This window comes from Aedes albopictus, chromosome 3, assembly GCF_035046485.1.
Source record: "Aedes albopictus strain Foshan chromosome 3, AalbF5, whole genome shotgun sequence".
Taxonomy (NCBI): Eukaryota; Metazoa; Arthropoda; class Insecta; order Diptera; family Culicidae; genus Aedes; species Aedes albopictus.
In genome coordinates this window covers 290,684,670-290,756,758 of record NC_085138.1, presented here as the reverse complement: position 1 = coordinate 290,756,758, position 72,089 = coordinate 290,684,670, and the positions used below count along the sequence as shown (strand labels likewise).

At 38.7% G+C, this 72,089-nt stretch overlaps 2 protein-coding genes across 2 annotated transcripts; one reads left to right on the top strand and one right to left on the bottom strand.

Annotated features, from left to right (window-relative positions):
- Positions 1-45,450: 45,450 nt before the first annotated feature.
- Positions 45,451-46,735, bottom strand: LOC109418730 (uncharacterized). Its single transcript, XM_019692961.3, has 5 exons — positions 46,579-46,735; positions 46,417-46,520; positions 46,288-46,363; positions 45,835-46,218; positions 45,451-45,770 (listed from the first exon to the last, which is right to left on the bottom strand). The coding sequence occupies exons 1-5, from the start codon at positions 46,705-46,707 to the stop codon at positions 45,687-45,689; spliced, it is 777 nt and encodes a 258-aa protein (XP_019548506.3). The 5' UTR covers positions 46,708-46,735; the 3' UTR covers positions 45,451-45,686.
- A 4,090-nt stretch (positions 46,736-50,825) lies between these two features.
- LOC134292248 (dynein beta chain, ciliary-like) lies at positions 50,826-71,282 on the top strand. The gene is made up of 7 exons (XM_062861241.1): positions 50,826-51,014; positions 69,635-69,863; positions 69,969-70,099; positions 70,166-70,621; positions 70,686-70,838; positions 70,899-71,072; positions 71,136-71,282. The coding sequence occupies exons 2-7, from the start codon at positions 69,751-69,753 to the stop codon at positions 71,198-71,200; spliced, it is 1,092 nt and encodes a 363-aa protein (XP_062717225.1). The 5' UTR covers positions 50,826-51,014; positions 69,635-69,750; the 3' UTR covers positions 71,201-71,282.
- The last annotated feature ends 807 nt before the right edge of the window (positions 71,283-72,089 follow it).

The window sequence follows — 72,089 nt, the reverse complement described above, 5'->3', positions numbered from 1 at the left end:
TCGATCTGAAGATTCCTCAGGATAATTCTACTGGAGATTTCTCCAGGAGTTCTCTCTGGAGGTATAGCCATGAGTTTTCTCTAGGGACTCCTCCAGGAGCGAACTCCTGGGAATTCCTTCAGGAATTCTTCCAGGAATTCGTGTGGCAATTCCTCCGGGAATTCCTCTAGAAATTTCTTCAGGAACTCATCTGAACAGGAATTCCACATCTATTCCTAGAAGAATTGCTGGAAGAATTCCTGGAGAAATTCTTAGAAGAATTTCTGGAGAAATTCTTAAAAGAATTCATAGAGGAATTTCTGAAGGAATTCCCTGAGCAGTTTCTAGAAGAGTTCCAGGAGGATTTCCTTGATAAAATTATGCAGGAATTCGTGGAGCAGTATCTGGAAGATTTCCTGGAAGATTTCCTAGAGAAATTCCTCGATGAATTTCAAAGTAATTCCTGGATGTTTCTGGAAAACTTTCCAGAGGAATACCTGGATAAAATCCAACAGCAACTTCTGGAGAAACTTCCAGAGGAATTCCCAGCGCAATTTTTTTGTGAAATTTTCAGTGCAGTTTCTAACAAAATTTTCAGAGGAAATTCTGGAGCAATTCTCAGAGGAATTATTGGAGGAAGTCCCAGGTGAGTCCTTGGAGGAAGTCCCAGAGGAAGGATGCCGAGTAGGCCGTCCCTTATTTTGCAAAATTTTGAAATGTTATAAGTTCGTTAGTGGAAAATGATCGTTTTAGCTAAAAAATGATCGTGTCAAAATTTGAAGTCCGTATCTCAAGGCTAAGTGGTCCCTCAAGGGGCCTAAAGTTGTCAAAAATTGTATGGGACCAAAAAAACATGAAATTTTTTTCGACAAAAAAATACACCATTCCACTGAAACCGGTGTTTTTGGGACCCTAAAGGGCCAAAAATGTGCTTAGATTTGCGATATCTCTACTCGTTTCCAAGATATTGACAAAAAAACAACTGAAAAATCAGCATTTTTGACCATTTTTTTTAAATTCCGAAGGAAACTTACCTTATTTTGTTCAATAACTCAAAAACGAGTAGAGATATCGCAAATCTAAGCACATTTTTAGCCCTTAAGGGTCCTAAAATCACCGGTTTTAGTAGAATAGCGTATTTTTTTTGTCGAAAAAAATTTCATGTTTTTTTTGGTCCCATACAATTCTTGACAATTTTAGGCCCCTTGAGGGACCACTTAGCCTTGAGATACGGACTTCAAATTTTGACACGATCATTTTTTAGCTAAAACGATCATTTTCCACTAACGAACTTATAACATTTCTAAATTTTGCAAAATAAGGGACGGCCTAATGCCGAGGTGATTAACAAGAGAAATTCTGAGGGGAATTGCTGGAGAATTTGTCGAAGAATTTCCAGAGGAATTCTTGGAGGAATTTCCAGACGATTTCCTGATGGAGTTTCCAGAGGAATTTTCTAAAGGAATTTTCAAAAGGATTCCTGACATAATTTGCAGAGAAATGCCTGGAAGAGATTCTAGAGAAATTCCTAGGATAATTTTTATCAGAATTTCTGAAGGAATTTCCAGAGGAATTCCTGGAAGAATTCCCGAAGAAATTCTTGGAGGAACTTCCAGAGGAACTCCTGCTAAGATTTACAGAGGAGCTCCTAGATAAACTTCTAGAGGAATTTCTGAAGGAATTTCTAGACAAATTCCTAAAGGAATAATCAGGAATTCCTAAAGGGATTTCCAAAGAAATTCCTGGAGGAACTTGCAAAGGAATTCCAGGATAAATTTCCTAAGAAAAATTCGTGGAAGAATTTCAAAAGAAATTCTTAGGGAAATTTTCAAAGGAATTCCTGGTAGAATTTTCAAAGGAATTTGCACAGGAATTTCTGAAGGAATTTCCAGAGTTATTCCTGAAAAATTTCCAAAGAAATTTCTGGAAGTATTTTCATAAAAACTCCTGAAGGAATTTCCAGAGGAATACCTAGAGGAATTTCCAAGTGAATTCTTGAAGGAATTTCCAGAGAAATTCCTGAAGGAATTTCCAGAAAAATTCCTGGAGAAATTTCCAGAGGAAATACTGGAAGAACTGCCAGAGGAAATCCCGAAGGAATTTCCAGAGGAATTCCTGGAGGAATTTCCAGAGGAATTCCTGGAGGAATTTCCAGAGGAATTCCTGGAGAAATTTCTAGAGGAATTCTTGGAAGAGTTCCTGAAGGAACTTCCAGAGGAATACCCAGGGCAATTTCAGATGAAATTTTCAGTGCAACTTCTGGCGAAAATTTCAAAGAAAATTTTGCAGCGATTACCAGAGGAAGTCCCAGATGAATTCTTGGAGGAAGTCCCAGAGGAAGCATGCCGAGGTGATTAACTAAAAAAATGCTGAGGGGAATTACTGGAGAAGTTTGTGGAAAAATTTCCAGAGGAATTACTGGAGGAATTTCCAGAGGAATTCTTGCAGGAATTTCGAGAGGGATTTCCAGAGGAATTCCTGAAGGAACTTCCAGAGGTATTCCTGAAGCAATTTCCAGAGGAATTCCTGGAGGAATTTCCAAAGGGATTCCTGAAGGAATTTCCAGAGGAATTACTGGAGAAATTTCCAGTGGAATTCGTGAAGGAATTTCCAGAGGAATTTCTGGAAGATTTTCCAGAGGAATTCCCGGTGGAATTTCCAAAGGGATTCCTGGAGGAATTTTCAGAGGAATTCCTGAAGAAATTTCCAGAGGAATTCTGGGAGGACTTTCCAGAGGAATTCCGGGAAGAATTTCTAGAGAATTGCTTTAGGAATTTTCAAAGGAATTTCTTGTAGGAATTTCCGAAGGAATTCCTGGAGAAATTTCCACAGGAATTTCCGGAGGAATTTCCAGAGGAATTCTGGAAAGAATTTCCAAAACAATTTCTGAAGAAATTTCCAGAGAAATTCCTGAAGGAATTTTCAAAGGAATTCCTGAAGGAATTTCCAGAGGAATTCCTGAAGGACATTCCAGAGAAATTTCTCTGGGAATTCCTTGAGAAATTCCTCTGAAATTTCCGTCAGGAATTCCTCTGGAAATTCCGCCAGGATTTCCTCTGAAAATTCCTTCAGGATTTCCTCTGGAAATTCCTTCAGAAATTCCTCTGGAAATTCCTTCAGGAATTCACAAGTAAGTTTTTTTTGGTAATTCCTCTAGGAGTTCTTACTGGGGATTGCTTTCGGGGTTTCTTCTGCAGATTCTTCAGAAATTTCTCCTGGGCATTTCTCTAAATGTTCTCTCTGGGGAATTTCTACAGGAACTCTCAATGCGGAACTTCTCAACGAGTTTTCATTGGGAATTTTCTCCAGGTGTTCCCTTTGGGGATTTTACCAGGAGTTTTCTTTGGAGATTCCTCCGGAGGATCCATCTGGGAATCCTCCTGGTGTTCCCTCTGGTTAATTTCTCCAGTGTTCTCTTTTGTAATCCCTGCAGGAGTTTTTTCTGGTTCCTTAGCTCCAAAATTGCTACAAGAGTTCTTTGAAGAATTCTTTTAGGAGCTTCCACTGGTAATTTTCTCCAGGAGTGCCCTATGAGAAACTCCTCCAAGAGTTCCCTCTGGAAATTTTGGGAATTCCTTCAAAAGTACCATCAGGGGATTCCTCAAGCAATCCCTTCATGAGAATTCTTCTAGAGGATTCCTCCAGGAATTACTTCTAGAGATTCCTCTTGGTGTTCGATCTGAAGATTCCTCAAGATAATTCTACTGGAGATTTCTCCAGGAGTTCTCTCATGGCTATAGTTTTCTCTAGGGACTCCTCCAGGAGCGAACTCCTGGGAATTCCTTCAGGAATTCTTCCAGGAATTCGTCTGGCAATTCCTCCGGGAATTCCTCTAGAAATTTCTTCAGGAACTCATCTGAAAATTCCTCCAGGAATTCCTCTGAAAATTCCTCCAGGAATTCCTCTCGAAATTCCTTCAGGAATTCATCTGGAAATTCCTCCAAGAATTCCTCTGGGATTTCCTCCAGGAATTCATCTGGGATTTCCTCCAGGAATTCCTCTGGGAATTCCTTCAGGAAATCCTCTGGGAATTCCTTCAGGGATTCCTCTGGGAATTTCTCCAGGAATACCTCTGGAAATTCCTCTATGAATTCCTCCAGGAATTCCTCCAGGTATTCCTCTGGGAATTCCTACAGGCATTCCTCTGGGATTTCCTACAGGAATTCCACATCTATTCCTAGAAGAATTGCTGGAAGAATTCCAAAAAGAATTCCTGGAGAAATTCTTAGAAGAATTTCTGGAGAAATTCTTAGAAGAATTCATAGAGAAATTTCTGAAGGAATTCCCTGAGCAGTTTCTAGAAGAGTTCCAGGAGGATTTCCTTGATAAAATTATGCAGGAATTCGTGGAGCAGGATCTGGAAGATTTCCTGGAAGATTTCCTAGAGAAATTCCTCGATGAATTTCCAAAGTAATTCCTGGATGTTTCTGGAAAACTTTCCAGAGGAATACCTAATAAATTCCAACAGCAACTTTTGGAGAAACTTCCAGAGGAATTCCCAGCGCATTTTTTTGTGAAATTTTCAGTGCAGTTTCTGGCAAAATTTTCATAGGAAATTCTGGAGCAATTCTCAGAGGAATTATTGGACGAAGTCCCAGGTGAGTCCTTGGAGGAAGTCCCAGAGGAAGGATGACGAGGTGATTAACAAGAGAAATTCTGAGGAGAATTGCTGGAGAATTTGTCAAAGAATTTTCCAGAGGAATTCTTGAAGGAATTTCCAGACGAATTCCTGATGGAGTTTCCCGAGGAATTTTCAAAAGGAATTTTCAAAAGGATTCCTGACATAATTTCCAGAGAAATTCCTGGAAGAGATTCTAGAGAAATTCCTAGAATAATTTTTATCAGAATTTCTGAAGGAATTTCCAGAGAAATTCCTGAAGGATTCTCCAGAGTAATTCCTGAAGGACATTCCAGAAAATTTCTCTGGGAATAACCCCAGGAATTGCTCTGGGAGTTCCTCTAGGATTTTTTCTGGGAATTCCTTCAGAAATTCCTCTTGGAATTCCTCCAGGAATTTCGAGAGGAATTCCTCTGGAAATTGCTCTAGAAAATTCTCTTGAAATTCCTTCAGGGATTCATCTAGAAAATCCTCTTGAAATTCCTTCAGGAATTTCTATGGAAATTCCTCCAAGAATTCCTCTAAAAATTCCTCCAGAAATTCATCTGGAAATTCCTCCAAGAAATCCTCTGGAATTCGTCTGGAATTCGTCTGAAAATTTCTCCAGGAGTTCGTCTGGAAATTCCTCCAGGAATTCGTCTGGAAATTTCTCCAGGAATTGCTATGGATATTCCTCCAGGAATTCCTCTAAAAATTCCTCCAAAAATTCCTCTGGAAATTCCTCCCGAAATTCCTCTGGAAATTCCTCCAGGAATTCCTCTGGAAATTTCTCAAGGAATTCCTCTGGAAATTCCTCCAGGAATTCGTCTGGAAATTTCTCCAGGAATTGCTATGGATATTCCTCCAGGAATTCCTCTAAAAATTCCTCTGGCAATTCCTCCCGAAATTCCTCTGGAAATTCCTCCAGGAATTTCTCTGGAAATTCCTCCAGGAATTCGTTCAAAAATTCCTCTGGAAATTCCTCCAGAAATTCCTCTGGAAATTCCTCCAGGAATTCGTCTGGAAATTTTTACAGGAATTCGCCTGGAAATTCCTCCAGGAATTCGTCTGGAAATTTCTCCAGGAATTCGTCTGGAAATTTCTCCAAGATTTCCTCTAAAAATTCCTCCAGGAATTCCTCTGGAAATTCCTCCAGGAAATGCTCTGGAAATTCCTTCAGGAATTCATATGGAAATTCCTCCAGGGATTCCTCTGGAAATTCCTCCAGGAATTCCTCTGGATATTCTTCCAGGAATTCTTCTGGATATTTCTTCAGGAATTTCTCTGGAAATTCCTCCAGGAATTCCTATGAAAATTCCTCCAGGAATTCCTCTGGAACTTCCTCCAGGGATTCCTCTCGAAATTCTTTCCGGAATTCCTCTGGAAATTCCTCCAGGAATTCCTCTGGAAATTCCTCTAGGAATTCTTAAGGAAAGTCCTTCAGGAATTCCTCCAGAAATTCCTCTGGATATTCCTCCAGGAATTCATCTGGAAATTTCTTCAGGAATTCCTCTGGAAATTCCTCCAGGAATTCTTCTGGAAATTCCTCCAGGACTTCCTCTGGAAAATCCTCCAGGAATTCCTCTGGAAATTCGTCCAGGAATTCCTCTGGAAATTCTTCCAGGAATTCCTTTGGAAATTCCTCCAGGAATACCTCTGGAAATTCCTCAAGGAATTCCTCTGGAAATTCCTTCAGGAATTCCTCTGGAAATTCCTCCAGGAATTCTTCTGGAAATTCCTTCAGGAATTCATCTGGAAATTCCTCCAGGAATTATTAAGGAAATTCCTTCAGGAATTCCTCTGGAAATTCCTCTGGAAATTCCTCCAGGAATTCCTCTGGCAATTCCTCCAGGGATTCCTCTGGAAATTCTTCCAGGAATTCCTCTCGAAATTCCTCCAGGAATTCCTCTGAAAATTCCTCCAGGAATTCCTCTGGAAATTCCTCCAGAAATTCCTCTGGAAATGCCTCTAGGAATTTCTCTGGAAATTCCTCCAGAAATTCCTGTGGAAATTTCTCTAGGAATTCATCTGGAAATTCTTCTTAAAATTCTCCGGAAATTCTTCCAGAAATTCCTCTGGAAATTCCACCGTGAATTTCTCTGGAAATTCCTCCCGGAGTTCCTTTGGAAATTCCTCAAAGAATTCCTCTTCAAATTCTTCCGGGAATTCTTCGAGAAATTTCTTTAGGAATTCTCTGGAAATTCTTCCCGGAATTCCTCTGGAAATTCCTCCGTGAATTCCTCTAGAAATTCCTTCAGGAATTCCTCTGGAAATTCCTCCAGGAATTCCTCTGAAAATCCCTCCAGGAATTCATCTGGAAATTCTTCCGGAAATTAATCTGAAAATTCCTCCGGGAATTTTCTTCAGGAATTCCTGACAATTTTTTTTTGAATTTGGCTAGACATTCCTTCAGAGATTTCTCTGGAAATTCCTCCAGGAATTCCTCTGGAAATTCCTCCAGGAATTTCTCTGGAAATTCCTCCGGGAATTCTTCCAGAAATTCCTCCATTCGTTTCTCTAGCAATTCCTTCAGGAATTCCTCTGGAAATTCCTCCAGGAATTCCTCTGGAAATTTCTCGAAGAATTCATCTGGAAATTCCTCCAAGAATTCATTTGGAAATTCCTTCAGGAAATCATATGGAAATTCCTCCAGGAGTTTTTCTGGAAATTCCTTAAGGAGTTTTAATAAAAATTCCACCAGGAATTCCTTTGGTAATTTGTCCAGGTATTACTCTTGAATATTTTTCAGAAATTCCAATGCGGATTCCTTTGAAAATTCCTTCAGGAATTCCTTCGAAAAAATCCCCAAGAATTTCTCAGGAAATCCTTCCAGGAACTTCTTAGGAAATTCATCCTGGAATTCTTTTGGAAGTTCCTCCAGGAATTTCTTTGGAAACTACTTTCATGAATTCCTTACAATTCCTTTAGGAATTTGTCTAGAAATTCCTTCAGAAATTCCCCTGGAAGTTTAACTTGGAGTTCCTCTGAAAATTTTGGCAGCAATTGCTATGGAAGTCCCTCCAGGAATTTTTTCGGGAATTCTTCCAGGAATTTTTCTAGAAATTTCTTCAGGTATTGTTTTGAAAATTACCGTAGGAATTTCTGTAGAAACTCTTCCACGAATTTGTCTGGAAATTCCGTCAGGAATTCCTTTGAAAATTCCTTTAGAGAATTCATCTGATAGTTCCCTCAGGAATTCCTCTGGAAATTCCTCCGGGAATTCCTCATGGAATTCCTCTGGAAATTCCTTCAGGAATTCCTCAGGAAATCTCTCCTGAAATTCCTCTGGAAATTCTTCCACAAACTTCTCTAGCATTTCCATTCATAATTTCTCTAGTTAATCACCTCGGCATCCTTTCTCTGGGACTTCCTCCAAGAATTCCTCTGGGAATTGCCTCAATTCCTGGAGGAATTCTCAGAAGAATTCCAGGAGAAATTTTCAAAGGAATTTGCATAGGAATTTCTGAAGGAATTTCCAGAGTAATATCTGGAAAAATTTCCAAAGGAATTCCTGGTGGAATATTCATAAAAACTCCTGAGGGATTTCCAAATAAATTCTTTGAGGAATTTCCTGATGAATTCCTCGAGGAATTTCCAGAAGAATTCCTGAAGGAATTGCTAGAGAAACAAATGGAGGAATTTCTGGAAGATTTCCTGGAGGAATATCCCCCAGGAATTGGAGCAATTCCCAGAGGAATTCTTGGAGGAAGTCCCAGAGAAAGGATGCCGTGGTGATTAACTAGAGAAACTATGAGGGGAATTGCTGGAGAAGTTTGTGGATGGATTTCCAGAGGAATTTCTGGAGGGATTTCCAGAGGAATTCCTGAAGAAATTTCCAGAGGAATGCCAGGAGGAATTCCTGGAGGAATTTGAGTGAACTTTTAGAGGAATTTTCTAAAGGAATTTTCAAAGGAATTCCTGACGGAATTTTCAGAAAAATTCGTGGAAGAGTCTCAAGAGAAATTCCTAGGGTAATTTTCAAAACAGTATCTGAAGGAATTTCTAGAAGAATTCCCGAAGAAATTCCTGTAGGATTTCCACAGGAATTGCTGCTAAAATTTTCAGAGGATCTCCAAGATAAACTTCCTGGGGAAATTCTGAAGGAATTTCTAGTCAAATTCCTAAAGGAATTGTCAGGAATTCCTGAAAGTCGTTTCCAAAGAAACTCCTGGAGAAACTTCCAAAAGAATTCCAGGATGAGTTCCTAAGGAGTTCCTGAAAGGACTTCCTGAGAAATTCTTGAGGATTTTTACGAAGGAATTCCTGAAGGAATTTTCAAAGGAATTTGCATAAGAATTTCTGAAAAAATTTCCAGAGTAATACCTGGACAAATTTCCAAAGGAATCCATGGTGGATTTTTTATAAAAACTCCTTAAGGAATTTCCAGAGAAATTCCTAGAGGAATTTCCAAATGAATTCTTCGAGGAATTTCCAGATGAATTCTTCGAGGAATTTCCAGAGGAATTGCTGGAGGAATTTCTAGAGGAATTCCTGAAGGAATTACTAGAGGAACGAATGGAGGAATTTCTGGAAGAATTCCTGGAGGAATATCCAGAGAAATTCCTGGAGGAATTTCCAGAGGAATTCCTGGAAGAATTTCCAGAGGAATTCCTGGAAGAATTTCCGGAAAATTTCCAGAGGAATTTCCAGATGAATTCCACAGGTATCCTGGAGGAATTTCCAGAGAAATTCCCAGATGAATTCCTGGAGAAATTTCCAGAGGAATTCCTGGAGGAATTTCCAGAGGAATTCCTGAAGGAATTCCCAGAGGAGTTCCTGAAGGAATTCCCAGAGGAATTCCTGAAGGAATTTCCAGAGGAATTCCTGAAGGAATTTCCAGAGGAATTCCTGAAGGAATTTCCACAGGAATTCTTGAAGGAATTTCCAGAGGAATTTTTGAAGGAATTTCCAGAGGAATTCCTGGAAGATTTTCCAGAGGAATTTCCGGAGGAATTTCCAGAGGAATTTCCGGAGGAATTTCCAGAGGAATTTCCGGAGAAATTTCCAGAGGAATTCCTGGAGGAATTTCCAAAAGAATACCTGGAGGAAATTCCAGAGGAATTCCTGAAGGAATTTACAGACGACTTCCTGATTAAATTTCAACAGGAATTTCCAAAGGAATTTCCTGAGGCATTCCTGAAGGAATTTCCAGAGGATTTTTTAGTGGAATTTCCGGAGAAATTCTCGGAGGAATTACTGGAGGAATTTCCAGAGGAATTCCTCTCGAAATTCCTGGAGGAATTCCTAGAGGAATTCCTGGAATTGGCTAGATGAAATTCTGGAGGAATTCCCAGAGAAACTCCTGGAGGAATTTCCAGAGCAATTCCTGGGGGAGTTCCCAGAGAAATTCCTCTGGAAATTCCTTCAGGAATTCCTCAGGTAATTCCTTCAGGCATTCCTCTGGAAGTTCTTTCAGAAATTCCTCTGAAAATTCCTCCAGGAATTTCTCTGGAAATTCTTCCGGGAATTCCTATAGAAATTCCTCTAGGAATTCCTTTGGAAATTCCTTCAGGAATGCCTCCGGAAATTCCTCCAAGAATTCATCTGGAAATTCCTCTAGGAATTTCTCTGAAAATTTCTTCAGGGGTTTTTATGAAAATTCCTCTAGCAATTCCTTTGAAACTTTTTCCAGAAATTACTCTGGAAATTCCTTCAGAAATTCATGTGGAAATTCCTTTGCATATTCCTCGAGGAATTCCTTTGAAAATTCCCATCAGTTTCTCTTTGATAATTCTTTCACGAATTTTTCAGGAAAACTCGCCAGGAATTCCTTAGAAAATTAATCCTGGAATTCCTTTGGAATTTCCTCCATGAGTTTCTTTGGAAATTCCTCCAGGAATTCCTGAAAATTCCTTTAGGAACTCGTCTTAGAATTCCTTCAGAATTTCCTAGAAGTTTATTTAGGAGTTCCTCTGGAAATTTTAGCAGGAATTTCTCTGAATGTTCCTCCAAGAATTCCTTCGGAGATTCTTCCAGGAGTTCCTCTGAAAATTCCTTTAGAAATTGTGTTGAAAATTACCCTTGGAATTGCTCTAGAAAATCTTCATGAATTTCTCTGGAAGGTCCGTGAGGAATCCCTTTGAAAGGAATTCGTCTGGAAATTCCTCTGGAAATCCCTGCAAGAATTCCTCTAGAAATTCTACCAGGAATTCCTCTGGAAATTCCTCCAGGCAGTCTCCTGGAAATTCCTCCAGGAATTTCTCTGGAAATTCCTCCAGGAATTCCTCTAGAAATTCCTCCAGGAGTTGCCGTTAGAATTTATCCTGGCATTCCTCTGAGAAGTCTTCCAGAAACATTCAGGAATTACTTTAGAAATTCATCCAGGAAATCTTCCAGATACTGCTCCACGAATTCCTCCAGAATTTTATCAGGGAAATCCTCCTGGAATTCTTCTATAAACTGCTCAGGAAATTCCTTCAGAAATTGCTCTATGAATTCTTCAAAGAGTTCCTTCAGGAATTCTTACAGAAATTCTTCTAGGAATAGATATGGGAATTCCTCCAGCTATTTCTCAGAGAATTCCTCCAGGAATTTCTCAGGGAATTCCGCCAGGACATCATCAGGGTTTTTTCAGGAATTCCACTGGGAGTTCCTCCAGAATTTCCTCTGGAAATTCCTCCAGGAGTTCCTCATGAGGTTCGGAAGAAACTTCTGAAGCAATTTCCAGGCAATCAGCCAGCAAAGCTCTTGGAGGATTTTCCAGAGGGAACTTCTGCAGGATTCTCAGAAGAATTCCTGGAGGAATTCCCAGAAGAATTCCAAGACTTTTCAGCTTCACACAGAGAAAACTTTTTTCGCTTATGAATATGATGATCATTTTACTAATTTTTCTAGATTCGGGATTCTTGGGTACTGACCATCTTGAGAATTTTCAGCTTCACCCAAGAAAAATTTCTTCGTTTATAAATATGAAGAACATTTGGGTAATCTCTCCAAATTCGGGATTCTTACTGATCATCTTGATAATTTGCAAGAATGTTTAGCTTTACTCAGAGAAACATTTCTACGCTTATGATATAAAGATCATTTTACTAATCTTTAAAGATTAGAGATTTTATCTGACCATTCTTGGATTTTTCTAGAATGTACAGCTTTACTCAGAGAAAACTTCCGTCGTTTATGAATCAGAAGATCATTTTTCTGATCTCTCAAGATTCGGGTTTCTTATTGATAATATTTTAATTTGTCAGAATTTTCAGTTACACCCATAGATCACTTCCTACATTTATGATCTTGCTATTTTAAATAATAATGGATTTTGTAAAGAAAATAATCTTTGTGCGGTGCTGGTATATCTTTGCAAGCCCAAAGATGATAAGAAATTCAATATCATCAGATTAATGAAAAAATATTCAAAAAGGTATGTCATTTCTAGAAAATCGTTCACTGATTATTTTTTCTCATACATAAAATGTTCTTTCAATAAAAGAACGTATGTAATTATTGCCGACATATTAAAAAAAAGTGTTGAAAGAATTTCCCATTTCAACTAACTATCACGTGTTGTGTTAGCAAGTACCATACCCGCCCGCCGGTCCGTCGAAACAGAAAATGAATGTACCGTTCGATGAGATGAACACATTGCGTTTTTGTTTGTCCAGCCAGCCGGATTTTCGATTCTCACCTCGCACCCGCATGCTGCTGTTACAGCGGGGAACGTTTGCGCTCGAATTGGAAAAGCAAAAAGTATGCTACGAACTTATTTTTTCAGTATTCTAAATTGCACCATCAGATCGGAAATTTTATAAGGAATCTTTTGGCATATACAAAAGTATATACTTTCATATAAAAAAATCAAATAATCTTGGGTGCAACGCCCGCACCCGCAACAGCGCATCAACACATGCATGTCCTACGCTGCGTTCGGAAGGATCGAGTTCATTTCTACGACTAGGGTGTGGCTGTGGTTTGGTCGACTGCTTTTACCAAACAGTTGGAAACAAAATTGAAAATAGTAAAAATACAAAGAAAATATAAATTAAAATAAATACTAGGCGGTGATAGTGAGCAACCTATTTGAATACGAGCTAATTTGTTTATGAATCCCATTGTCATGTACTCAATAGAATACCTTGTCAACCCAGTTATCGAAATAGAATTATAAATCAATCTGCCAAAACAACTTTCGAATGACGAAAACAAGATGGTTTCGAAAGAATTTATTTTTCTTTTATCATAGTTTTTGCTAAATATATACTTTTTATATATTTCAAAATAGAAGAATTTGTAGAATCCTTCCGAATTGACCGATGATTTATGCTGCTACATGGATTACTCCATGAATTCATTGGTCTGCTCCGATGGGTTCATCGGTCGTTTCGAGGCGATCGTACCTCAAGAAATGGAAAGATTTTTGAGATTTTTGCTAATCATTGATGCGGATTCTAAAGAGCTTCGAGAATTTCAGAGATTTTTTATCGTAATTTTTATTTAATTAGATTATTCTTTATGAAATTCTCTATCGACGGATTGTTTCCGATTTTCGAAATTTGGCCGAAATCGGTCTCTGGCACACAAAATAAGTAGAAATGTCATAAGATGTTGGAAGTTTTTCGTCACTAAAAAGACATTCCAGCCAAAACTAAAAGTCTAATCAAAATGGTTTCTTCACAGAAAATGATCTTCAATCAATTTCGAAGAGACGGATTGATTCCAAATCCTTAAAAATTTGACCAATAATTGCCAAAAATGCTAAAATAGTTAGCCGCGCGCACCAGAGAACACCACAGACAAATCTCGGGCGCGCCACTGCCTTTCCTCTTAAGAGGAACAGAACAGAACCAATGCTGAACATTGCACTGCTCCTCTGTTACCATTACCAGCATCTTAGATCTGTTGCCATGCTCTGTGAGCCAATTCGCAGAAATAATTCACGCGCTACGGTCTAAATGGATGGTATAATTTTCATCGAAACCCGAGCGACATGTGGCGCAGTCAATAAGTCAATAATTGCAATTAATGCTTTCTTCTGTTCTTTTCCGAGACCATCGAATCACCGCCATCTGTAAAGCCGATGTAAGCGACGTCAGCCGTCGTTGAGGCGACGACGATGCCAATCGAATCACTGCACTACTGGGTTCGCCAGACACCCAAAATCAGAGAAACCTAGGGGGCTATTTTATAACTCGAGTCGATTAAATCGGGTCGCCTGCTATCACTGTCGAGTCGAACAGAAAAGCGATCACAGAAAACGACTAGCTCGACAGTCGACAGCAGAAGAGTGGTCGATTCGCGATTTTGACAGTTTACTGAGAGGAATTTTGTTTACACAAGCTTTTTACGAGCGGCCGCGTCGTTGAATGTTGGTGTCTGCGGCAAACATGTCCAGCTGGGTGATGCGTGTCTGGTAGTGGTCATGTGGAACCGGCCAACCCAATCTGGTCCTGTTGCGGACATCGAAATTACACCCGCGGGGACCTGGATCGTGAACATTTCGGTCAGGGCACCAGAACCAGGCATGCGAAGGCTCTGTCTACATGATTTTTTATATTCATCTTCTTGGTCACCGTAGAACGTCAAATGGCCTCCCTGGCCAACCATTGGTCAACCCATGGCCACCGGAATGTGCTCTGCAAAAGCCTATTTCGAGGACGTTTTGGCCATACGGTCAAAACTAGAAATGCAACGGCTCTTTCTTCATGCTTTTTCATATCCATCATCATGGTTACCGTAAAAAGGTCCAATGTCCTCCCTGGCCAATCGAAATGCGTCCTGAAGGTGCTTTCTTTGTGAACGCCAAAACTAGGCATGCGACGGGCTATCTTCTTGATTCTTTATATTAATTATCCTTTTTTTCCTCCCCGCTGTTAGGGTAATCAAGCCACTACATATAATAAGCTGAACTTTTGTGACATCCATCATCCATAAAAAGGACCAATGGCCAGGCGACTGTGGTCATTCCGTGGTCATAAGAATGTGACCTGGAGAAATCTGTTTCGAGGACGTTCAGGATATGGAGCCAGACTACGCATGCGACGGCTCTATTTTCATGAATATTCCTCTCTGGTCCTCCAGAAATTCCTCCAGGAATTCCTCCGGAAATTTCTCCAGGAATTCCTCCGGCAATTCCTCCAGGAATTCCTCTAGAAATTCTTCAAGGAATTCCTCCAGGAATTCCTCCGGGAATTCCTACAGGAATTCCTCTAGTAATTACTCCAGAAATTCCAGTAGGAAATCCTTCAGAATTTCTAGGAATTTCTCCGAAAATTCTTATAAAAATTTCTCCAAAAATTCCTCTAGGAATTTCTCCAGAAATTCCTCTAAGAATTTGTCCAGAAATTCCTCTAGGAATTTATCCAGAAATTCCTCTAGGAATTTGTTCAGAAATTCCTCTAGGAATTTGTTCAGAAATTCCTCTAGGATTTTTTTCCAGAAATTCCTCTAGGAATTTCTCCAGAAATTCCTCTAGGAATTTCTCCCAAAATTCCTCTAGGAATTTCTCCAGAAATTCCTCTTGGAATTTCTCCAGAAATTCTTCTAGGAATTTCTCTAGAAATTCCTCTAGGAATTTTTTCCAGAAATACCTTTTGGAAATTCTCCAAAAATTCCTCCAGTAATTTCTCCAGAAATTCCTCTAAAAATTTCTCCAGAAATTCCTCTAGAAATTTCTCCAGATATTCTTCTAGAAATTTCTCAAGAAATTCCTCTAGGAATTTCTCCAGAAATTCCTCTGGAAATTGCTTCAGAAATTCCTCTAGGAATTTCTCCAGAAATTCCTCAAGAAATTTCTCCAGAAACTACTCCAGAAATTTCTCCAGAAATTCCTCTAGGAATTTCTTCAGAAATTCCTCGAGAAATTTCTCCAGAAATTCCTCTAGGAATTTCTCCAGAAATTCCTCTAGGAATTTCTAAAAAATTCCTCTACGAATTTCTCCAGGCATTCCTCTAGAAATTTCACCAGCAATTCCTCTAGGAATTTCTCCAGAAATTCCTCTAAGAATTTCCCAGAAATTCCTCTTAGAATTTATCCAGAAATTTTCCAAGAAATTTCTCCAGAAATTCCTCTACGAATTTCTCCAGAAATTCCTCTACGAATTTCTCCAGAAATTCCTTTAGGAATTTCTCCAGAAATTCCTCTACGAATTTCTCCATAAATTTCTCTAGAAACTCCTCCAGGAATTCCTCAAGGAGTTTCTTCAGAAATTCCTCTAGAAATTTCTCCAAAAATTCCTCTACGAATTTCTCCAGACATTCCTCTGGAAATTTTACCAGCAATTCCTCTAGGGATTTCTCCAGAAATTCCTCTAAGAATTTCCCAGAAATTCCTCTAAGAATCTATCCAGAAATTCCCCAAGAAATTTCACCAGGAATTCCTCTAGGAATTTCTCCAGAAATTCCTCTAAGAATTTCCCAGAAATTCCTCTAAGAATTTATCCAGAAATTCCCCAAGAAATTTCTCCACAAATTCCTCTAGAAATTTCTCCAGAAATTCCTCCAGAAATTTCTCCAGAAATTCCTCCAGAAATTTCTCCAGAAATTCCTCTAACAATTTCTTCAGAAATTCCTCTAGAAATGTCTCTAGAAATTCATCTAGGAATTTCTCCCAAAATCCTTCTAGGAATTTCTCCAGAAATTCCTCTGGGAATTTTTCCAGAAATTCCTCTAGGAATTTCTCCAGAAATTCCGCTAGGAATTTCTCCAGAAACTCCTCCAGAAATTTCTCCAGAAATTCCTCTAGGATTTTTTTCAGAAATTCCTCGAGAAATTTCTCCAAAAATTCCCCTAGGAATTTCTCCAGAAATTCCTCTAGAAATTTAACCAGGAAATCCTCTAGAAATTCCTCCAGAAATTCCTCTAGGAATTTTCTCAGAAATTCCTTTAGGAATTTTCCCAGAAATTCCTCTAGGAATTGCTCCAGACATTCTTCTAGTCATTTCTCCAGCAATTCCTCTAGGAATTCCTCCAGAAATTCCAGCAGGAATTTCTTCAGAAATTTCTCTGGAAATTCCTCCAGAAATTACTCTGGAAACTCCTCCAGAAATTCCACTAGGCAATTCTCCAGAAGTTCTTCTAGGAATTTCTCCGAAAATTCCTAGAGGGATTTCTAGAGAAATTCCAAGATGAATTTCTGGAGGAATTTCTAGAGGAATTACTAAAGGAATTTCTAAAGGAATTCCAAGAGGAATTTCTGGAGAAATTTCCGGAGGAATTCCTGGACGAATTCCTAGAGGAAATCCTGGAGTAACTCCTCCGGCAATTCTTCTGGTAATTCCTCCAGCTATTCCTCTGGGAATTCCTCCAGCAATTCCTCTGGGAATTTCTCCAGCAATTCCTCTAGGAATTGCTCCAGGAATTCCTCTAGGAATTTCTCTAGGAATTCCTCCAGAAATTCCTCCAGAAATTCCTATAGGAATTCCTTTTGGAATTCCTCTAGTAATTCCTCCAGAAATTCCACTAGGAATTCCTTCAAAAATTCCTCTAGAAATTCTTCCAGAAATTCATCTTGGAATTTCTCTAGAAAGTCCTCTAGGAATTTTCGGAGAAATTCCTAGAAGAATTTCTGGAGAAATGCCCAGAGGAATTTCTGGAGGAATTTAAATCATTGGAGGAATTCCTACAGGAGTTTCCGGAGGAAGTCCTGCAGAAATTTCCGGCGGAACTTCTGGAGGAATTCCTGGGGGAATTTACAGAGGAATTCTAGGAGGAATTTCCGGAGGAATTTCTGGAGGATTTTTAGGAGGAATTTCAGGAGGAATTTCTGAAGAAATTCTCGGAGGAACTGTTGCAGGAATTTTCGGAGGAATTCCTCAAGGTATTTCTCCACAAATTCCTTTAAGGGTTTCATCCAGAATTCCTCCAGAAATTCCTCTAGGAATTCTTCCGAATATTCCTCTGGAGGAATTCCTAGGGGAATTCCCAGAGATATTCCAGGAGGAATTCCTAGAGAAATTTCCAAAGCAATTTCCAGAGGAATTCCTAGAGAAGTTTCCAGAGAAATTTCCAGAGGAATTGCTAGAGGAATATTCGGAGGAATTCCTAGAGAATTTAACGGAGGAATTCCTTGAGGAATGATGTTGGAATTCTTGGAGGAATTCCTGGAAGAATTCTGGAGAAATTTGGAAGGAATCTCTAGAAGAATTTGTGGAGGAATTTCTTGAGGAGTTCTGGAGGAATTCCTAGAGGAATTTGTGGATAATTTTTTGGAGAAATTTCCGGAGGAATTCGTAGCGAAATTTCCGGAGGAACTCCTAGAGGAACTTTCGGAGGAATTCCTGGAGGAATTTCCGGAGGAATTACTAGAGGAATTCCTGGAGGAATTTTTGGAGTAATTCCTAGAGGAAATTACACAGGAATTGCTGGAGAAATACCGAAAGAAATTTCTGGAGAAATGACTTCTTCTAGTCTGGAGCAATTCCTAGAGGAATTTCTGGAAAAAATCCTAATGGAATTTCTGAGGAAATTCCTCGAGGAATTTCTGGGAAATTCCTAGAGAAATTTCTGGAGAAATTCCTAGAGAAATTCGTGGTTAATTTCCTAGAGGAATTTCTGGAGAAATTCCTAGAGGAATTTTTGGAGAAATTCCTAGAGGAATTTCTGGAGAAATTCCAAGAGGAATTTCTGGAGAAATTCCTAGAAGAATTTCTGGGAATTCTTATAGGAATTTCTGGGCAATTCGTAGAGGAATTTCTGGAGAAATTCCTTGAGGAATTCCTGGTGAAATTTCTAAAGGAACTTCTGGAGAAATTCGTAGAGGAATTTTTAAAGAAATTCTTAGAGGAATTTCTGGAGAAATTCCTAGAATTCTAGAGGAACTTCTAGAGAAATTCCTAGATAAATTTTTGGAGGAATTCCTAGAGGAATTTCTGGGAAATTCTTAGGGGAATTTCTGGGAAATTCGTAGAGGAATTTCTGGAGAAATACCCTGAGGAATTCTTGGGGAAATTCGTAGAGGAATTTCTGGAGAAATTCCCTGAGAATTTCTGGGGAAATTCGTAGAGGAATTTTTGGAGGAATTCCTAGAGGAATTTCTGGAGAAATTCGAAGAGGAGTTTCTGGAGAAATTCCTAGATAAATTTCTGGAGAAATTTCTTGAGGAATTTCTGGAGAAATTCTCAGAGGAATTTCCGGGAAACTCTTAGAGGAATTTCTGGAGAAATTCGTAGAGGAATTTCTGGAGGAATTCCAGGAGGAATTCCTAGAGAAATTTTTGGGGAATTCCTAGAGGAATTTCTGGAGGAATTCCTAGAGTAATTTCTGGAGGAATTCCTAGAGCATTTTCTGGAGGAATTCCTAGAGGAATTGCTGGAGGAATTGCTGGAGGAGTTCCTAGAGGAATTGCTGTAAGAATTTCTAGAGGAATTCCTGAAGGAATTCCTAGAGGAATTCCTGAAGGAATTCCTAGAGGAATTCCTGAAGGAATTCCTAGAGGAATTCCTGGAGGAATTCCTGGAGTAATTTCTGTAGGAATTCCCAGAAGAATTCTTGTAGGAATTCCTGTAGGAATTCCTGGAGGAATTCCTAGAGGAATTTCTGGAGGAATTCCAGGAGGAATTTCTAGAGGAGTATCTCGAGGAATTCCTAGAGAAGTTCCTGGAGGTATTCCTAGAGGAGTTCCTTGAGAAATTCCTAGAGGAGTTCCTTGAGGAATTCCTAGAGGAGTTCCTTGAGGAATTCCTAGAGGAGTTCCTGGAGGAATTCCTAGAGGAGTTCCTGAAGGAATTCCTAGAACAATTCATGGAGGAATTCCTAGAGGAACTCCTGGAGGAATTCCTAGAGGAACTCCTGGAGGAATTCCTAAAAGAATTCCTAGAGGAATTTCCAGAGGAATTCTCAGAGGAATTGCCGGAGGAATTCCTAGAGGAATTATGTAGGAATTCCTAGAGGAATATCTGGAGGAATTCCTAGAGAAATTTTTGGAGGAATCCCTAGTGGAATTTCTGGAGGAATTCCTTGAATGTAATCGGTTCATTCCGACACAATTCCTGGTTTCAGTTTCTTGGATGCCTGCAGGCGAAGAATCAGGTTTTGATCACCTAAACACAGGATAAACATAAAAAGATAGAAGATCTGGCGCTATGGCCAAAGCGTCCTCGAAGCCGGCTCCTCCAGAGCATATTCCGGTGGGCACGGGTTGGCCAGGGAGGTCATTAATCCTTTTTATGGATAATAACATGGTGTACATATATGAAAAATGGTGAATAGGCTCTATCCTAGTTTTGGCACTATGGTCAAAATTTCTTCGAAGTTAGCTCCTCCAGGGCACATTCCGGTGGCCACGGGTTCACCAGGGTGGCTGTTGGTTCGCTAAGATGATGGATATGATGAATCATCAAGAAAGAGCCGTCGCATGCCTTGGTGTCCTGACCAAGGCGGCCTTGACTGAATGCCAAGGTTTCCGCGGGGGCCATTCCGACACTCGCGACAGGACCAGATCGGGTTGGTCGGTTCTACATGTCCACTACCAACCAAGCTACCAAACACTCATAATCAGCTGGACATTTTTGCCTAATACACCAATATGCTATCTAGTATTTACTGCAACCATAATTTAAAGCGTATGCCGTGTGCTGAATACCCGACGAGATCGCTCGTGTTTCTCTTTTTGGCGCGACTGATGGAGGGCTTAAAACGGATTCCAATGAATATTCTAGAGTAGTTTTACTAATAAAATGCAAAAAAATCCCTACGCGTACAAAGCCATGTTGTTGGTAAAAATTCAAAATTTCACATCAATCTGTCTGATCGCTGTGCGCAGCAGGCACTGATTGCTGTGCGATGACAGGTGCCCGACCGTTTTCATCGAGTCGTTTTAGTGAGTCGAGCATTCTTTGTGCTAGACTATTTACTCGACATCCATCGACTAACTCGTTTTGTATAATTCGACAACTATCGAGTCACATGAAATTACGGTCGACTCGAGTTATAAAATAGCCCCCCTAATTTCTGTGAAGTGTGACTGTGCCACAGTCACTGTGGCACAAGAAATAAAATCGATCAAGGCATCCAGACCGGCATTAGTGTAAACGATTCGACCCTGTGTTATCTAATTAGTGATTGATGATGCTAGATTTCCAATCCAGATCCAGTTCGATCTGTGTTGGGGCTCGTCCATAAACTACGTTGACTTTAACGACGCGTAGTGCGTCATCAGCATCATTGAAATCTCGCTCGAAATTTCAAAGTGATAAAACTCAGTTACCAAAGCGCAAATTCGGATGAAAATGTATCATCCCATATGCTCACTCGTGGTGAGTGTGATGATACTTTTTCTACTGCGTGACTGAAAAATTTCCCGTTTTTTATCACTTCAAAAACGCGAGGCAAACAATCATTGAAAATTAAAAAGTCAATGATTCCTATGAAAATTCTGTGATGCACCAAGTCACCTTAAAGGGGAGATGGGGCTCTGGCCAAAGTCAACGAAACGTACAAGTTTTCAAAATTTTTAATGGAAAAGTCTATGAGGCGGTCTGAGATAACCAAAGATGAGTCTACGTAGTTTATGTCTTTGCTTTTAAAAGATTATAATAAAAAATGTCAGTACGTACAGTAAAATTTTATAATTACAGTGCAATGATACTAACACTTGACGCTGCACCGGTATCTCACTGATCTCACTACTGTTGCCACCCATAACATTTGAAAGTCAGACCTTTATTGTAAAGTTTACAAAAAAACAAGAACAGAAAGGAAAAGAGCAAATAATGCCGTGAAAAGTAAATAATAGTTGCCCTCTGGGCTGAACCGAACCGAAACCTTACCGAAGGATGGCGGTGATGGAAATCTGGTTTCATGCAAATGTTTTGCGCATAAATTTAGCAATTTAACGTACCGTCAAGGCACCATTCACCGTGGATCTAAGAGGATTCGGGGCAAATAAGGGCTGTCATTTGACACCAGTCTTATAAACATTGTTGGTGTCACTTTTAATTGCCTTCATTATAGGTTAAAATTAAAGCAATATCTACAGAAGTAGAAAATTTTTCACAAAATTTGGTGATATAGTACAATTAGTAAAGGGTAGTAGGGTCGCCTAATTCCGTGGTAGGTCACCATTCACCGTGGTAGTAGGGACCCATTCACCGTGTATGAGAAATTTTATTCTACTTTGTTTAAAAATGATCAAAACAACCCAGCCAAGGGAATTTTTCTTCGTTTGAATTCATTTCAAGTAATAACTTGCAAGATTTTATTAGAAAAACGAATGTTCAAATTTTCGATTTTTTCTAGATATATGGGACAATATGGGGCACGGTGAATGGAGACCATTGATTTTTAGGGTACCCATTTACCGTGTTTTTTTGTTTCAATTAAAAAGTACGAGTAATCGTACTTTCTTGTTAAACTTACGTCGGTAATGCAAAATACATACCTGATATGTGAATTTAATTGCTTCTTGGTGGAATAAAAACGTTACTACATTTAGTTTATCGCTTAAATCACCTTAGCGCAGTTTTCGTTTTTTCACTATGAATGCAGTGAACGAGCAGAAACCCGCTTCATGTAAACACACTTTAGTGTCAAAATGATACTTTTAAATGTTTCTAATGAGCGTTTTGGCATGGTAACAATACATTAGTGTTGTATTGGTGAAATTGGAGGGAAATTGTCATATCATTCAATCATGATATGGAAATAATGAAAAAATATTCGAAGGCACACGGTGAATGGAGCCCCCACGGTGAATGGCGACTTGACGGTACGTATAATACTCGCACTAATGCCAACGGGGATGCCACGTGTGGCCCAGGTCCTGCGTTCAAGTGAATATGCAAAGCATAGGAAATAGCGCGGAAATGAAATACTGCAACGCTGCCATCCTAGCCAGGTGCGAACGTAGGTAGATGTGACTTTTCTGGATTGAAGTTTCCAACTTCAAATAGATTATTCAGTGCCGTGCCAGGCAGGGAAAACTTTTTATACCACCAGTCCCGAAAGGCAACTTTAGTTTTACAGAATCATTTCCGTGCAGTGCAGTATCTGGCATTTGGAATCGAAACCCCTGTGTGGATTAGAGCTTGACGAGCTAAGTTTTTCGTTTCTTTTATTCAAATATTTAACAAATAGCACTCCACAATTCCGTATTTCAACTTTGAACGATTCTGTCAATATTGTCTTGATCACATGACATGGGCGTAGATAGAGGGGGGCAGTGTGGCCGTGATCCCCCCCCCCCCCTTTGCCACCAGTTTTTTATCAATTCGAGCCAGAGTTCCAGAAAAATTATCTCAAGAAATAATTTTTTTGTTACAATTAAGGCTTTTATCCACAATTTTCAAACCATTTTTACTCGAAAACCACAGGCACTTTTTTTAGACTTCCTTCAGGAGTTCCTCTTGGAATTCTTTCAAGTACTCCACCAGAAATTAATTCACTACTTCCTCCAGTAACTATTTAAGGATTCCCTTAAGAATGCCTCTTGGAATTACTTCCAGGATTCCTCCTAGGTTTTCTTCAGGAATTCCTGCAGGGATTCCCTCAGTAACTGCTTAAGGGTTTTCTCAAGGAATTCTTCCACGAACTCTTCTTAGGACTCCTTCAAGATTTCTCCAAGAATTACATCTGCGATTCCTTCACGAATTTCTTCAGGGATTCCTCCAAGAATTATTCCAGGCATTCCTCTGGAAATTCCTCCAGGGATTCCTACAGAAATGCATCTAGAGATTCCTCAAGGAATTCCCCCAGAAATTTCTACAGGAATTCTTCTAGATATTTCTCCAGGAGTTTCTCTAGAGGTTCCTCCGGGAATCCCTGCAGGCATTCTTCTAGTCAAGCTTGCTTGGTGAAAACATTCGCGAAATAATGCGATTCGCTTTCGACAACGAATACGTTTTCACCCTACCTCGCTATATCAAACCAACCTCCTGTACGAATAGCACACGAACAGACTCGATGCTGATCAGCATTGTTGGCTGCTCCTTTTCGCCGTTGAGCTGTTGCGTTCCAGCCAAGCCTATCTTTTCATCGCTTTCGATGCTTTTCGATCACATTTTCACGAAACATCATAGGCTGGGAACGTTATTGGTGTGGTGTTGGTACATGCGAATGTTGCTTCTGTGTGTGTGTCGAGCGTTCGTGCCGTAGCTTCTAAATCCTCTAAAGATTCCTCCTGGAACTCTTCTTAGGATTTCTTCAGAAATTCCTCGTTGTGTACTTTAAGAAACTCCTTCAGGAATTTAATCAGTACTTCCTTCACGAACTGTTTAGGGATTTCCTCTTGAAATTGTTTCCGGGATTCTTTGGAGTTTCTTTAGAAATTCCTCTAGGGATTTCTTCAGGAACTGCTAAAGGGATTCCTCCACAAACTCATTTAAGGATTCTTTCTGAATTTCTCAAAGAATACCATCTGCGATTTCTTTGAGAATTATTTCTGGTATTTCCTTACGAATTTCTTAGGAGATTCCTTAGGAAAATTTCATCAGGAATTCCTCCAGGAATTCTTCCCGGAATTCCTGCAGGGATTTCTCTAGAAAATCTCCCACGAGTTCCTCCAGAGATTCCTCCAGAAATTCCGCCAGGACCTCCTCTAGGAATTCCTCTAGAGATTTCTCTAGTAGTTCCTCTATTGATTCCTTCAGAAATTCTTACAGACAGCCTCTAGGGTATCCTCTAGGAATCCCTCCGAGAATTCCTACAGGAATTTCTTCAATAATTCCTCCAGCAATTCCTTGCTTGAGTTTTTGCAGAGATTTTTCCAGGAACTCTTTCGCCGATTCCTCCAGGTATGCCTCCACGTATTCCGCCAGATATTCCTCCAAGCATTGCTTCAGGGACTCCTCCAACAATTCTTCCAGGAATTCCACAGTAGCTCTCCCAAGAATTCATTCAGGGATTCTTCAAGGGATTCATCCTAGGTTTTTTCCAGAGACTCCTACAGGAATTCATCCAAAGATTTCTCCAGGAATTACTTCAGGGATTCCTCCAAGAATTCCACTAGGAATTCTCTTAGGCATTCTTTCAGGAATTTTCCAGGGATTCCTCATTGGATTCTTACAGAGATTTCTCCAGGAATTCTTTCAGTCATTTTTCCAGAATATTCCTCTAGAAATTGATTCAGGGACTCCTCCAGGATTTCATCCAGAAATTTCTTCGGGGTCTCCACAAGGAATTTCTCCAGAAATTATCCTAGAAATTTCTTCAGGGATACCACCAAAAATTTAAACAAGAATAAATCAGGGGATTCCTTCATAAATACTGTAAGCAATTCATCCAAGAATTTCCTCAGGAAATAAATCACTTCAAAAATTCCTTCAAAAGTTCGTCCAGGATTTTCTCTAAGAATTTTCCAGGGATTTTTCAGAATTTTTTTCCAGATTTTCCTCCACCAATTGCTGCAGGGATTCTTCCAGGATCTTCTTCGTGAATTTTTCCAGGGAATTCTCCACGATTTTTTTCCAGGGAACCCTTCAGTAATTCCTTCGAGGATTTTCTCAGGAATTCCTCCAGAAATTCCGCTAGAAATTCCTCAAGAAATTCTCAAGGGATTTTTTCAGAAACTTCTCCCAGGGTTACTCTAGAAAATCCTCCAGAAATTCATCCAGCAATTGTTTCATGAATTCCTCTAGAGATTCCTCCATGGATTCCTTCAGGGATTCTTCCAGCAATTCCCACAGCAATACCCCCATGATTTTTTCCAAACATTCGTCCAGGATTTTATCCAGGAATTTCTCCAGGAACTCATCCATGAATTTCTCCAGGAATTGATCCAGGCATTGCTCCAGGACATCCATCAGAAATCATGTTATCAATTTCTCCAGGAATTTCTCTAGAAAATCCTCTAGGTCTAGGAATTGTCCAGAAATTCTTCCAGGAAATTCTTCGTGAATACTTTCAACTATTTCTCCAGAAATATTTCCAGAGATTCCTTAAGGGATTCCTCCAGGGATTTCTCCACGAATTATTCCAGGGATTTTCCCAGGGAATCCTCTGGGGATTTTTTTCAGAAATTGTTTCAGGAAATTCTTCAGAAATATCTTCAAGAATATTTAGGGATTCCTCCAGGAACTCTTCCAGAGTTGGCTTTAGGGAATTCTCCATATTTTTTTCAAGGAATCCTCCAGGGATTCCTTCAAGAATTCCTTCGACGATTTCTCCAGAAATATAGAAATAATAGAAATCTCCCAGAATTCCTCTACAGATTTCTCCAATATCATCCAGTAATTCTTTTAAGAATTTCCCTAGAGATTCCTCCAGGAATGCCTTCAAGGATTCATCCAGCAATTCCCCCAGGAATACCTCTAGGAATTTCTGTAGGCATTCCTCCACGATTTTTCCAGTACTTTCTGTAGGAGCTCCTCCTGGAATCCAAGGATTCCTCCAGAGATTACTTCACGAATTTCTCCAGGGATTTTCCCAGAAAATGTTCCAAAAATTCCGCCAGGGACTACACCATAAATTTGTTCAGTTGTTCCTCCAGGCATTCCTTCAGGATTCTCTCCAAGATTTTTTTCCAGGAATTGCTTCAGGGATTCCTCCATGAGTTCCTTCAGGAATTTTTCTAAGAATTCCTACAAGGATTTCTTCAGAAATTTCTCTAAGATTTCCTCTAGGAATTTCTCAAGAAATTTCTTCCTGAATTTCTTCAGGAATTTCCAGAATTTATCCACGAATTCCTCCAGGTATACTTTCAGAAACTCTTCCGGGAATTCTTCTGGGGATTGCTCCAGGAATACCTGAAGTAATTTCTTCAGATATTGTTTTTAGTTTCTCTTCAAAAATTCATTAAGGAATTCCTTCACAAATTCCAAAAATCATGCAATTATCTTTTCCAGGGATATGCCCAAGATTTTTTCCAGGATTATCTGATGATTTTTTTGAATAACTTCAAGAATTTCTGGAGGAATTCCTCCAGGTATCAGGTATCAGAAGGCCGGCTCCAGAGGCACGTTATCCTCCATTTGGGACATTTGTGCCATCGCCATACATATAAGCCTATTTCATCATTTACCTGAGGGAGAATCGGACAAGGGATGAAATGGGATTAGGAAAGGGAAAGGTGATGAAATAGGAAGGGGTATCCTAGAAGAGGGAATGAACGCATAAGCGCAATGGGAGCTCATAGCCCATACCACAATGGGTTTATTCAGTGCCCTGAAAAGGACACTGTAAAACGCATAAGCGTAAAGAGAGCCTACAGCTCAATGGAGGTAGCTTGTGACGTCATGCGACTTTCAATATGACATTGAAAGGCACGTCATCCAAAGCATCCTCAATATTCAAGAAATTACCGCAAAACCTACGTTTGAGCGAGTACTTTCTTGAAAACATATACAACTTTTTGTAAAAGAGTCACTGTGGACATCCCAAATTGGGAGGCATGTGAGTTCACATGAGTAGGCATGTCAGCCAGACGAACATCACGGATGTGATAATCGACAATGCGTTTCGAGCATTTCAGAAAGAACGACGTAACCAGATCTTGAACTTATTCCTTCTTTTACAACGCACGCACCCTTTCGGGATAAAACTACAGAGTAATTTCACGCCATGAAAATACCCCATAGAAAACTACAAGAGTTCAAAACATGTTTGAAGTACTCAAATCCCTCTGCAGAAAAATAGGACAAAACCCCATTTGCTCCTGGAGATTTGAATTAGGCAGAGCTTTTTAGAGCCCACTAAGTCGATTATATAGCTATAATTCTCAAGCGGAAGCTAGAGATTCGTAACTATACAAAAGAATGGTTTATCCGAAGATATTTTGAACTTGAACAGATCAGAGTTCCATTCAGGAATACCTCTTGCAGTCCGCACAGACCGCAGAGGACAAGCTTTTTTCAAAGCAATAGTTATGGTATACCACAATGGAGGGCGTTGTAGGTACAAAACCACAATGAAACTCTCTTGGAGTAGCAATGGAAGCGAGTTATCCACAAAATGTGGTCGCAACCAATTAGTACAGGTTTCCTAGTTCGTTGAGCAGGGACGCCTGAATACGCAAATTTTGCGAAGGAACACTCAAAAGTGCAAAGAAGGTCAAATGGAGACTCCTCATCTGGCACATGCCAATCAGTCAACTCATGACAAATTCTGCTCATGCAGAGATTGGTTAGGTGCAATTCTATGTTAAGTTATCCATGAACTGTACTACCTAAGTAAATCATCAAACTGAAGCTTCTCAAATTAATGTTTGAGCTACTTCAGATGATGTAATCATCGTAGCAATACTGCCAAATATCAACGAAAAAATGCTGAACACAAGAGCTTGCTTGAAGGCATCCATAAGGAAAGGTTGAAACATACTGTTAACGTTATTCTAAGATATAGCATGCTCGAGGCACGACACTTCATTTATAATGAAAGAAGCAAAACTGGGTTCACAAGGTAACCTATACAGAAGTTACCCTACGTAAATGAATATTTTGAAGTAGAGCCACTTGGGCCACGCACGCTTTTTACGGTGAAAATTGATCTGAGGTTTCCTAGTCGTAGCCACTACCCAAACTAGACTGGATTACACTCTTCACAATCACAGCACCAAAAGGAAACATCAACGACAAACCAAATCGGTGTCAATTGATAAAACGCCAATGGCGAAAACGCATTAAGCGAAACCGTATAGGTAGTAATATAAGCTAATTTACAACATTTGAATAATCTCGCCCTTATTTAGCCTCAAATTTGAGACTTAAGAAGGGCAACTGATTATCTCGGAGAAACACAAGGTCCACTGCACTATTGCTCCGGTTAGCGCAGTAAGGGCGTAATACTGTGGAGGACGCCCTAATTCTCCACAGGCTCCGTTTGTGGTTAGGTTTTTATTAGACCCCCCTAACCATTCATTCCTTGGCACGGTAAGCATAAAGCCGCATAACACCATGAATTAGGGGTCACCTGTTTAGTGGACTCTTACCACTGGATCAGGCGGTCCGTAGTGTTATTCTTAGCCAATTGAGACAACTGCTACCGACACTACACAGCTATCTAGGCTGATCAGGAAAAGAAGTTAACATTGATGGCTAACTTCCGAACGAGCCCGAACAGCCAGTGCCAGTTCTAAGAATTCCTACAAGGATTTCTTCAGAAATTTCTCTAAGATTTCCTCTAGGAATTTCTCAAGAAATTTCTTCCTGAATTTCTTCAGGAATTTCCAGAATTTATCCACGAATTCCTCCAGGTATACTTTCAGAAACTCTTCCGGGAATTCTTCTGGGGATTGCTCCAGGAATACCTGAAGTAATTTCTTCAGATATTGTTTTTAGTTTCTCTTCAAAAATTCATTAAGGAATTCCTTCACAAATTCCAAAAATCATGCAATTATCTTTTCCAGGGATATGCCCAAGATTTTTTCCAGGATTATCTGATGATTTTTTTGAATAACTTCAAGAATTTCTGGAGGAATTCCTCCATTTTTTTGAATAACTTCAAGAATTTCTGGAGGAATTCCTCCAGCTAATAGTATTGCAAGATAGTTTAAAAAAAGATGCATACAGAAACCAGGAAATTATCCAGGGATTCTTTCAGGAATCCCTTCAGCAGTTTCTTCAGAAGTTTACTCGGGGATTCCATTATCAATAAGCCCTCCAGTGATTCTTCCAAGCAACACATGCATATGCCACAAATGGTCACGGCAGCGCAGGTTTTGGTTACATAGAAGTCACTGTAACTTACTTCAAACATATAAGAACTTACATGCTAAAAGTGCTTTAAGACATTTCTCCAGGGAATCCTTCAGAAATACACCCAGGGAAGACTCTTTCGCAATTCTTCAAGGGATTTCTCCCGGAATTTCTTTATGAAATGCACTAGGAATTTTTCTACGAATTTCATCCTAAATTCCTCCAAACATTTCCTTTTGAATAAATTCCAAGATCTTCTCAAAAATTCCATTATTTGAGAATTCTTCGAAAATACCTGCAGCAAAATTCTTCAAGAATTTCTCCAGGCATTCCCTTCAGGAATTCTCACAGGAATAACTCGAGGGTTTCCACTAGTGATAGTTTCAAGGCTTTTACGAAAATACCTTCAAAAAATCTTCGAAGGATCTTTCTTCGAATACGTCAATTGACATTTTTATAGGATTATGCTTTGAGATGAGTACATGAGTATATAAAAAAATCTGTAGGGAGATTTTGGCAAGGATGCACTTGGAACAGGGCCCATATAGCCGAGGCGGTAAACGCACGGGTATTCAGCATGACCATGCTGAGGGTGACGGGTTCGATTCCCGCTCGGTCCAGGATCTTTTCGTAAAGGAAATTTCCTTGACTTCCTTGGGCATAGAGTATCTTCGTGCCTGCCACACGATATACACATGCAAAATGGTCATTGGCAGAGGAAGCTCTCAGTTAAAAACTGTGGAAGTGCTCATTGAACACTAAGCTGAGAAGCAGGCTTTGTCCCAGTGAGGACGTTACGCCAAGAAGAGAGAAGAGAGAGCACTTGGAACAATTCAACTGAAGGTTTATTCGTAGAGGAGTAGAGGTCCAGGGCATTCCAAGATTGCCAATAAGCATAAAGGCATAGACGAACTGGATGATTAATTACTGAAAGAACTCCAGTTAGTCAAGGAAGACTATTTGTAGACATTTTGAAAAACATCTTCGGATGGGCTTCCATTATGTTCTATTGGAAAATTATGTTTAGGGAAATCATGAAGAAAATTCTGGGTTAGTCCTCAATAGAGTTGGTTATTTCCCAAAGAGTTCAGCTACAATTTCTTACGAATGTTTTGTAGATATCACCAAAAAAGAAAATCTGAGCTCCAGAAGAAACAACACCTGAATAATCCTAAAATCTTAAATCTTCCAGAAATAGGCCACCACTAATAGCGGCCATCGACGAGGCCGGCATGATAACTTCCCACAAACTCACTCACTTTAGGTGAAAGACGATGGAAGATGATTTGGGATAGCACTTTTAAGACGGCATTCAGAAGGCATGATCGTTCGGAAGTTCTCACACTTCAACTCTTAAGCTTATATAAAATTGAGGGCAGTTACTTCGAAACCACACGTGAGTAACTTTATATGCATGCCATATTTATTCCCGCCACGTGCCGTATGACATGACCTTAACAGCCGCAAAGCAGACGAAGTTCAAATGCTTTCATCTATTGCAGAATAAAAGCAAAACTATTATTTCTAATTTGAGCACACATTGTAAGAGCAACAAAGACCGGATGGAAAGTAAATCACAATTCCTTCAAGTTTTTGTCCCTACAAAAATCACCATCGTATGATCAACATGTACACCATCACCATTATCACTGGTCAAAGTGACACATATGTATGGAGCAAACTGTTGCTACTGCTGTTGCAAATTTGATTGTTTGCACATATTTCAATTTCTATGTTTCTTTATGTGGGATTTTTCGACTGGAACTGGATCTTATTGCGTAGAAACGGCTATCTCAGTCTTAATTTACGACGATTTATTTTATTCTACCCGAAAAAGGCCAAAACCCATGGCCGAAACGTCGGGTAGAATAAAATAAATCGTCGTAAATTAAGACTGAGATAGCCGTTTCTACGCAATATGTTTCTTTATTATGTCCAAAAGAAATTATCACTGTTAGTTAAATATAAATATTTTACAAGTAATTACAGATTGACTATTCTACTTCCATTAATACTTAACATCTACATCTGAAATTAATCACAGCAAGAAGAAGATATTTATTATTGCAGAAATTAATCCATTATTATATTTCAACAAAAATTGCGTACACTAATTTTAGAACGAAGCTACTTATTTGAGCGTTCGTTCATTTTAGCATCTGTATTTTTTTTGCCATTAAAATTCATTTTAGAAAATAATATGATGTCTTAAAAAACTGGCAAACAAAGCTGAGAAAACACATGGAATTATTTTCAAATGATCCTTTTTTTCCTATTTAACTGTTTTTGATTTATTATTGAAATCTCATTCCCATTGCAACTAGAATAAACAAAATTTATTTCAAAAGACAAGCTCATGCAATCGCCCGACTGTTTTGCGACGCAGCCAAGCAGGAGGTCATAGTATTTAAGTTTTATCTCTACTATTATTGCTCACCACGAGAGTACGGCGATGGTGGTCGACCACAATCTGAGCTGGTCTGGCAAGCTTGACTCAACCAGGATAACCAAACCAAAAGGAAATACAGGTCTGGCTCGAATATTGGAAGCCCTTTTTTCAGTGCAGAAAAAACGAACTCGACGGAAAATGGACATAAAAATACAAAAAGGGTAGTTTTGCAATTGTTGCACGGCTAAAAATTCGCCAATAATTGGCAATTATTGTTGCACACCTCATAAGAATAACATGGAGTGTGCAACAATAGGCGAGTTTTTAACCGTGCAACAATTGGAAAATTGCCCTACTCAGGCACTCCGATAGAAAATCCATATAGTGGATATACGAATATCGTGATACTTTGTGGGTTTATAGCACATCGAAAATATTTAGATCTGGACTTTTTATGTCGTCATTTGGATGACCATTAGGATAGGATAGGGTGGTTCAAATTTCCAAAATTTTTCAAAACTTCAAATTATCAACAAATCATGACTTTTGAACCAGTCGACCAATTTTTTTTTTGTCATCGATTAAAAGGTATTAAATTGTAGTTTTTAGGAAATATACGTTGAAGTGAATGATACGAATAAGTAAGTTTTACAGGATGCTGCCTGTTTGTGTACTTTTATCAGAAAGGTCATAAAATTTGGCGCTATACATCCAAAGCTCGTTAATGTTAGTTTTTTTCTAGTTTTTTTTTAGATTTGTTTTTTTTTTATCAGCAAGTAACCCTCTGGCACTCACGTCTTCTACCATCTTTAGTGACACTAAGCTTACGCTGTGTACCACAAGCGGGGTTTTTTTTGGTACGTGTACGTTATTCCTTATTACAAAAGTAATCCCTGGTGTTTTTGTTTCCATAGTTCCATAAGAATTCAACATATCATCAAATTTGTAAATGTTTTTGGTATGAAAAAAAAACGTTTTATTTTCAAAAATCATTCCAAAAACTAAAAAAACATACCCACTCATATAATCTGATGCAGGGGATAAAAAAACTAATGAAAAAAAATAATATATACCGTCAAACGGAGTTACTTGCAACAGGGGTGTAATTTGCAACACGATGACGTACATTAAATGTAAACTATTTTCTCATCATAATGAAAGCTAGTATGCTCCACTATTTCTGTTATCGAGATTATGCATACCAAAGATTAATTCAGTGGAAAAATCAGCTTTGTTACTTTGTTTATTGTTTAGCTACACTGTTAAAACAGTTTGCTCATTTTATGCCGTAAAAACAAGTATGGAAATCGTGCTTTACCTCTCTCCTATGGTAAGTGCAATAAGTCTGACGACCTTGCGTGCAGTGAGGGTACCTAATAGAAAGCTTAACTAATCAATAAAAGTTTAATAAACTTTTCGACTAAGTAATGTAAAAAATCTTGCAACACTTAAAATTGATAAAAATGTTTAGTATTTATTTTCATTTCACGATATTTAGAATAGAAGTAATCGAAATGAATCATGAACTAACTCCGTAACGCGCTTATTTTCGAATGTCGACTCAATTATTACAGTTTTTGCACGTGACCTTCAAACATTGTTAAGGATTGCTATATTTTGAAATTTTATATTTGTTTCATCTTGTTGAAAGCTGAATTTAGTTTATGGGCGTTTCAAAACAATCACCAACATCAATTTTGGGTCTATATTGAGCAAAGTATTTCAGTGGAATGCCCAAATGAACGGCTTTGATAGTTATTTACAAAGTTAAATGGGTGTTTAAGTCATGTTATTTTAGCTGAAGTAGCCAAATACCACTGCAAACTGAAAATTATCTATACATGACTTACTCTACTGTTCATGAAATGACATTTTGTAAGTAGTACTAAGTCACGAGATCCATATTTATTTTATATTTGAGGGACGTGAGATCTGTTGTGAAACGATATACTCTTGTTTGTAAGACATATCAATTTGTTCGTTAAAACTGATATTTCAGCTGGTAAGTGTACATCTTTTCAATGCATTTTTCATGCATTACATCAAAACTTATGATACGACCAAGTACTAGAATGTTAGTGCAGTTTAATGGTAGCTAACTTAGCTTTACGTCATATGTTGCAAGTTACCCCACAGATGAGGTAACTTGCAACAAGCATGTATTTCGCACCTCCTGATTGGGTGGAAACGTATTTTGGTAAATCAAGTGCTGCATAATATTCTACTCGTAGTAATTAGTGTACACGATGCTTTACAATATATTTTAAAAGTTCATATTTTCAATGATATTGCGTCAAAGTCAAAAAGTGTTGCAAGTTACCCCATTTGACGGTATACATATACAGCCATTTCATAGAAAAACGATATAGTGCAACTCCGACTGGCGTGAAACTTGGTGGATTCGTAGTTGTTCGAAAATAGTTAGACCCATATTTTTTTTATTTCATCATTAGGGTGACAAATTTTCAGATAGAGTGGTCCTAAAATCATGGTTTTAAAAACTATTTTGTTTTTTTTTTTCAAAAAAATCATGACTTTTGAACTAGTTGACTGATTTTAAAATTCGTTTTTTTTTGTTTGAAAGCTTTTGAATTGTGGTTTTAGGATAAAGTACGTTAGAAGGGACAAATTGTGTTTTGGGTTAAAAAATGTGCATTTTTTATTTTTATTCATTTTTTCATGGTCTTAGGACCAAAGGGGTACCCTGGTTTTATATTTTCATCAGAATGTTCAGGAAATTTGGCGTAACATATCAGAAAGTCAGAGATGTATGTTTATTAGTTCTTAAGATATAATTTTTTGAAAATAGAGAGTGTTCTTGTGATTTTCTCCTTTGGGGCATCTTTAAGCAACTCGCTTTTATTTGCTGGGGACGTTCGATAACTGCAACATATTTACGTTTCATTTAGCGAACAAAACTCGGTAACTGCAACGTCAGATAGGCGTCACCAACCCATCAATTGACGTTAAATGAACGAAAAATTCATTCGATCGTTCATTTGGGCTGACTTGACGCACCGTTTTGAAGGATAGCGGTGCAATAATTGCAAATTTGTTGCACTTACCGGACTTGCAGTAAAAAGCAATGCAGTTAAACCGTTTGCACCGACCGAACGTCTACTGTATTGCTAAAGCTGCAATAGGGTATCGGGATGCTTCGTTGGCATAGCCCCCTCGTTCGGCCTATCTCAATGTAAACCAAAAACTCAAACAAACACGCATAACTGGATATCGGAAAAGCTATGCGCCAAACAACTGTAACATTTCGATTCAATTTTAGCACTTTGGAGCATTAAAATTGAATGAAAATGTCACTTTGTTTAACTTTTGTAGACGCCATGATTCTTCGGCTTAGTGGGTAGTCTATACACATGATCATAAATGGCATGATTCTGGAACATTTCGAATTGACTTTTCAATAACTGAACATTTGATGCGACGGTTAAAGACGCTATTTTGAACTTGTGTATTTGTTTTCAACGAATAATAACTATTTTACAAATTGAATGTGGGCCGAATATTGAGGACATTTTTTCACTATGTACCCAAATCTTGGCCCATCAGTAAAGTGACATCAAAAACAACGATAAAAAGGCGTCAACAACATTTTTTGCGTAAGAACCAGAAAGAACGAACAGGAAGAAAGATTTTGTGTACGGTGACTGTAAAAATATAACACAATAATAGGGTTGCGTTGTTTTCGTTACTTAATTAAGAAAGAACTTTAGTTAAAGTGATTTATTTATAGTTTCTGGAAATTTGGCTCCAAAAATGTAATTTAAAAGTAAGATTGGTGAACAAACAGAGATAATACTTCAGCAGAAATATTGAAAAAATAAGATAATAAGTGGTTCTAGTACATGGAAAGCAATAGGCCAACGTTGTATCCACTAATAGGCCAATTTTTGTACCATAGACCAACGTTGCATACCATCGCATCGAATCTTTTCAGCTTAATTAAGTAAATTCTTGAATATTTACGTAAGTTTACTTCCAATTGGAGAAACATGCATTGCCTAGAGTGTGTAATAGGGTCAACATATTATTTCTAGTGATATTAATTCAAAATTGCCGAAGCGGCTTGCAAATTAGGCCAAGGAATGGTACACATACCCTATATAATTTTTATTATTTGACTCCAATTGTGAATTCATGTCCGCCTACTATTCAAATCACACTTAGAGCTTGGTAAATAATGTTTTCCAAATGCTGTAATTAATGTTTACAAAAGGGTACTACACAAAACATTTAGACAACCAATTTTTGAACTGTCATATCTAGGAAACCAGTAAACCGAATTGAATGATTTTTTTTATCGTGTATCAACAATATATTGATACTTTATACGACGTTATGAAATGTAATATTTTCTCACGGCAAATTAAGTTATACCGGGTTGAAATTTTTACCCATATAGAGGAAAATAAGTCACACAAAAATTACTAAATGTGTTCTTTCTTCAATCTAAATAGGCTCTAATATATCTGATTAGAGATAACTCAAGAACAGAAGTGGAAAATCTGTGGATATCAACACTAAAATTAATTGACATTGATGTAAAAAAAATACATTTTTTCGAGAAACATCCAAAAAATGTCAATCCATGATAACTTTTTTCAATGTTTAAAAAATACCTATGTTTTAATAGTTTGTGAAGCATATACATATTGTTGGTGTACGTTCAAAATTTCATTCAATTCGGTGTACTGGTTTCAGAGATATGACAGCTCAAAAATTAGTTGTCAAAAAATAGTGTTCTACCCGAACGGTTCTAACTTTGCAAAAAAATAATCAATCGAGCCCAAATTTGTACCAATGATGCACATATAATAGGTTGACCAACAGTCAAAATTTGAGCTTTTTTGATGCACTCTATAAAAAGTTATAGTATGTTGAACTTTTTTTTGAGAGAAAAAAAGTTGCCTTTCCCAAACATTTTGGCCACCTCCTGCATACATATTTTTGTACCTAAACAAAATTTGGCCTTTTCATCGTATTTTTCAAAAAAAAAAAACTACAATTCAGTAACAAATTTGGAAAACGACGTATAATCAATGGTGTAGCATTGATTATACGTCGTTTTAAAAATTTGATATTGAATTTAATATACTTAAAAAAAAATAGAAGCAATTTAAAATCGATCAACTTGTTCAAAATTTATGTTTTTTTTTATTATTTTTTTAAAACCTCGATTTGAGTATTTTTTTTTGTTAAATGAAAATATGAAGAAGTTTCAAAATAATCGGAATAAGAAAAAAGATGCATTCCTTTTCGAATGTTCCCAAAATTCGAATCCTGAAATTCGAGTCCTTTCTGTACCGTTCATTGTGTGGGAAGTTCATAGCTGGGAAATTTCAGGTTATTACTTTTTCGCTAAACCCTCTGTTTTATTATCTCTTGTGATTGAAGTGTCCTGGTTTGATCCTGGGCTGTTTCTGGTCTGGTTTTGTCGCAATAATGTATTACGAAAGGCCAGTGCCAAATTGGGGAAAATCTAATAAAAGTGCAGTTAAAAGATCAATATGATGAGCGTAGAAGGTTTGGTAAATATTGTGGTTTCAATCGAAATAATGTTAGGGGAAATTGAACCAACGAAATAATTGTGTAAATGAATAATGATGATGAAAGTGTACTGTCTATAATGTGTCACGTGATATATTACAAGTCTGATCCCAAAACTTAAAATCTAAACTAAAATCTTATATTTGACTAATACATACATACACCTAAACCTTATTTTACGTCCACTATTGGTTTAGCAAAAAAAAATCTACTGTCAAAATAATGATCAAAACAGACATTTTTATATTTTTGTACACTTCTCCTAACCACGAAGATGTTTTAAAAAATATAACACTGTTGAGTTTACTCACTGTCTAAACGATAGATTTTTTTATTGTTAAGCCAAGCATGGACGTAAAAAGGGACGAGTTGTACTTACACGGAACCACCAAACTACCCAAAATTGAGTTCTTTTGACGCAATCCCATAGTTCCGCCCAATAAGCCAAATTTAAGTAAATCGATTAAACTCACACTAGGTAAATTGCCTTTACCTCCAGCAAAAAATATACTTAAGAGTAGGTAAATTCAACCCAAGACCCCCCCTCATTCAACCCAAATTTGAGTATACCTACATTTACTCAAAATTGGCTTATTGGGCTCAAGGACCCCCATTGGGTAGACGCATCTCTGTTTGTTTTTGACAACATCGGTGGGGGAAAGAGGGAAAACAACTTAATTTTGGGTAACTAGTTTATTCGATATACTCAGCTTTGAGTAAAATCGACCCAAAAATAAGGTAGTTTGATTTCTCCGTGTAGAAAAGCAGCACGACGGATGAATCAAACTGCATTTTGATTGCACAGGATAACAATCAAATTAGAGTCGGTAGTTTCAAGACCATGTTCAATGGCATAGAATCCAAATCGTAACTAGGTATGCTGTTAGAAAGACGAAGCTTTCCGTTCGTTCCTCGCTGTCATAGTACATAAGGAGAAATCGATCGTGAGTCACAACCAGTAGGTAGCTTACCGCAATCACATTGCTTTGTAGAAGGAACCGCGATGGAAGTGATCCAATTATCCTTTCAAAATGACGTTTGCCCCACTTGCAGCAATAAAGATGACGGTGTTCTATCGAACAGCGATAACACCGGTTCACCAAAGTTTAGGTTCCAAAACGGTGGAATCGTTTTTTTTATTTTGAAGTGCTAAAGATCTATGGATTTTCTCTAAAAGTGGACATTTTGAGCTGCAGTGTGTTCGAAGTACTTGAAAGTTAAACCACCAGTACTTCAAAAGGGTTCTTAAATTTTGTAAAAAAAAATATTAATTCATTAGACGTTCGCTCGGTGCAAATCCTTAAACTGCAATGATTCTTAACTGCAAGTCCGCTAAGTGCAACAATTTTGCAGTTACCGCACCGTTATCCGTCAAAACGAAATGTCAACAACGATGCGATGTTTTTCGCATGCACTTTTGTTGCAGTGCGATGTTTTCCGTATGCACATTTGCTGTATTCTGCAGCAACTGACCGCTCTTTGACGTCTGTCATTTGTTTCAGTTATCGAATTTAATTCGCTAAGTGAAACGTAAACATGTTGCAGTTATCGAACGTCTACTGTATTTAAATTTTATTTTTTTCTTTATATTGATATTCAAAATCAATTTCATAGAAATTTTTAATATCACTTTTTAACATCTGGGCAACTGTTTGAAGGCTCCGCTCATTAAAATATCCGACGAGAGATGATTACAAAAATCGCTTCCATACAAACTTCGAATTGATTTTTTATAGGTTCCCGGGCACCAAAGTTCATCAAAATTAGGATGTCTGCCCAATTCGGTGTGCAGATTCATAATATGGAATTATATTTAGCGGTGTTGATAAGTCAGTTTTGCACTCAAATATCACTAATTAAAATATAAAATGTATAAATTAATGGAGAAAGGATGGGATTTATTTCAAAATATTACTGACTGACTGATTGACTGATTTTGTTTAAATAGGTAACAGATTCTCATTCTACTTGTGTATGAAAAACCAGCAAATGTTAAAACTCACGAAAAACTTGAAAACCAGTGTAATATAAGATCCACAATACCTCGAATCAAACTACAAATGCACTTTGCCGTTTTTGCATGTGTCCTACCCAATCGATGTGATACGACAGATGTGCTTGGGATAAAATGCAATATTATAGCAGGCGTATCTTTTGCAAACCAAAAAGTGTTGTTTTTATTATTGCAAAACATTTTTTTTAAATTTTGTCGCGGTCGCCAATTTACAACATTTTTCGTATCAATGAGCACCATATAAGATTGACATATTGCTCATAAAGATAAAGTGACTCACCTAGGGAGTGTTCTATCAAGTCTCCCTTATCTTTGAATATTCGACTTTTTTATTCAGTTTTCCATGTGCTACCAGCAAAAACAAGTGACACCGTCAGGGGAGTAGCACTGACGACAGATGCTGTTGAATAAGCCGCTCTCATTGAATTTTGAATATGGTCGTACACTCAGCACATTGCCTTATGGCTTGCATGCTTCTGTTCGTGATAACAGGGAAAGAATCAATTTGAATTCGAAATAGTTGGGTTTCGAAAGGAAGTGAGTCTGAAAAAAAAACAGCTCAGGAGGTGTATGTCAATCATTTCTGAGAGTTATACTACAGGGATGTCAGTTTAGAACAATCTAGTCCCAATTTAGATCACTATCGTTAAAAAAATGTCAGATGGTCGTTTTGATCAGCAAATAATGTATCCAAAATTATAACTTGCATAACCTGTTCATGTGCTCAGAAATTACTTTTAAAGCAATATATATGTTATCCTAAAAATATAGTTAACAAACAATTCCTTTAAGTACTGATGTCCATGCTGTTAAGAACTTCCCATCAGTAAGTTGGATGGCCCCATATGTCCAATCCACAATAAAGGGCCCAGACTCGAGTGTACTAATTACAAAAGGAATATCCTAATTTCGGCGTATAAGATACAGTCGCACGCCTCGTTCAACAGACTGAAAACTCTTAAGGAATCCATCGTCGGCGAATAACAGGCTGGTTTTCGCTAGGGCCGATCAACGATAGTGACATCACAAATGTTTAACCTGCGGATGATCCTATACAAAATTCGAGAGTATAACTTGCAGATGCACCAATTTTTTTATTAATTTTGAAGCAGCGTACGATTTCAGGGTGGCCACTCAGAGCGGCAAATAAAATTCCCGAGTTTTTCCCGGTTTTCCCGGTAGCTTTTTTAAAAAAAATCCCGATTCTGAAATATAATGATTTACAGTGAAAATTAAACGTAACCTACTAAGGAACATTTAAGAGAAATAATATTAAATATTTTCAAATCCTTGGATTTGACATAGTGTTCATATGACCCTGAAAATTTATAAGTAAATTAGTTTATAGTGAATTAGTTACTAAATATTTAGCTAAGTCATGTGTTGTTTGATCTGATTGTCTCGTATCCAATGATGGGCATTGAAGTTACGACATCTTCATTAAAAATTCGTTAAGTTTATAGATGACATCTAGTACTTATTATGCAGTTATTTAAGAAAACAAAAATAAAGAGGATAATCATAGGGGGTCAAAATTCCTAGAGAAAACACTATGATTGTAGGATTTGTTGTACGAATCTAATAATAGGTGGATTTCTTAGTAATATTCAAAGCCCCTCCAAAAAAAATCATGGTAAGTACTTGAAACAGAATACCGTCGTGCGGGGTGTCATTGGGCCAAAAAGGGGTAGCATTGGGCCACTATTCCGCACGTTTACGATACGATGGGAATGCATGATGTGTGCTAGACTACTAGAATACATAATTCTAAGATACTTTGCATCCACAGTCGGACTCTCTGACTTATATTGAATCCGTGGGATCGATGGACCAATGTTACCCTCTAGGCCAAATGTCACCCCGAACGACGGTACCCAGAAAAAACATTCTAGATGAACTTCTGGCGAAATATCTGGAAAGATTAATCATGAAAGAATTTTGGAAACAATTTTTAAAAAAATCTTATGGTGAAATCAGTGTACGTCAAAGTAGCGTAAATTGCTACTGCAGAAAGTCAGGCAGGTTTTTCAGGCTGAAATCGTGAATTTTAGGAGAAATTTAAGAGGTTAAAGAAATCTTAGATTTTGTCTGATAATTGTCTAACATTGAGTTATTTCATCAGCGATTACAATATGAAAGTCTCACATTTTTAGATATGTCAGTAATTAATCCAGGAATTCCTGAAAGAGTTGTTTTTGAGAACGTATTTTCATCAAAATTCAGAGGCAGATCAATTATTCGGGGATTCTTCCATAAATCATACAACTATATTGCTCCAAATGCTTTTGAATACTCATTGGAACTCCCGTTAGAATTTCAATTGGAAGTATAACTAGAAACTACGAATTCTCTACATTCTCCAGAATTTCCTGGACCAGAAGTTTCACCGGGAATTTATGCTATAGCTTCACAAAAAAGGGATTTTCCCGACTCCGGTTTTCGTCGAACTTTTTTTTCACCAGTTCAACAAAAGAATACAACAAAGAATTTCATGAATTTTTTTAACCAAATATTAGAAATACTTTTATGATCTACACTAGGCGTGTTTTTAGGAATGCCATCAGATACTAAAAATCCCTTCATACATTCTTCCAAATGTTTTTCACTCATTATTTTTAAATTGTAAGAATGTTTTCAGCAAAGTTACTTATCCAGATTTTCACAATTTTTTAGTTGAATTTTCCCTGACATTACATCAATAATTTCTTGAAGTAATTCTTTCAAGAAATTAATCAAAAATTTTATCAGCTTCCTACCCGAATTTCTCAAGGACTTTTCGCTCAAAGGCAGAAGTACTCTCTTAGAGATTGTATTGCTGTGTGCGTTCAAGATGCAAGCGGTGCCCAAATGCGCTTCAAACGCGGTAACACATGTTATCAAAGGCAACGTAGCAACCATAGCCAACCTAGGATTCGAAAGCTCCCACTGACATCGGGTTACTTGTTAGAAAATCTTACCGCATTTGGTGCTCCCGCATTTGATATTTGCATTTTGAATGCACACAGCAATACCAGGACTTTTTTTACAATTGAGTTATATATTTTTTTTGTTTCATAAAACATAATACGATGCTTGATGCTTTCTGGAACATGTACACATCCTGAAATTCAGAAGTGTCATATGAATCTAAATATTGATATTTGTCTCAACCAGTCTTTCCATAAGAAAGTTCTCTAGAATATCTTTGAAATTGTTCGAAATGTGATGTTAGGTAACATCACTATGATTCACTTTAATTGTCATTACTCGAAGACAAGATGTTGATTAATGTCCAAGAATGGTTTTTACACCAGTTCACCTATTATCTTATTTAGTTCAACAGTTTTTGATTGCATATCCCTAAGAATCTCGAACTTTTGCTTCTGGAGACTGTATAAATTTTAGAAGTTGTCCGAGTGTCTATGTTAGAAATTCCCGGTGGCTATCAACAATTCCCGAGGTTTTCCCGGTGATTTCAAATTCCCGAGCTTTTCCGGGGTTTCCCGAAATTCCCGACTGGGTGGCCACCCTGGATTTGGCAGATCATGTCAGAGTATGGTTTTTCGATGAAGCTTATTAAGCTGAATGTTGGATGGATCAAAATCAAGTGTTCGGATCGGAGACGAAATGTCTATCTCGTTTAAGACCTTGGATGGATCCAAGCAAGATGAAGCTCTTTCAAACTTACTGTTGAACATTGCACTTGAAGGAACGACAAGGAGGTCTGCCGTGCAAAGGAATGGCACTACAGTTTCTTACCGATTTTGGCAACACGAGGTGAATTTAATGTTGCCAAATTGGGGTGTTGCCAAAATCGGTAAAAAAATTTTGTGGATAATTTTCAACTTTTATGCGTTAATTTGGCTTATATTATAAATATGGACTATTCACAAGCTATAAAACGATCCATGTAGGTGACGTTCATAAATTACGTCATGATTTGTAAAATTGTCGATTTTGGAAAATTTAATGAATTTTGATTTTTTAAACAAAAGTTAGGACAAAATAACATTTACAAATACAAACGATTTTTCGGTAAAAATTTTTGGTCAAAATTTTTTGTTGCCAAAATCGGCAAAAAATTGTTGCCAAAATCGGGTGTTGCCAAAATCGGTAGGAAATTGTTGCCAAAAACGGGTGTTGCCAAAATCGGGAAGGAAATGTTGCCAAAAACGGGTGTTGCCAAAATCGGGAGTAGACAAAAACAGGTGTTGTCAAAATCGGTAAGAAACTGTATCATCACAGGTCGTAAATCCAGTCGTATAGTCGGCATCGGAGGAACCTTATGCTCCTCTGAAAAAGGAAACAACGAGAATAGACTGGAAGATAAACTCAACTAAGACGAAATACTTGATAGACGCCAAGGCAGGCCTAGTGGTATAAGTACAAAAGTAATGGTTGATGGAGATATGTTTGAAGTTTTTGACGAACTTGTTTGTCTGGCACCACTTGTGATCGCTTCCCGTAAAATGAAAAGGCGTATTGCAGCTGCGAAAGAAGCTTTTACAGATTGCAAAACCATCTTAGGTCCAGTAAATTGGAAACTCAAACGAAATTCACTCTGTATAAGATGCTTATTCTTCTTCTTCTTTGCGTAACGTCCCGACTGGGATGAAGCTTGATTTTCAGCTTGTTCTATCAACACTTCTACAGATTTTAACTGAGAGCTTCATCTGCCAATGACCATTTTGCATGATGTGTACATCCAAGGAGAATACATTTTACTAAGGTGGCGCAGATAAACATTGCAAACCACTGGTTGTCTCTTCCATTCTTCTGGTGTTCTTATGGAACTGAAATAGTGACGTCACTATTTTAGTTGCATAAGAACACCAGAAGAGTGGAAGAGACAACCAGTGGTTTGCAATGTTTATCTGCGCCACCTTAGTAAAATGTATTCTCCTTGGTGTACATCGTCCAGCGGACAGGAAGATGATGTATGCCCAACGAAGTCAAAACAATTTCCATTGCGTTCCTGGACCGATCGGGAAAGCCGAAAACTTTGGTTAAAAGAATTGAGCTACTTTAATTACCAACACGGCACCAACAATGGCTACCGGTCGATGCAAAAAGAACCAGCTCATCGCTCAGGCTCCATGTCAGAGCGTTTCAGCATAAGACGGACTCCAGTGGAAAGCCCATACAACGATGGTATGATACGCGTTATGGGGCACGCGCGAGTCGAGCATCATCCAGTTTGTGGATGATTCTCTTCCGATTGCTCGTCATTCAATTTTCGAATGATGGTTCATGCAGTTAGGATCGTGATAGTAAGACAGTGAATGATTGTTAGTTCATTTAAAAAAGCCGTGATTTTTCATTCGGTTGCGGTAATCATTCAAAATAGGGCGGATCCTGTTTCATGTGAGTGGGAATGATATTTCATACGTTTTAAGGCGGATATTTTCGTTCAGTGTACGCTCAAAAATGTGTTCGGCCTGCACATTTTTAGTAAACATCCATGCCGCACATGACTGTGTTGGAAACACACATTTTTTTAAAATTGCTCGTACGCTCACATGAGCATGTATTTTGCAATAATTTCGACATGGCAACCTCACTGGGTTTATAAACCACCTTCAAATACCGAAAAATATTGATATTTTGCAAAAATGTGAGCGTACGAGCAATTTAAAAAAATGTGTGTTTCCAACACAGTCCCTGTGCGGCATGGGCGCTACTCAAAAATGAGAGCTTTTATTTTAGAGAGGTCGATCGGTTATTGTGAAGAGCAACGGATGTGTTGCTGATTTAGGTTGGAATCGCTTTCCGATTTCAACCAGTCACGACACTACCATCTCCCGGATAGTCATACTCGAGATAGCAAGGCCTGCATAGCTGTGGCTTTATGGGCCATTCCGGTTCCTCTACGTTCCCTCCACTCCACTCCACCATACTCTCGCCTTCGGTTTAATTTACTTTGAAGTTATCAAGGTATCATAATAAAGTAACTCTAGAAGAGCACACGAATTCCAGTTTTCAACAACTTTCGAAAAAAAAAATCACACCCCAAGCCGCACCCTAATAAATCCTAATGAACAATAAATAGGCAGTAATAGGTAATTTCAGTAACAAATTTTGAAAACGACGTATAATCAATGCTACACCATTGATTATACGTCGTTTTCAAAATTTGTTACTGATTTAATCAATTTCGAAACTTGAGATATATTATTCATCAACACATACGTAGATGAACAAAGAAAATGCCAATATACCAAGCATCCTTCTATCGCTATATCACCGTTGGTGAGGAATGGATGATTCTACAGAACATAAATTACTCACTCTATTGTTTCACACAGGACGTAGTTGGTCCACTGTTATCGCTTGCACATGCTACAAAGTTGCTACACCTGCATAATGGAATTAATTGAAATGAAATGAGCTGATTGTATTTTCTGGTTGGACTGGTAATCTGGTTCACAAAGAACGTTGTTGGTTGAATGATGCCTCTAAAACAACTGTTGTATTCTATACAAAAACGTTATCAAATATATCATATTTGATAATAACGTCTTAGGTACTGAAAACCCGAGCTATACTGATGGGAAAACTGTGCAAAATATGTGCTTGGCTGAGCAATTTGACTGTAAAAATTAGAGGACCATATTGTTAATTCAGCCTTTTATCTGTACTTGGGGCTGCCTTACTTCAATTCTTCAAAGCTCATACTGACTGCGGACGCTGCTTTTTGGGAGTTTTTATATATGTCTTAAAAATTGTCTCATCGGATCCGGTGGAAGTGTGGTCCTTCAAAGCAAAAAATAAATACATGAAGCAAACTTATCACCAACAAATTTCTATCCAATCTTACCGGCTCGGAGATTTCCACCACCTCGGCACGAACTTTGTGCGGGGGACGTTCCTCTTCGTCCAATTTGTTCATAGCCAACAGTCTAAGGTTCATATTCTCGTGCAACAGCTGGGAACATCGTGTCAGTAGATCCAGATACTGCCGGTGGCATGTGGTGATGCTCTCATTGCTTAGCTTTGCCTCAACCGCGGCCAGCATGTAGCGATTCTGCTCCCGTACGTTGGCAGCAAACTCAAAGCACATCTGTTGGTAGCGGTTCCGTCGTCTTTCGTACCGGCGCTTTGTGGAGCGCATCCGGAGGAACATCTCGCCCAGTCGAAAACGGGTGCCGGCACAGCCACGCATGTGACGTGCTATTTTGCGGTTGGATGCATGTAACGATCTCTGTGGATGATTATGGTGAGAAAGTTAGAGTTCCGGGGTAGTTTGTATAAGGACAGCGCATTATACTACCTGCTGTGACTGAAGATATAACTTTATACGCTCCATTTCCAACTTCAACAATTCGTTTTCCTCGGTAAAGTAATGCCTTGCAAAGAAAATTTTAACTCTTTCTCCAATAAATTGCGGTAGGAAACTTACCTTTGTCTGCTCAACTTTCTGGAAAGCTTGTCATTTATAAAAATTGTTTGATGCAAATCATTGATCAAGTATTGCTTCGATAAAGCCATTTCGTTCAGTTTTTCCTTGAAAATAAATATAGAAGTGCCAATCCTGCAAATCAACAAATGAAAATTCGGTTACCTTCAAGTATTGAATGTCCGACTGCGATTGACGCAAATTTTCTTTCAAATTTGTTAATTCTTCCCTGAGATTCTGAGTTTTATCGGTTTTGTCACTCGGTGACATGACTTCGTCGGAGACATGGATCATGAAAACATATAAATCAATCGAAGCAGACTTTGATGCTAGATTTTATAATAAAAATATTGCGGATTTTTTGAAAAATTTCCAAATATGTAGTCCAGTTCAATGAAATAGGTTGAACCAAGGCCCAAGGGTTGAACCTAGGATGCTGAACATGGTCGATGTTGCCACTTTCCCCGCTTCCTGATCTTACCCATTTCTTCACGAATAGGTAAGAGCAGGATACAGCAACTTGTCCGGTTTGTGCTGGTTTAGAGAAAACGGCGTAACACGTTTTGTTCGTGTCGCGTTTTCGCACAATGCGTGACCGCATGCTTGCCATATGCGGGGAGGACACAACTCCGGACAATCTTGTCCAAAGGATGTGTAGCGATGAGTTTGACGGGAATGCCGTTGCAACGGCTATCACCCACATCGTTTCGGAGCTACAGAGGTGGTGGCGCGTGGACTCGGAGAATGGCGGAGTGGTCCAAGGGTTCGGAATCGGCAACGTAGGTCATGCCGGTGCCCTGCGGCTGAAATCGACCCGTACGGGGCCGCGGGGAGAACATCCTGGTAGCGTTGCTGTTGTGGCGTCGGTCTACTGGGTTGGATCCCAGTTGGCGGTTGGAAAGGGATCCTCGGAATGGTCGGGACAGGTGGAGTCCCCTTGTTGATATTATAGCTCGTAAATTTGAGACGATGGCGGAAACGTACATCCGACTGAAGAGTGAAGCCAGGCAAATCGGATCAGTCATTAATGTGTCGAAGACAAAGTACATGATGATGGCAAAGTGATTCACCGCGCCAACATTTTCTATCGGCTGTGATGAAATCGAGGCGTTTGGAATTCGCAGAACTCTACGATCGAACAAAGTTCGCTGTGACAGGAAGTTAACTATCTACAAAACGCTGATTAGACACTCTATGGACACGAAGCATGGACTCTACGTGCAGAGGACCAACGCGCTCTTGGAGTTTTCTAACGGAAGGTGTTGCGTACCATCTACGGCGGAGTGCACATGGAAGACGCGACTTGGAGAACTCTAACTGCATCAGCTGCTGAGAGAACCAACCAACGTCCACACCGCAAAGTTCGGAAGGCTACGGTGGGCGGGTCACGTCATTCGGATGTCGGATAGCAACCCGACTAAAATGGATCCGAGAGTCATCCAACCGGTACAAGAAGACGTGGTGCGCAGCGAGCTGGGTGGGTCGATCAAGTGGAGGACGATTTGCGGACCTTTCGCAGAGAGCGGAACTGGAGACATACAGCCATGGACCGAGTAAAATGGAGACGACTCCTATGTACAGCAGAGGACACTCAGGCCTTAGTCTGACCGATATGGTAAATAACGATTATTCACAGTTCTACATTTCAGACGGTGTTGCCTTTTGTGTTTTTTGTAAACTACCCGAATAGAAAAGTACTGTTCATGGTATAGTATATATTTTAAAGAGCACATTCATGTAATGGTAATGCTAGAAGCAATAATAATTTGCTATTTAAAAAAAGAAATACATTATTGAATATCATTCATGTATTAAAAGAGTTATGATAATGATACGCGAATAGTGTTAATGATTAACGTTTCGGTTCATTTTCCGTCGAAGCTCAGATTTGCCCAGTGGTATAATCATTTCCACAAGATCCGTCGTCTCTTCGGAGTCTCATTTTACTTGCGGTCACTTTTATCACTTTTCGTATTTTAGGCTGCTTCTCCATCTTCGGAACATTTATGTCTTCGAACCACTCGCGAGTAGATGTTCCTTGTGGTTTCGAATAGCGCGTAATGGAGAAATGAGTGGATCTTGGCGACATCAGTTCAATTCCCGTTTACATTAAACAATTTCCAAAAAAACAACTGAAACGTAAACAACGATTTACAGTATCATTCACGAGGTTAACAGAACCTGACGAATGCCCGCAGTGGTGTACTTTTTTTCAAGTCGATGAAATCGACTTGGTGAAATATTTCCTTTTTGTTTTTATTTATTCCCTTTATCATACTGCAGATTATGTATACAGCAATGATATCTCCAATCGTCTTACAATTTTTTTCTTCGAGAAAAGTACCATTTTTGAATGGTAACGATACTTAACAACCCATTCGGTCTAACTTCAAAATTTCGAAAATTATAGTTGGTATCATCAATATTATTCATAGTATCATAGATTTATGATCCACCTTATGATACCACGAATAATTAAAAAATGACAACCAGTATAATTGTTGTATAATATCGTTTTATTCGGGTAGTGTGTGTTATTAATTGAGTAATTCTCGCTTAGACCGGCCTAAGTAGTCGTTTCATTTTGAAGGAATTTTGGAAGAAACTTTGGAGTTATTACAGTTTAAATGAGCCAACACTTGACCAAAATCGAGGGGTCCGCAAAAATTGTTGTGACTCTAACTAACGAGGGGTTCATCAATTTGAATAACCAAATGGATTTCCCTTACTTTTTATCAAGGACTTTCAGAAAATCGCCACCTAAAGCATTTTTAAAGGCAAGCTGTAAATAGTGGGCCGGCCAGTCTCAGCGATAATTACTCAATGTAAACACAAAAGATGTTTACTGATATTACATTAAGATTAAATTTATCATATAAAACAGTTATGGATGCTGCTAATTATGTAGCAACATCAACCCGTTCAAATAAGCTATTTATTACCATCCAATTTGAATGATGTGGTTTGAAGCATGTATGTCATATTTCAATTGATTATGTTGATTGGCTTGTTAGCCAAGCTGTTTGTTCCAAGATAATTGTGATATTCAATAACCCCCATTCATATCCCAATGGGTATATTAAATCAAAACGCGATAGTTGGGCAATCGTCACGCCTAATCGAACACAAACCACAAAATGTTATTTACCATCAAAGCTCCTGTCAGTTGATTCGATGAGGGTAATAAATTCAATAATTACCATTGGAGTTTTCCGACATAGTCGACAGGCTATACCCTCGTAGCTACAGCACGGCACCCTTTTCAATATCACTTCCTGGTGTTTCCTGTCCAACAAGTGGATCAGCCGGTAACTTGTTGCCGAAGGCATGCGGTGGGCAAAATAAACCATCAAAAATCACAAACCATTGGAAGCCTTGCTAGAGCACGACAATGGACGAAAAGCTATTTGTGGTGTTCATTCATAACCCTTCGAGCAAGCGCCATCGTCAAACATGAGCTGGTGGCAGGGGGTAACCCGGCCCGGAATATTCAATGGAACGACACGACGGACTAGACACGACCAAATCTGAGGATAGGTTCGTAACTGCAAAATGTGGAATGTGGAATTCATTCAACAATTTTGCCCGGTGATGCGATGTCATAACCCAAGGCTGAGACATCGACTAAACAACTAACCGACTTTTTCTACTTCTTGTTGGACTTACATTCAACTGGGACAGAGCCTGCTTTTCAGCTTAATATTTTATAAGTAGACAAGCATAAGTAGTAAAATTAAAATGAATTATCTCGTCTTTTCTAGTTTACTATGTTTTAAAGAAATTCATTTTTAAATTAAAAAATATTTTGAAGTGTTTTTATCTTGGTTTTACTTCAAATCAAATAATGTTTGCTAAATGACTCAAAATTGTTCTAATAGCTACACACAATTCTGTTTTTACACGACTTTTTCACGCGATTTTCTCGAAGTTACGCGATTCTGGTCATTTGCGAAAGGCGAATCGCGTAAAAAACTTTCCTTGGAAGTTACAAGAACTTTTTTATACGAACTTTTTTTGCACGGATGCATCGCGTAAAAACAAAATTGAGTGTATTCTCATTGTTTCATTTTTTGTCAAAATACAGCAATGTGTAGGTAATATCAACGAAGTCAAGTCTCAGCCCAAACCGATCCTTAAACATGCCAAGAATCGAACCCAGCTACCTCCCACATGTTTATGATCTCTAGCCGAGTATGCCTTTCACACAACCACGGAAATCCCCAACCGTCTTCTCCCTATCATACCAGAAATGATACCGACCGTCTGAACTTCATGCAATGGAGTGGAATGGAACAGTGGCACACAAAGCACGTCACTGCCATAGATACCGATTTTATTTATGAAAAATAATTTTCATAAAAAAAAACTCCAAGCACGAAAGCCAAAGGATGTCACTTCAGCCAAGTTTTGCGACCGAACTTTCGCTAGTTTTCGGACGGATCTCAATCGGAACGGATCCGTGTCGGGCGCGGTCGAAATATTTAAAATAGCAGAAAAACCTCAAAAATTCATTAAATGTGATTTTACTGTTGTGATACTAGTTAGAACAATACAAAAAATGGAAAAGATTTGTTAGATTTACGAGATAAAGCAAATTTTAGGTATGTGATCGCTGTTACGTAACACGTCGTAATGGTAAAAAATCGGAAAATTCCCTTAAAAACAGTAGAATGATTAATTGAATTGAGGTTTTCGGTGAATATTCAATGTATTGTGGAAGAGCAAGTGAAATTTTCTTAAAAATCATGGTATATTGTGCTCAAAATCCGAAAATGCCATATTACCTAGGATTACAGCTCGATTTGGATTAAACCTTCGCCTATCTATGGATTACCCTTATGGATTACCAACGAAAGAAAAAAAAACTGCAAAAACCATGTATAATATCACAAAAACCAACTTTTATCCGGAATTTTCACAAAATTTTCAATTTTCCAACATGGCCGCCGACCGAGCTAAGACGCAAAAAGAATTAACCTCTACCAAGGAAAACGAATCGATTTATTCATATTTATAAAACATGATTGACAATCTAAGTTTCACTTGGGTATCAGTTCGCGTGCCGCGGAAACAGGCTAATAAAAGTGGAATACCCGCCACGTGCACGACCCATAAATAAATAGACGATAGAACTAGCTATAAAATCGTTTTGAGTTTTATGCCCCGCTTGATGGCACAAACCACTGCCACTATATAGATTTGTTTGTTTGAAGAAAATGCAGACACCTACAAACTATTCGAGATGGCAAAAGCACGGCTTGCATGATAAATTTGCGTTAGCTAGCACAACAACGATAAAAGCATACATATTATAATCATAACTATTTCCGCTAGCACGAAAGCATTTTGAAGCATCAAAACAATTGCACTATCGTTTATCCATAGGAAAACTTGTAGGTACTTTGTTCATGCAGTGGCCAAAAAAAAAATTCCTTAGGAGGAGTTTGACCAGAATTACAACTGTAATAGGGTTCTGGAAAAAAAATCAGGAGATACCTTGATCCATACTCTACACGTGTACGGAAACCGATTTTGAAAATATTGCTTCGTTATTTGATTAAAAATCAAAAACCAAAATATGAGGAAATGGATTTCGCATTTTTTATTAACGAAGCAATATTTTTGAAATCGGTTTTCGTACACATGTAGATGTGTAGATGGTACCCCTGATTTTTTTTTCCTGGTGGAAAATGTTTTTCGTTTTTTGCATTTTTGAACCAAATTTCACAAAGAATGGTTTCTGCAAAAATGGAAAACATTTTCCACCACGAAAAAAAATCAGGAGATACCTTGACCCATACTCATGTACATACCAAAACATGAGAAAATTCCTCCAGTTTCGTCTTAAAGCATAAGCGTATCGTCATCAACCACTTCATTTCCAGCGATGGAAGAATGGCCAGGTACGATGTCGATTATCACAGTTCCGGTTCAACGTATATGTTCGCCTGTATTTGTTGCCAAAAAGATGTAAACAAACCGATCAGCTGATCGTGACGTTTGTTTTCAGTTTCACTCAAAACGCTTCAAGTTTGTATGGGAAAGCTTCGCCAAATGTATGCAGAAATTTTATGTTTACGAATTTTGCCGCTAGGTGGCGCTGTATGCGTTCAATAAATAAACCCTTTTGTATTATTATAGGTGACTATATGCCAAAGAACTTTGTCGAAGACCGCGAAGTGATCCGACGGCTGTGAAAAAAGTTATACCCTAGGCAAAAAGTATTGAGATTTCATTATTGATATTATTCCTTTATGTATTGGAAAAATAACAATAAAGTTTATCCTCACTTTACTAACTTTTTCACAGATGTTGGACCACTTTGCGGACTTCGACAAAGTTGTTTGGCATATAGTCACCTACAATAATACCAAAGGGTTTGATTATTGAACGCTTACAGCGCCACCTAGCGGCAAAATTCGAAAACATGAAATTTCTGCATACATTTGGCCAAGTTTTCCCATACAAACTTCAAGCGTTTTGAGCGCCCCCTTAGGCTTGATTGATTTTACTCAAATTTTTAACGTAGCTTCTGGGAGCTCAAAACAACTGATTTAGGAGGTAAGACTTGTCATTTTTCGATTTTTTTGTTTTTCATATAAGTGTGGGCCACCTTAGTACCCATAGAGTAATGCGGGGCAAAAGTTCGCACCTAACAGACTTCACAAAATAGCTATCAAACGAAAAGAAAATAATATCGTTTTTCTTCGTTAAACGGGTCCCTATCATGTTGCCTTCAAAACGAAGTACTAGATTTTTTCACGTTCTTTTCGTTGTTTTAGTAACACAATTTTTAATACAAGTACTCCAATGCAAACTTTTGCCCCATAGTGGGGGCAAAAGTTCGCATTATGCGAGGCAAAAGTTCGCACCTTGAACAGCGTAGTTTATTGGTGTGATATTCATTTATTTCATGGTAATTCATGTTCGTCCTTTCACTCTAGCCGTGAAATCTGTTTCTTTCTGTTCTTAGCATTACGGCGCAACTGGAATACGACCTAGTGTTCAGCTTTGGTTTACAATGTATTTTATGAAGACTTCCACAACTATTAACTAGAAGCTGTCCTTTCCAGCATTACTGAAGTTATCAAAATACATTGTGGAGTAATCATAGAGATACGTGTTGCACAAAATACATGAAAAACAAAATCAAATATGCTGCAAAACTGTTGAACGGGACCGTTATTGAATCTTATCCCCGTCAGTATAGTGATGAATTATAACTGTGAATTTACAAAATAAACTATAAAAATCCCCAGTAGAGTTGATGAACATAACATGACCTTCAGAAACATACGAAAAGACACGACGAGGATGACGAATAAAATGTTTTAAGAGTTATTTATGTAACGAGTTGCAAAAAGTTGATTTTTTCAGCACGAGTCGTACATTTATGAAACGAGGCTTGCTGAGTTGGATAAATACGAAGAGTGCTGAAAAAATCGAGTTTTGCAACGAGTCCCATATAAAATTTTATGCAATGATTTTTTCATAATGCAACTCATTATGAACATTATGCAACTATTTGTCATTATGCAACTCATTTCAGTTGCATTATGAACCGGTACGGAAAAATTGGCCATTATGATACTGAAATGAGTAGTATAAAATAGAAACTATGACACTGAATTGCATAAAATGTTTTTTTTTTTAACCATTTTTCATTTCTTGATTTCACCATTTAGGTGACCATAATGTTTGTCTTACAATCGACCTTCTTACAAAACTAAGTTCAGACCCTCTGTCCCAACGATTTCAGGGTGCATACCACACATATTATACATATATAGTAGTTACTATGCGAAACCATCATTGCTTCAAAGATTTTGTAATTATATTGATGTACTACATTTAGAAATCTAGTGCGAACTTTTGCCCCACAGCTACTGCGAACTTTTGCCCCACCGTCAAGGTTTTAACAATGTTCTTTTCTGCAAGAACAAGGTGGCCACTAAATATCAGTTTTGAAATTCCCGTCTATTTCCCGGTTTTCCCGGTACGATTTCTGAAATTTTCCCGGTTTTTGAAATGCACATTTTTTAGTAGGTAACGCCCAATTTTCGTATCATATGGATGATAAGTACCATGTAAAAATGCACTTGCAATCCTGTGAATACTATGTACTAGATATTTATAGTTTAATACTATTCTTGACGTAATGCATCTATGGAAAAAATGGAAGTAACTACCAATGATGACATGAAAGGCGTATGCTACACAATTACTTACAACATATTTTCATTCAGCTCCAAATAGTGCATAATTCAAGCTTTCCCTCACTCATTATTTTACTTATTTTCTTGTATTTAAAAAAAAAACAAGTGTAGAAGTGGTAGCTAACTATATGACAGATCTATAATAGGTAAGATGTGCATATAAAATCAGCAAAGGTCGCACTCAATTATCCGGGACATGGAGGATAATCGAACCATTTTTTTTTATTTTATTCATTAGCGTAGGTGCCCTAACGCAACTTCATTGGTGTTCTTACAAAGTTTTGTCCGAGATTTCATCTTTCGATTACTCCAAAAATACTATCTTGGATTTCTCCAGTAACTTCTGTTAGCGATTCCACCTTGTGTTGTATAAAACACAACAGCGCGATCGCTCGAGGGTTAATGGATTTATTCTAGAAGAGGTTCCTTTAGGGAATTTAGGATTTTAGTCAGTCTCTTGGCAATTAGGGAATAGAACTTTTGGTCTGGGATCATGAATTCGATCTAGGGATTTCTCCTGGAACTCCTGAAGGATTCCCAAAAGAATCTCCCACATGTCTAGAAGGTTTCCCAAGGAACTCTTGGAAGAGTTCTCGATTACAAAACTCCCGCAGTAGTTTGATTTTCAGGATTCTGGAGTATTTCCAGAAAAAGCTATCGTAAAGTTTTTGTAAGAAATTTTGGGAGATCATCCAGAAGGAACTCTTGGGTGATTTGCAGAGGGAGCTTCTGAAGGATGCCCAAAAGCAACTCCTGAAGCAACTCCAAAAGCAACTTTCATAAGCAACTCCTGGAGGTTTCTTTGAACAAACTCCTGGAGGGTGCCCAAGAAGAACTCTTGAAGGAAACGCAGTAAGAAACAATGGAGAAATTCCAAAAGCAAATATAAAATAAAGATAAAATTCAGCAAAATCTCTTGGAAGTTTTCAAAATCAAAGTTTCAGAAGGCACTCCTGCAGAAATCGTGCAAAGAACTCGTGGAGATGGATGAGTAACAGAATGATATCCTGGAGAAATACCAGAAGAAACTCTGTAAAGAATCCCAGAAAGAACTCCCGATTGATTTCTAAAAAAAGCTTTCGGAGGAATTCCAGAAGAAAGTTTTAGGGAAGCCCCAGAGGAAGCTCCAGGAAGAAAAGGAAAAAAATTCTGGAGGGATTTCAAAAAAATAATCTGGTAAGAATTCCCGTAGGAAATTTTGAAGATTGGAGCAACTCCTGTTATAATTGCGGAAGGAAAATCTTGATAAATCTTAAAAGAAACTCTTGAATAAATTGCTATAGGTTGTCTTGATTAAAACCCAATTTAGTGGTTATGATTTTCTTATCTGTTAAGATTCCTGATGAAATTTCGGAAAGATTCCCTGAAAAAAAAAACTGGAATAAATTTAAGAAAGGACACGGGTTAATCCAAAAAAAAACTTTTGAAAAAGTCTCAGATGTAAGAAACTCTTTCCTCGAAAAAATCTCATCGAATTACAAGAGATAATCAAGCGGTACAAAAACCTACAGGAATTCTAGAAGAAACTTCTTGAAGAATCCCAAGTTCTGTTTTAAAGAAATTCCAAGTGATTGCACAGGCGAATTCCTTGGGATTTCGTAGAAGTATCCCAGGAGAATTTTGGTTTGGCTTTGATTTTGCAGATTTTCGATGAGGTGTAAACATTCAAATATGCAGATCAAGTTACTCTTAACAACAATTTTCCCGGTAATCATTCCAAATTCCCGGCTTTTTCCCGCTTTTTTCCCGGTCGTTCCGAATTCTCGTCTTTTTCCCGGTTTTCCCGGTTCGGTGGCCACCCTGTAGAAGCACTAGTAGTTTATTGTTTATTCGAGTGCACCTCTCGAACTACTATGGAATAACAATTCTCCGACATCAAGAGGTTATGAGATTCTTCTTCTTCCTGTTACTACAAATTCTTATTCCAAAAAGTATAAAAATTCTATCAAAACACCTAGAAACACATTTTTTCGCATAACTCTGCCACACCATAACGAAATCGTTTCAATTTTTGTTGACGAGTAACTGGTCTGATTATGTGTCGAATCCATACAAATTTGTTTGGGTTTTAACTCGTGTTCAGAGAAAGACCCACTGCGAACTTTTGCCCCGTGCGAACTTTTGCCCCGCATTACTCTACAAGGTGAATAGCGTTTGCTGAATTCAGTTCCTCGATTTCAGTTCGACAAGCAATTCGAACTTCGACCTACACACTTAGCAAAAATGACGGATTACGGTAAAATTTTACCGTAATCTCAACAGCTGAACGTACGGTAAAAAGTTCGGTGATTTTTCAAACCACCGAACGTACTGTGAATCTCAGGAAAATGCATCTGTCAAAATTACCGTAGTTTGCTTGTTTACAGATCAGTTTCGGTGATTTTTTTCACCGAATACTGTAATTTATTCTAAGTGTGTACAGTATTACGGCGAAATCGATGAAATTGCAGGAGAAAATCTGTAAAATCTAAGAAATCACCGAAGAACCGGTGAAAACAGACAAATTTACAGCATACCTGTGAATATTTTACCGAACAGATCGGTGATGGGACTATTTTACCGTACTACTGTAAAATGCGTTTGACAGCCATGCCGGCAGCTTCAAGCATCAGTCCTATTAGAATTTGCACATCATCTCCAAGCAAGACTCTCTTGTACAGTGGCAGCAAGTGTGGTTCCTGATCAGAAGGTCATGTATTCAATCCCATCATCGACGTTTTTTATAAAAATATTGTTTTTTTGTGCTTGCATAAAATCGCCGTAAATTTGTAAAATTTACCGTACCTTCAGTGATATTGGGAATTCATTTGTAAACAAACATACCGTACGTTCTGCGATTTTTACGGTAAATTTGTAAAAAGTGCCGAACGTTTCGGTAATTTTGACAGATGCATTTTCCTGAGATTCACAGTACGTTCGGTGTTTTGTAAAATCACCGAACTTTTTACCGTACGTTCAGCTGTTGAGATTACGGTAAAATTTTACCGTAATCCGTCATTTTTGCTAAGTGTGTAGTTTGCTTGTTTACAGATCAGTTTCGGTGATTTTTTTCACCGAATACTGTAATTTATTCTAAGTGTGTACGATGGCGTCTGAAATACTTTTCTCCAGATAATCAGATGTCCACTTTTCCTGGGAAGGGAATTTCGTGGAAAATGCCACACATATATTGAAAATTACAAGCAATTGTGAGATCACTTGGAGCAAGGACAACTTTGTCCCAATTGACTAGAAGTGGAAACAATGAGGTGTGTGTTGATCTACGGTTCACAGAAGTTTCCTCTAGTACACCGATTACCCATAGGCGGTGAGTGTAAGAAAGCGCTTCTTGTTTGAGATGAATGTGTAATGGGGCAACGTCAAAGAGAACTCCGAGCGCTGCTGTAGGAGTTGAAGAAAACGCTCTAGACATCGCCATTAAGCACATTTTTTGGAGATAGCCTAATTTTGATTAGATCGTGTTCACTTCGTCCTTTTGCCACCACACAAGACATCCATAAACCAATATTGGTCGAACAACAGTTACTTAAATCCATTTGATATACTTGAGTTTTATACACCAAGTTGTACAAAGGTTCGCCGGTATTTCCCGAAGGCCAGCTTTCTTGATTCTGAACTCAATGTGAGGTGTCCAGGAAAGCTCGAAATCAACAATAACTCAAACGTACTTTACCTGTTCAGTCACATCGATTTCAGAATCAAAAAGACGCAAAGATCGAACGCCATTACGGTTTCGTCTGTCCGTAAAAAGAACAATAGATGTTTTCTTGAATTTACCGAAAGGCCATATTGGCGACACCACCCCTCAACTATCTGAAGGGCGCTTTGCATCAGGTCGAAAAGGGTGCTGATGCACATACCGACTAACAATGCTAGGTAGTCGTCGACAAAACCGTAAAGTATGAAAACCGTTATTATTAAGTAAATAGCGTATCTGCTACGAGATTCCACACCTCCGCCCTGTGGGTATCCACCAACACTCAATTTCCTAATCGTCGCTTGACGCAATGTCGGTTTTTGAGAAATTTTGTGAATCCAATTGGAAATCATTGGAGATACACACTTAAATTCAGAAATTGATCTCGGTAAACGGTTTACCGAGAATCCAACAGCTGATATCTCGGTAAAATATTTACTGATTCTCGGTAAAATTTTTACCGAGATTTCGGTAAACCATTACCGAGATCTCGGCAAAGTTTTAACGACATCTCGGTAAAACTTTTACAGAGATTCAGTGAAAATTTTTACTGGATTCTCGGCTGTTGGATTCTCGGCAATCCGTTTGCTGAGGTCGGCGATTTAAATTAAGGGTGTATACCATGACTCCGTGCGGCTTTCAATATGGCATCGAAAGGCACGTTGTCAAAAGCATCCTCGATATCTAAGAAAACACCCAAACAGGATTGCCTTTGAGCGACTGCCTTCTCGATATCGCAAACAACCTTGTGTAAAAGAGTCACAGTGGACTTACCAGATTGGTAGGCACGTTCACGTGAAGATGCACGTGAGTCAGATGAACATCGAGGATGTGATGATCCACAATGCATCGTACACAAATTACGTAACGCTATAGGGGGAGGGAGGGAGTCTAGCTCAGCGTTACGATCCATACAAAAATATTTGGCTTTTCATACAAAAAGCGTTACATGGGGGGAGGGAGGGGGTCTGAAATGGTCAATTTTTGCGTTACGTAATTAGTGTACCATGCCTAAGCATTTCAGAAGAAAAGAGGTCAAACTGATAGGTCTGAAACTCATTCTTCATACGACTCACGACCCACTTTCGGAATAAACTTCACAGTAATATCCCGCCAGGATTTGGGAATACATATACCCTGTAGCAAAACTGCAAACAAGTAGTTTTTCCAAAACATGTTTGAAATAATCAAATCCCTACTGAAGCATATAGGATAAATCCCATCTGCCCCAGATTTGAAAAGAGCAAAGCTATTAAGAGCCCACTCAATCGATTCTATAGTTACAATAATCCGAGCCGAAGCAAAAGAATCATAACTAGGAAGAAAAGACATCAGGTCAGTGGCGTAGCCAGAAATTGTCTCTGGGAGGGGTTTTCAACGGTCAATGATACCTTTTTTGATTAGACATTTACATTATTGTAAAATGTAATGAGCAATTGTATTCGTAGTTTGAAAATAGCGGCGCAGCCGAAAATTTTTTTCGTCACAGAGTGCTTTATACTGAAAATTTGTTCCACAAATTTTGGCTCTGGGGGGGGGGGGGTTTTAACCCTAAAACCCCCCCCGTGGCTACGCCAGTGCATCAGGTTCATCCGAAGATGTAATATCCACACATCCGGGGAAGTGTGTGCTGAATAAGCATTCTAGAACTTCCTCATCATATGAAGTGAAATCGCCATTTGGTAAACGAAGTTCGTTCACTCGGAAATCCTTAGATTTCGCAAGGATTTCGTTTAACTGACTGACTTCACTCAAACTGAAAACATTCGTACAAAGGTTTTTCCTGCCGAATCGTTCAGCAGACCGGAGAGCTTTTCTGTAGGCCTTGCGAGCCGACCTGAAAGCCTCCGATTCAGCCGAACGTCGTCTGTTCCAACTCTTTCTACATTGTTTCCTGAGTTTCGCCAGATCAGAGTTCCACCAAGGGGTTCCTCTTGTGATCTTCACAGACCACAGAGGGCATGCTTCTTCAAAAGCTTCCATGATGAAGGTCGTATTTGTATCAACGGCATCATCTAAATCACTTGGAGTGTCAATGGATGGTGAGTATTCATGAAATTTGGCCGCAACCAAGTCAGTAAAGAGATCCCAGTTTGTTGAACGGGGATTCCTGAAACGCAAAGTATGCGAAGTAACATTCACATGTTCAAAAAAGATGTAGCGATGGTCAGATAAATATTCTTTTTTTTTATCTGTATTAACGAGATTTTTAGCCCTAGGCTAATTCATCTCGGGACCCACGCTTTACTTCCCTTCCGAAGGAAGAACTCACATTTTGCGAGTTTGTCGGGAGTGGGATTCGATCCCAGGTCCTCGGCGTGATAGTCAAGTGTTCTAACCATCACACCAGGTCCGCTCCACGATAAATATTCTTCATCTGGCACATACCAATTGGTCAGCTCGTGACTAATTCTACTAGAACAAAGCGTTATATCTAACACTTCCTCTCTGACAGATACCATGAAGGTTTGGCGGTTGCCTATGTTAAATAATCCGAGATCTGTACTACTTAAGTACTCCATCAAACAGGAGACTCTCAAGTTAATGTCTGAGCTGTCCCAGATGATATGGTGAGCATTAGCGTCAATGCCAACATTCAAGGATGGGAACACTCACTTGCAAAGAGTTACACTCACTTGCTGTTTTCTCAGCTCAGAAGCGTGCAATCAAGGAACGATGTATAGACGACTTTTGCTTTGTGATTTTGTCGTAAAGTTTGCCGAATAAAGTAGGGGTCGAACACGCATACCGAAGTCGTTAGGGAACTGCGAAGACAACTCTGTGACGACTTTGTTATGCGTGTGCGACCCCTACTTTATTCGGCAAAAGTCGTCCATATACATCAGTTCTTGATTGCACGTTCCTTAGCTGAGAAAATAGAAAATAAGTGTAACTCTTTGCAAGTGAGTGTTCCCATCCCTGCCAACAATTAGTGGAAGGCCTTTTGAAGTTTAGCATGCGACGACTTGTTTGAAACCATCCGTAGTGGATGGTTCATCATACACACTTATAACTGATTCTCCAGCTCGGCAGAAAAATATGCCGACTTCAAACGGCAACTCAAGATTTTGCGAACATATCAGCAAGCAAAACGTTTTTGCCGAGATTGGCCAGAAGATTTTACTGAACTATCAGCAATTTGTTTGAAAACTCCGGAAACTGACAGCATTTTTTGCTGAGCCCATCGGTAAACACACATTCTAACGAAATCAGCAAATGAGCTTGCCGAGATCTCGGCAATACAACTGTCACTTTTGCAGCCTTCATGCCGCAGTGAAAAAAAAGATACCAAAATAAATTAGTGCTTCAGAGTGCTGAGGAGATCCGGAATTTAGCTGAGCGCCAAAGAAGTGTAAGTATGACTTCAAAAACGTGCTGTGGGCAATTAAATTATTGCTAATTATGTTCCATTTTAATTGATTATATATAATATTCTACAGAATAGTGGCTACATAAAACTTCAACCCCAACCGCGCTCGAGGAGATGATCGGAAATTTTGCCTGCCAGGAAGTGAATCCGAATGAAAATATTCGACAATCATTTCATTATATCTTATTATAACTTGCGTAGCGATAACCATTTTTATTGTGTTTCCAAGCGGGGCGAAATTTCCCATTTATTTTGAACTTTTTCATTTCATCCTAAAATAAAAACAAAAAAAAAATGCCGAGATTCAGCAAATCCTATTGTTTTGAAAATACTTTTGCCGAGCAATCAGCAAATCTATTTGCTGAGGTTTCGGCAAAACTATCGATAGCTGTCATTTTTGTGATTGCCGAGATCTCGGCAAATCGTATTTTTGCTGAGATGATTGCCGAGCACTCGGCGGTGCCAATCTCGGCAATCTGTTTGCCGAGATTCGGCGAAAAAATATAAGTGTGTACGGTAAATAACAATAGACGAATTTTCTGTTGAGGACAAATAAATCGATTGTGACAACACATACATATCTGGTGGTTGAGTGTAGCAAAGATTGCGTTGTTAACAAGCACACAGGCTCGAGGCATGACACGCGGGTTTGCCATTTCATTTTTACTGGAAGTAGCAAACACCGGGTTCACAAGGTTTCCTTGATAGAAATCCCCCTTACGAAAGAACAAATTTTTATTTTTTTTCATGGCTGTTTTGAAAAACCTGTACAGGATATGATTTCTTAACTGGAATATGATATTGTGGTCAAACAAGCAAGCTATCCGAAAATAACAATTTTGTTTGATATTTAGGAATAACGCAAAAGTGAAATGTTCAAAACATGATAACCTTTCTAAATTAAATTGATGTTATTGAATTTAAAAAGAGCGAAATTTCACATCAACATTTTTCAAAATGAGAATAAGTGTTGATGATGAAAAAAAAACAGAAACTGGTCCTGACTGAGAACAGATTTGCAGTTCAAAACGACTTCGTCAAGGGTCTGCATATATTTATTAGATTTGGTAGATTATTAGACTAGGTAATTGTTACTATGTTTTAGGACTGCATGAATACTGAACAAATGCCGAGTACTGCGGCAGAGAAAGCTGTAGTGGATATGTTCATCTTTACAAAGTGCGATTGAGTTTATTGGGAATGTAGTGTTATGGCCAATTTATGTTTTACTTGATCATTGCTCTGGTATCGCTGGAGATGGCAGAAAAGTCTAGTGGAAACGTGCGATAAGACACCGAACGCGACAAATAAAACAGCAGAATAATTCGTGCTCAGTTAGTGAACGAGTCATTAAAACTCCGAAATATTTCCGGAATAAATAACGTTTCACAACACGATTAAAAATATGAATAAACTAATACGTAATCTAGATAGCTTTTAGGTAATGTTTAAAACTATTTAGTAGATATTTTTCTAATGCAGAGCTCGATCGAAACATCAACAATTAACTTGGCTCTTGGATTGATTAGCTCAAAGTTTGTTCTGGCATGATGTTCAATTTCTAGGATGATCTTCAAGGATGAGCAACTTCCAAATACAGTGTCATTTTAGGTGCAGTACTGCTTACTAATACGTATAAAGTACTACTTACTGATACGTATAAAGTACTGCAACTACTGTAACTTCGCATCGAACTACGGCTCTAAGGAACCGGCATCTAGAAGTTAAGTGATAGTTTAAAGATTCCAACCGGATAGAATTCATCTACGATCGAAGTCAAGCAGCGTACATTTAATTTACAAATGAAAATTGTAAAATAATCCTTCTAATGTCAATAGATAGAGAATGTATTACAACTTACCCTTTCATCGGGAGAGTTCATTCACACGAGGGCCCATATAGCCGAGGCGGTAAACGCACGGGTATTCAGCATGACCATGCTGAGGGTGACGGGTTCGATTCCCGGTCGGTCCAGGATCTTTTCGTAAAGGAAATTTCCTTGACTTCCTTGGGCATAGAGTATCTTCGTGCCTGCCACACGATATACACATGCAAAATGGTCATTGGCAGAGGAAGCTCTCAGTTAATAACTGTGGAAGTGCTCATAGAACACTAAGCTGAGAAGCAGGCTTTGTCCCAGTGAGGACGTTACGCCAAGAAGAGGAGAGGAGTTCATTCTGTATCAAAATGTTTAGTGTATAACATTGCTGCCATAAGATCGAAGCTGAATTCACTGCGAGGAAACTATAAACGATCACTTTCAAACCGTCCACATGTCTTCGAAAATATTTTGAAATGGTTTTGAATTTTGATTTTTTATCATACAGGGTGTTAGGTTCCTGAGTGCAAACTTTTTAAAGGGTGATAGAGGACCATAAATGGAGAAAAAAATTGTTCTACGCATATGGTCAAATCTCAATCGTTACGTAGTTATTGAACTTCCCATGTTTATGACTCTTATTGCCTTATCTGGCAATAACTTGAAAATGGTCAAACTTATCGAAGTTTTTTTACCCTTATTCGAAAGATTATTGAATTTTCTAACAAATGTCATCTTTGAATCGATTGGTTTAGTTAAATAACTAAGTTTTCTAGATCAAAATAGCTAAAAATAATGTATTTTTATTGGTTTTTGTCAATTATCTTTGAAACATGCGTAATAAATAAAAATTCTTTCTTTGGCAAAGTTGTGGCTCCTGTTACACTCTACAATTCGTTCTTTGACACCAAACTTCTATCTCTTATCGTTTTGTTGAAATTTCGATTTTAACATCGCATTTCAGATCATAAATTTGCAACTGTCATGGAAAGCACTTTTTTGCGCATAGTGCCGCACATTTAAATCAAAATTGCAAGAAAACGATAAGAGCTAGAAGTTTGGTGTCAAAGAACGAATTGTAGAGTGTAACAGGAGCCACAACTTTGCCAAAGAAAGAATTTTTATTTATTACGCATGTTTCAAAGATAATTGACAACAACCAATAAAAATACACTATTTTTAGCCATTTTGCTCTAGAAAACTTAGTTATTTAACTAAACCAATCGATTCAAAGATGCCATTTATTAGAAAATTCAATAATCTTTCGAATAAGGGTAAAAAAACTTCGATAAGTTTGACCATTTTCAAGTTATTGCCAGTTAAGGCAATAAGAGTCATAAACATGGGAAGTTCAATAACTACGTAACGGTTGAGATTTGACCATATGCGTAGACCAATTTTTTTCTCCATTTATGGTCCTCTATCACCCTTTAAAAAGTTTGCACTCGGGAACCTAACACCCTGTATATGTATAATAATTACTATAATGAATCAAGTACCGTCCTGATTTATATTTTAAGCAAATAACTGCTTACATTTTGTATCCTCCTGGCTTTGCTTGTACATTTTGGTCCATCCTGGTCCCAAAATGTTTACTAGCCGTATCAGGACGCGCGTCTGTTTGATCCCAAAACAGCTCCGCACTGGCGCTGTATACGACGAGCGAGGTTTTTTGGTAGTGTTGTATTTTTTTTTAACCTTCACATACCCGCACCTCGACATCTCATTTTCAAAATGCTGGCCTTTCGTCAATTTTCAGCCGATTTTTTTGAAGTCGCCCTTAATCGATGATAATTTGGTGCTAGTCTATTGTACTCAAGTGGCCATGCAATATCCGGAACCATTCCGGAGATATTCCGGATTGTACTGGGGTCAGGGGGCGTGCCAAAATGTCAAAAAGTGATTATTTCGTGGGTTATTGTATTTGAATCATCAATTTTCAGCGTAATTTTTGTTGCGAGCAATGAAACACAACTGCAATAACCATATTTGTATAAGTTGACCGATCCGGACTACCGTGACAGGTTCCGCGGGGGCCTCATTGGGGACACTTCTGTTTTTCAACCAAAACAAGTCGTGCGACGTATCAAACTTCCTGATTTCGAGAGAATGAGACAGAAAAGGTAGACTGAAGTATGTATCAACTGATATGGCCGATCCGGAACACCTGGAACAGGTTCCGCGGGGGCCTCATTGGGGACACTTCTGTTTTTCAACCAAAACAAGTCGTGCGACGTATCAAACTCCCTGATTTCGAGAGAATGAGACAGAAAAAGTACACTGAAGTATGTATCAACTCATATGGCCGCTCCCGAACACCTGGAACAGGTTCCGCGGGGGCCTCATTGGGGACCCTTTTATTTTTCAACCAAAACAGGTCGTGCGACGTATCAAACTTCCTGATTTCGAGAGAATGAGACAGAGAAGGTAGACTGAAGTATGTATCAACTGATATGGCCGCTCCGGAACACCTGTAACAGGTTCCGCGGGGGCCTCACTGGGGACACTTCTGTTTTTCAGCCAAAACAAGTCGTACGACGTATCAAACTTCATGATTGCGAGAGAATGAGACAGAAAAGGTAGACTGCAGTATGTATCAACTGATATGGCTGCTCCGGAACAACTGGAGCAGGTTCCGCGGGGGCCTCATTAGGGACACATCTGGTTTTCAACCAAACCATGTCGTGCGACGTATCAAACCTCATGTTTTCAAATGAATAAGCCAAAAATGATAGACTTAAGTCTGTGTCAACTAATATGGCCACCTTGGCATATCTAGCACAGGTTCCGCGGTGGCGTCATTGATGACACTTCTGGTTTACAATCAAAACCTGCCGTGCAACATATCAAACTTCATGATTTCGAATGAATAAGCCAGAAATAAGATAAAACTAAGTAGACTTGACTCGGTATCGACTTGAAAGGGCGCTCTAGAAAACTTCCCATAGATTCTTTTTAATTTTAGATTAAGCAATCCACAAAACGTACACAAGCTGTATATTTTCGGAAAAATCGGCATATGTTTGAAAAAATAAAAGGTTAGATGTTTATTTCCAAAAATACTTTTTATACTTATAATATGTTTTTAACTTCTTCTATATCTAAATAACAACACACAACAGATAACAATCGAAGTAGCCATCTCTAGGCTTTTGATTTGCAATTTGTGCAAACTACAGTTTCGAAGACTTTACTACCATTGTAGCAATGTAATCGCTTTGTTCCGAAATAGAATAAATATGGGTGTATAGGATTACAAATAGCTCCATGACTGTATTCAATTTCAATTGCAAAATTTTATATCCTCCTGTTATTTGTTCCTACCTTGGTAGCAGCATGCAAGTTTAAAATTAAAATAAAAAATAATATACAGTAGATAAATGACATATGAAATACTACAATATACTTGCTGTTCAATCCCAATTCGTTGCCAACACAATCTGCACGAGATTAGTCTTCAATATTCCTAAAATATTTTCTTTCTACCATAATGTCATTGCACAATCATTGTCCCCTCTATCACAATTATTAGTTAGTTAGTTCACTACGCTATTGAAATGGAAATGACCCATTATTGAGGGTGACCATAATCGTGGTATGACTGTACGTTTCTTACAACTTTGTGTATATTTGTTTCGCTATAGGGGAAAGCGTGGTTCATCTCTTGCTGACGATCATCGTTCGTATTACGCGTAACGTGGACATTCCACATGCGTACAGGATTTCCTGAAGCATAACCTAGGAAGACCAGAGGTCTTCTCATCATTTTGTACCTTCCAATCCTTCAAAGTGTTTTATTCATTCGAAATCATGAAGTTTGATACGACGCATGGTATTTTTTGGTTGAAAACCAGAAGTGTCCCCAATGAGGCCCCCGCGGAACCTGTTCCTCCTCCTCTCCTCTTCTTGGCATAACGTCCTCACTAGGACAAAGCCGGCTTCTCAGCTTAGTGTTCAATGAGCACTTCCACAGTTTTTAACTGAGAGATTCCTCTGCCAATGACCATTTTGCATGTGTATATCGTGTGGCAGGCACGAAGATACTCTATGCCCAAGGAAGTCAAGGAAATTTCCTTTACGAAAAGATCCTGGTCCGACCGGGAATCGAACCCGTCACCCTCAGCATGGTCATGCTGAATACCCGTGCGTTTACCGCCTCGGCTATATGGGCTCTGTTCCAGGTGTTCCAGATTGGCCATATCAGTTGATACATACTTCAGTCTACTTTTTCTCTCTCATTCTCTCGAAATCAGGAAGCTTGATACGTCGCACGACTTGTTTTGGCTGAAAAACAGAAGTGTCCACAAAGAGGCCCCCACGGAACCAGTTCCAGGTGTTCCGGAGTGGCCATATGAGTTGATACATACCTCAGTCCACCTTTACTGTCTCATTCTCCCGAAATCATGAAGTTTGATACGTCGCACGACTTGTTTTGGTTGAAAAAACAGAAGTGTCCCCAATAACGCCCCCGCGGAACCTGTTCCAGGTGTTCCGGAGCGGCCATATCAGTTGATACATACTTCAGTGTACTTTTTCTGTCTCATTCTCTCGAAATCTGGAAGTTTGATACGTCGCACGACTTGTTTTGTTGGAAAAACAGAAGTGTCCCCAACGAGGCCCCCGTGGAACCTGTTCCAGGTGTTCCGGATCGGCCATATTAGTTGATACATACTTCAGTCTACTTTTTCTGTCTCATTCTCTCGAAATCTGGAAGTTTGATACATCTCACGACTTGTTTTGGTTGAAAAACAGAAGTGTCCCCAATGACGCCCCCGTGGAACCTGTTCCAGGTGTTCCGGATCGGCCATATGAGTTGATACATACTTCAGTCTACTTTTTCTGTCTCATTCTCTCGAAATATGGAAGTTTGATACGTCGCACGACTTGTTTTGGTTGAAAAACAGAAGTGTCCCCAATGAGGCCCCCGCGGAACCTGTTCCAGGTGTTCCGGAGCGGCCATATCAGTTGATACATACTTCAGAGTACTTTTTCTGTCTCATTCTCTTCAAATCTGGAAGTTTGATACGTCGCACGACTTGTTTTAGTTGAAAAACAGAAGTGTCCCCAATGAGGCCCCCGTGGAACCTGTTCCAGGTGTTTCGGATCGGCCATATCAGTTGATACATACTTCAGTCTACCTTTTCGGTCTCATTCTCTCGAAATCAGGAAGTTTGATACGTCGCACGACTTGTTTTGGTTGAAAAATAGAAGTGTCCCCAACGAGGCCCCCACGGAACCTGTTTCAGGTGTTCCGGAGCGGCCATATCAGTTGATACATACTTCAGTGTACCTTTTCTGTTTCATTCTCTCGAAATCATGGAGTTTGGTACGTCGCATGACATGTTTTGGTTGAAAACCAAAAGTGTCCCCAATGAGGCCCCCGCGGAACCTGTCACGGTGGTCCGGACCGGTCAACTTATACAAATCTGGTTATTGCAGTTGTGTTTCATTGCTCGCAACAAAAGTTACGCTGAAAATTGATGATTCAAATGCAATAACCCACGAAATAATCACTTTTTGCCATTTTGGCACCCCCCCTGACCCCAGTACAATCCGGAATATCTCCGGAATGGTTCCGGATATTGCATGGCCACTTGAGTATAATAGACTAGCACCAAATTGTGATCGATTGAGGGCGACTTCAAAAAAATCAGCTGAAAATTGACGAAATGCCAGCATTTTGAAAATGAGATGTCGAGGTGCGGGTATGTGAAGGTTAACAACGGCGCGCGTCCTGAAGGGTTAAGACCAACCGTTCTAGAGAAAAGTCTATTTGCACTCGTAGACGCTTCCAATAACTCCATTTATAGTTTGCCTCAGTAAAACTATGGGCATACATGACTCAGCTGACAAACACAGATAATTTGCAGTTACATGCTGCGATTTTCTAGGTTTATTCCACTAAAGTTTCAGAATCTATTTGTTATAAAAAAAGCTGTTGACTAACTCATGTTACATTGCAAGTTATAGATTTCCATTCGACGATGGTTGAACTTGACTGAATTACAATTATTACAGAACTTCATACAACAATTTAAAATGCCGCTTAATTGGCTTTAAAATACAAATTGGAATGGTACTTGACATTGTCGATCTTTCTCCATTTTTTTTTCTCGCAGACCAAGCAATACACCTACATTTAAGAGCAACAAGCTAATAAAAGAAAGAAATAAATTACACCCCGTTTTTTCGCACCATCCCACGCGCACGACCACCTAAGAAGGGTGTATAAAAAATGGATGGAGGCAGTGGAAGTAGCAACTCGGATCCCCGGTTCGAGTTCCTTGGTTCGTTCGTACAGAAAACGCTCAAATTGAAGCCGGAAAAATGGCACCGTTTAGTCACATTGTAAGCAGTAAAATAGATTCACTTTAACACTTAGAGTAGAACTACTCATTGCCTAGTTGTATCATTCATGTCAAATGCTAATACCACCTGCTTTTCTCCCGACAGTGAAGAGCACAAAGCAGTTATGAAGGAATTTTTCGATAATCCTGCATCGTTAGTCTTGATAATTATACTCACTCCATCGGCACAGTTAATCCCAATAGTAAGTTTTCCTATTCAGCAGTTAAAGAATAAAGGTACGTGTGTGACGATACCTGCTTAATTCATCCCTTACTCAACCAAGTGTCCATCGTAATTTTCAGGAGTTTATTTTGTTAAGAAAAATGCGATAGAAGTGCCCCGCGAGGGCTGCAAAGATTGTTTAGTAGTAGGTGATTTAGCGACTCGCACTATCGATCAGCTGTCATGCCTCGTAGACGAAATCTTCGTACCCCTGCTATCCAACTCGGAGAATCACCAAGGGTGGCCGGAAATGGTCGCACAAGATGTACAAAAGCAGGTTCACAGCCTGAAAAGCACCGTCTATCAAGTCCAGGGTCAAGTTAGTGGACAGACCGTTCTACCAATGCCCGTAGGAGTTGATAAATGTGTGCAGACCGCAAAAGAGCTAGTGGTCAATGCGGAATGTTCGATCAACCTCTACCTGAAGAGCGCGATCGAAGGTGTCGTAATCAAATGGGCCACCCAGGTGAACGACGTAATGCTTGAATCCAGTGCGAATGCTTTCAACGGTGGACAGAATCCGGTCCCATCCGCTGGTGAGAAATAAAGCTGCATGATCGCCAAGCGGAACTTGACTAATCACAATCTTCTCTAACGCAGAGATCAACTTCTGGAACAACCGACTCAAAAATCTTACCTATATCTACGAACAACTTCGACACGAAAGAATCCGAAGCATGGCACTGATCTTGGAATTCACTGATAGCGCATACTATCCTTGTTTTAAGACACTGTTTAAGAATGTAGTAACAGGTTCGTCCTTCAAATCGTTCTTGATCGGTTCACAAATGATCGGTATCTGATTGTTCGCAGCCTTGGCTGAAGCACGTGATATAACACTGTACCTGAATCCACTGACTCGGCATTTCCAGCAACTGGAAGATACCGAGTTCTCCGAGTGCAAAGTGTTGCTGAAACCGTTGATGCACGTCGTTTGTCTTATTTGGTCCAACTCACTGTACTATTGTCACTCTGCAAAATTAATCGGTAAGTAGAAGTGAACAGCACATGAACAGATTCTAGGGAGCAATATGAACTTTCTCTTTTCAGTTTTACTGAGACAAATTTGTAACTTGATCATACAACAGGTAACAATCAACGCACTTCCGTTTTAGTAGAGACTGACACTTCTTTTGCTCAGTCTCTGACCATGCAATGGACTTAGTTTAACAACATTCCATCATGTAGTTCTAGTACATTCACAAAGTCATAAAAATAGAATGCCACGCTTCATGTGAACAATAATACAAATTCGAGCAATTTAATTTTTCAATTATTTCTAAAAAGTTTGAGTGAAGAAGAGCAGCCAGAAGAAAAACTGATGAAGTTTGAAGTTATCGGAAATCTCTCACCCTAAAGCCTAGTTTGGTGTTTGAAAGGAATCGCTCAAGAAACTTCTTGACCGATTCCTGGCAGAAACTTTCCACGGTGACTGCCATTTGAACTGTCATTTCTTCGCAACTGCGTACTGTGATCGAAGAAAAACGGTTTCTTGGGCGATTCAGGCAAGGAATTTCCCATGCATCAAGATAGGCCGAAAAATTTCTTCTGAACTGCAAACAGCGCTTAAAAGGGATCAATTTGGGAACCAACAATCTTAGTAAAGCGGATAAGCGAGACAGCAGGCTATGAAATTAGAAATACAAATTGTCACATCCTATCCTAGGTATGACACCTTTGTAGGATAAACTAAGGGTTTCCGATACTCAGCAGGTAATCTCAATACCATACAGAATTTGGCTAGATACTATTGCATCAGTCGGAGACGGGACGATTGTTAGCTTCATGATAATTATCCATATATCGCAGCTCTATTCTAGTCTTGCTACGCCCTTCAACTTTTCTGAAGTGATTTTGGGAAGGCAGAATCCGATCCAGTGTGATTTCAAGGACTTCCATAGCTTGAGAATGGTATTTGGGATGCCGTTAACTAGCAGCGGTGCTACTGACGGTGCATATCGTCATGTGCTCTCATTATTGGCAGCTAGCTCAACACCGTTTTGC

Coding starts and splice junctions, on each gene's coding strand:
- LOC109418730 (XM_019692961.3), bottom strand. CDS start 46,707: ATGATCCATGTCTCCGACGAAGTCATGTCACCGAGTGACAAAACCGAT. Junction 46,219..46,287: donor TATATCTTCAGTCACAGCAG/GTAGTATAATGC, acceptor AATCATCCACAG/AGATCGTTACATGCATCCAA. Junction 45,771..45,834: donor TGGTGGAAATCTCCGAGCCG/GTAAGATTGGAT, acceptor TTTGCTTTGAAG/GACCACACTTCCACCGGATC.
- LOC134292248 (XM_062861241.1), top strand. CDS start 69,751: ATGGATGGAGGCAGTGGAAGTAGCAACTCGGATCCCCGGTTCGAGTTC. Junction 70,622..70,685: donor GAATCCGGTCCCATCCGCTG/GTGAGAAATAAA, acceptor TCTCTAACGCAG/AGATCAACTTCTGGAACAAC. Junction 71,073..71,135: donor TCACTCTGCAAAATTAATCG/GTAAGTAGAAGT, acceptor TTCTCTTTTCAG/TTTTACTGAGACAAATTTGT.